At 42.7% G+C, this 72,089-nt stretch overlaps 1 protein-coding gene across 1 annotated transcript; it reads left to right on the top strand.

The window, feature by feature from the left end:
* Window positions 1-46,449: 46,449 nt before the first annotated feature.
* Window positions 46,450-71,205, top strand: cabp7b (calcium binding protein 7b). The gene is made up of 5 exons (XM_033990103.2): window positions 46,450-46,558; window positions 68,550-68,693; window positions 68,765-68,877; window positions 69,698-69,845; window positions 71,078-71,205. The coding sequence occupies exons 1-5, from the start codon at window positions 46,450-46,452 to the stop codon at window positions 71,203-71,205; spliced, it is 642 nt and encodes a 213-aa protein (XP_033845994.1).
* Window positions 71,206-72,089: the final 884 nt, after the last annotated feature.

Raw genomic sequence — 72,089 nt, 5'->3', positions numbered from 1 at the left:
TACTTATTTCTTTCTCATCACATCAGACTGACACTGACTCTTAGAACGTTCTGTTCTAAATGTTCTGTTTTACAACGGAACAGATGAACAACTTTTGTGATGGAGGCTCCAGACTCAGAGTGAAGAGGTGAAATATATGTGCAATACACAAAACTATAGAGTATGTGCAATACACAAAACTATAGAGTATGTGCAATACACAACTCTACAGAGTATGTGCAATACACAACTCTATAGAGTATGTGCAATACACAACTCTATAGAGTATGTGCAATACACAACTCTATAGAGTATGTGCAATACACAACTCTACAGAGTATGTGCAATACACAACTCTATAGAGTATGTGCAATACACAACTCTATAGAGTATGTGCAATACACAATACTATAGAGTATGTGCAATACACAATGTGCAATACACAACTCTATAGAGTATGTGCAATACACAACTCCAGAGGGCATGCGTTCTATAAACAGCACTTTACAGATTTAGTTTGGTTTGATTTTACAAATGACCAAAATAAATCCTTGTGGCTCTGGAGGTTTAGATCCAGGAGGAAAACGTCTGAAAACTCAACCCTGATAGAAATATGTAAAATTATGCAGATTAGAACATAATATGTCCCAGTGGCTGTTTGTGGAGATGATAAAGGCCTCACTGGGCCTCAAAAACCTCGAAAAGGGGCTTGAAGTTTCTTAATTATGTTTGTGCGTCAGTTAGTTTTTTTTGTTTATTGTTTATTTATTTATTTTATTTATTCTTTTAGTCACTGCCACATTGCCTCAAGGACAGTAGTACTTTATAGAGTTTGAGTTGCATGTGTTTTGTGCGACATGGCCAGTGTCTTTTCAGAAGTGCCCTGTGGGTTCTGACATTTTAATATTCTTAATATGATTAATGGATGACAAAGCTAATGTGTATTTTAAAAAGCACTGTCAGAGTCCAATCCATTTCCTGAAACACTATAAAACATGTCCTCAGAACTTCCTCAGACAGAAAAGGAAACTTCATCATCAAGGGCAAGTTTTGAATATATTTTTACAATCCAAATTCTTCCTGAGTGGACGTGTGTTTTGTTTGATTGTGGAGTTTTTCAGGGCTGGGGCTCGTTATCAGGACGTACACGTCACGCCTCATTGAACAGTGATCTATAAGTACTTATGATTTTATGTCTGAGTATATTCAAAACAATGAGCCCCTGGTTTGTCTGTTGTTTGTTTTAATGACCCTCTAATGTGACGATGAATCATTTTCCTCTGACATTCTTCACTTCCTGAACCGTCTCGACTCCAGAGGCCCCCTGGAGTTCACTAATGGAACTTCAAAAGACTCTAAACATCCTGGAAGTTTGTTTTTCCTGCAGGAAACGTCCTCCTGCTCCATTTGTTGTTTAGCTCTTGAGCCCAGAGGACACGACGGATCAAAAGTATCAGTATTTAACAGATTTAAATACACAGGAAATACCATGAAAACTACTTGGATTTGAGAGTCCAGACTCTATAAAGTACTATAAAGTATGTACTATAAAGTACTATAAAGTATGCACTATAAAGTACTATAAAGTATGCACTATAAAGTATAAAGTACTATAAAGTATGTATTATAAAGTATGCTCTCACAGTCAGAGTCCATCTCTGTGTTGTTGAGGAGGTGCAGTCGACCTGTGCACGTGTCACGTCCTGGTGAATGTTCTGTTCACACTTTCACTCCAAGTGCTTCAGTTTTAAGAGTCACATTTTACCGAGTCGCCGCACGTCTCTGGACCTGTCAGCGGGGGCAGTAAACACCACTCGCCTCAGAGCGGTCTGTGCTTTCCCCAGTCCTCCATCTTCACTTTAGTTTGTGCTCGTGGTGAGAGGCCTGACACAGAAAGGAGGTGCGAGGAGTGTACTGAAAAGGAGGCGTGCTCTGAATGAGCTGCTGCTGTGTCTTATCTCAGGCCGGAGCGTCGGGACTGACCTGAGCTCAGACCTGAGCTCAGGTCAGTCCTGTTTGTGCAGATGCACCGGGTCTGTGAGGCTGCAGCCGTCTGCCCCGATGGAACAGCCCCAGTGTGGAACAGCCCAATGTGGAACAGCCCCGATGTGGAACAGCCCCAGTGTGGAACAGCCCCAGTGTGGAACAGCCCCAATGTGGAACAGCCCCAGTGTGGAACAGCCCCGATGTGGAACAGCCCCAGTGTGGAACAGCCCCAGTGTGGAACAGCCCCGATGTGGAACAGCCCCGATATGGAACAGCCCCAGTGTGGAACAGCCCCGATGTGGAACAGCCCCAGTGTGGAACAGCCCCAGTGTGGAACAGCCCCAGTGTGGAACAGCCCCAGTGTGGAACAGCCCCAGTGTGGAACAGCCCCAGTGTGGAACAGCCCCAATGTGGAACAGCCCCAGTGTGGAACAGCCCCAGTGTGGAACAGCCCCAGTGTGGAACAGCCCCAGTGTGGAACAGCCCCAATGTGGAACAGCCCCAGTGTGGAACAGCCCCAATGTGGAACAGCCCCAGTGTGGAACAGCCCCAATGTGGAACAGCCCCAGTGTGGAACAGCCCCGATGTGGAACAGCCCCAGTGTGGAACAGCCCCAGTGTGGAACAGCCAAGGTCACAGAGACAACAACACCACGAACAGACAGAGAGAGAGAGAGAGAGAGAGAGAGAGAGAGAGAGAGAATGCATCGAACCACAGCTCTGTGAGGACAAGAGGAGCAGCAGGAGGAGCAGCAGGAGGATTCTGGTGATTTTGGGCTGTTCTCATGAAGTGTGGTGTCAGTCAAACCTGACAGCACCTGTCACTGCTGCAGATGTGAGATTATATATATATATATATATATATATATATATATATATATGTGTGTGTGTGGGGTGTGTGTGTGTGTGTGTGGGGGTGTGTGTGTGTGTGTGTTTGTTGAATAAATTTGTCGTTTGTGTTTCTCTTCCACAGACGTTGATGATAAGACGTTTGAATCTGTTCAAATACATCATTTTATATCAGAGCAAAAACACAAGGAAATAATATAAATACACTGTGTACTTATATAAATAATAATATCATGACCGACTGGAGGATATAAGTACACGGTGTATATAAGTACAGGGAGTATATAAGTACAGGGTGTATATAAGTACACGGTGTATATAAGTACAGGGTGTATATAAGTACAGGGTGTATATAAGTACACGTTAGCATTAGCTTTAGCATTAGCATTAGCATTAGCCACACTGACACATTGTTTACCTGCTCCAGTTTCCCGGTGACTCCAGGTGTTTCATTTGGGACGAGCCTCTGGCTCCGGTGCCGTGTTTCATTTGGGAGAGTGATTTTAATATTACAGATTTTTGGTCATTTCAGTTTCTATTTGTGCCCCATATTTCCATATTTATGAAGTTGTACAGTTTGTGTAGATTGATCAGTTCATTGGTTTGTTGATTTTGGTCACTCTTTGGTTTTCCACGCCTGAAAAAAAACATCATTTCAGTTTGAGTTTTGGACAAATTAAACCAAAACGCACAGTTCATTTTTTAGTTTAAAATGTCTGAGGCTTTGATTCTCAAAAGTCTGATCCTGTGAAACATCATAAACACATCTGTGTTCATCTAAACCACAGGAGCAGTGAGTTTCATTCAAGCTGGAGAAATGTTACAGTGAATTATTACTAAAATACTTGTAAAAACAGACATTATTTCTCAGAGTCAGACCCAGCTCCTGTGGGTCAGATTCAATGTTTCTGTAAAACACAGAAATGATGAGACACTTGTGACTTTTTTATCCTGTGTTTTCATTTCAAAGTTCAGATTTTAAACAGTAAAGTCACAAACAAAAGATCATCTACAGTGAACAGCTTCCTTTTATATTTCTGTTTATTTCTGTTTATATTATTTGGTTCTGTATTTTAATGTTTTGAACTAAAATCCTTTTTATACATTTTTATTACTTTTAGTGAAATGCTTTTTAACAGTTTTAGCATTTAGCAAACACCGCTAGCTTAACGGCTCAGGAAGTGTGTGGTAATAACCCGTGTATGGACTAGCATTTAGCTTTAGCCTGAGACTCTTACTTTATCAAACCATGAACTTAAACTTTACATTTTAACATTTTTAAACAAGATCAGAGCTTTTTTTAAACAGTTTTCGTACAAAAACTACTCTCCATCGGGCCCTCGAGGCTCATGGGAGTTTGCCACAGTCCAGTGTGTGGACCTGGAGGAGACATTTGACCGTGTCCCTCGTGGTGTCCTTTAGGGGGCGCTGTGGGAGTACGGGGTCCGGGTCTCTTTGCTAAGGGCTGTCCGGTGTCCTGCTCCTGGTGCTGGACTCAGGGCTGACCTTTGACCTTTGTCTCTGGTTCTGTTCATCGTTTTTATGGACACAATTTCTCGCTGTTGGGAAGAAGGAGCTGAGTCCAAAGTTCTCACTGGTGGACACAGTTTTTGAGGTAATGCCACAGAGCAGAGGACAGAGGACAGAGGACAGAGGACAGAGTGGACGAGCGGAGCTGAAGTTTCTCCTGTTTTGGAGATGACGACCTCTGACCTCATCACACTCTTTCACAGAATTATGCGCCGCCTGCTGACGTGAGGGTGTAATTGCACCTTGAATAAAGTTATTGCTCAAATTTGATTCTCAAATGACACATAAAGTGAAACATAATGTGAAAGCACATGTGTGCGTCACACGAGTGTGCTCAGAGCTCGTCTCAAACACATGACACATTCACACATCAAAGTCGTGGTGATGGTTTGAACCAAACAGAGACTTTACCAGCGCCTTATTCTCTCTGGAAACCTAAATCCCTGGCAGAAGAAGTCAGAGATGTTTTATACGCCGCTCAGCTGTGGATAACGACGCAGAGTGCAAATGAGAACTCCTGCGTGTTATCTGGAGCGGCTCAGATGTGTGATCCCTGTGATTCTGTCACTTCAAAGAGCCAAAAAGAACGACACATCAAGATGGAGCTTGAGAGGAGACACGCTGCTGGTCTGTTTGTTCTGTTGACAGCCACACTCCCCAAACTGCCTGTTTTTAGTTTGGAGAAGCTCCACACACATAAACCGTGGCTGCGTTTTTACCCCCCACTGAATAACATTTCTCTTTGTGCCACGTTTAATGTGAGTTATTTTTCAGAACAATCCGGCAGCGGCGATGGGAGAAGAACGAGCTCGTTCAAAGAATGTCAGGAGAATTAGTGCTGCTTTGGTCACATTATGGTTTCCATTACGCACCATGTGATTACACTCAAGTGTCATGAAATCCTTTTGGACGTCGAGGTTCCACCTGAGATGAACGAGTGAATCTGACCTTCAGACGCAGCTTTTCTCATTATACAGGAAAAATACTCCAACACGGGCCTGGAAAAAGAGTCAGATGATGGACATTTGGCCCAAATATAATATTAATATAATAAAAATATTCTAAAGCAGATATTAGTAGAGTACACTATGTACTATAAACTATATACTATGTACTATAAACTATATACTATGTGCTATAAACACTTTATTATTAAAAACTACTGTCCACTAAAGAAGCACAGAGCAGTTTCAGTCACACAGTCCATCAGTTTGTGGGTTTTACTCTGTCGTACGGTGAAGTTTAACCTCGAACCTTCAGCCACAGAGAACCACAGCTCTGAGGGAAACTGAGGTCCTCTGAGGTCCTGTCCAGGAGAACTCAAGAAGCAGGGGAGGAGCAGAGGAGCAGGGGAGCAGAGGAGGAGCAGAGGAGCAGAGGAGGAGCAGAGGAGGAACTCTCTACTGACATTTTTAGGAGTTTTTTAGATCTGCTTTAATTTCAACGACTAACAAACTAAACACTTCAACTGAATTAATGACATCACATCCGCCCGGTCGTCATCCACTTCCTACGTCGACTCTTTCACAATAAAATAACAATAAAAACATTTTATGTAGAGACATTTAAAACACAGGCGTCTGCCACAACAACCTGCATTTTCAGGTTTTCTGGACAGATCCAAACTCGATTCTGCAGCTGCTGTTTCCTCTGCTCCTCTGCATCGACACCGTGAAGAGAAACAACCAGCGGATTCTGACGTTATGTAAACGACGTGTCAGAATAAATGAGCTGCGTGTCGCCGATGGGAACAATATGTTTCCATTAGAAGTTTCCCCGACCACCTGATGAAGATGGAGAGCTCAGCGGAGAGTGTGTGTGTAACGTGTACACACACATACACACTGCGACACTCGACCAGCCTCTGTGTAAACACCACAGACGAACAACACCGACCCAGAAAACACCAAGACCCTGTCACCTGATTAAAATGTGTTCTACTGTTTTTACAGACTGGAGACGGAAAGAAATGGAGATGGAACGAAACGGAGATGGAACAAAACGGAGATGGAATGAAACGGAGACGAAATAACACACTGGTCCCTGGTTTATCACTGGGGTCATGTTCTAAAAATATCTGTGAAGTATCATCTTTATTTTTTACATTATTCTCTCTGTTTTTGTCTGTCAAACCCCTCACCACACACTTTATACACTTTTCTCACACAGGCGTTAACATTTTCTCACATTTCTCTCTCGTTTAAACTCTCTCAAAGTTCAAACCTTCGTAGGCGTCTTTGTCGGTGCAGAACGTTTCATCGACATTGTGGGTTTTGTCGGGGAGAAAACAAATTGCAAACGTACAGCACTTCAGAGTCACACTGAGATCCAACGTTTATGTAAATTTGTCTGAACACATTCTGTACTGGACAGGAGACACGGCACGGAGGAGACTGATGGACAATGGTCTACAGTCCAACAGCCAATCAGGACGCACGACACAATGGTCTACAGTCCAACAGCCAATCAGGACGCACGACACAATGGTCTACAGTCCAACAGCCAATCAGGACGCACGACACAATGGTCTACAGTCCAACAGCCAATCAGGACGCACGACACAATGGTCTACAGTCCAACAGCCAATCAGGACGCACGACACAATGGTCTACAGTCCAACAGCCAATCAGGACGCACGACACAAAAACGTGATGGACCACTGCATAGTTACACTGTTTTCCTTAAGATTAAATCGCAGTTTGAAAATGTGTTTATCTTTGTGTTCGCTCTGATCTTGTGCCGTGGATTACACCGAGGACTCTTCGCCCTGACCTCTGCGTGCTGCTGCCGTCGTACTGTGGCTCAGTGAGTAGGCACATCCCATTTACATGATTATAAAAGACAATCTGCTGCGTACGTGTGAGACCTCCCCCCGTCGTGAGGAGGATTAAACGTGTTTTAAAAGGCCTGATACGTCTGAACCGCACAGGAGCCGTGTGTGGAGCATCTCCTGCCTTCAAAAGAACAACGGCACGTTTTAATTGGAGGGTCCGTCTGAGGAACGTGGTCACCTGCTGCACGGACCAGCGGCTTCACACACTGTTTGCATTTTAATTTCATCCACACTGTAAGTAAATATTCCAGCGGTTTGAGATTCAAGTGAATGAGGATAAACAAAGACACAGAGGCAGAAGCTTCTGAAGCGTCGACTGGATCAGCGAAGATGTTTTGTTTATGGTAGTGGAAAATAAAGTTGTTTTGTTTTTTAATAAAAGTTCAATTTCAATCCAATTTATTTTTCTTGTGCCCAAAATCACAACAGCAGCGTCGCCTTTTTGGGCCGAACATCAGAAATGATTTAACAAAATAGAAAGTTTAAAAAAATCAACAATGAAACAGAAACAGACGAACAAATTAATCAACAGAAAACAAGAAAATGGAGAAGAGTCCCAGGAACCAGAGCGCCCCCTGTCCTCAGACCCTCCTCCTGCAGGAACCAGAGCGCCCCCTGTCCTCAGACCCTCCTCCTGCCCTGTCCCACAGCGCCCCCTGTCCTCAGACCCTCCTCCTGCAGGAACCAGAGCGCCCCCTGTCCTCAGATCGCTGTTGCAGACCAGAATAACGTGTGTAATTGTAACATCATCATTAAATAAATATTGTTCTGTGTGAAGGACATAAACCCTCCACGTTCAGGAGCAGAGCAGTAAAAGGACGATGTGCATCTCCACGTCGAGTCTCAGAATAATCCTTAATTCAATGACCCTCGGAGACGAGATGGGCATGATAACAAACGCCGGGCAGCGCTGGCACGGAGCAGCTGGCACGGGGCGGGATGTGGAAACACGTCTTCAGCCGCGGCACAAACACACAGAGGTAGAATCTGCTGCCAGGACGCTGCATTCCTGTATAAATAGTGTTTTTGTGCTGCAGAGCCAAAGGTGGAGGCAGCTCTGGGAAACACTCGGGAGCTGGATCCAGACCCCGTCACGGCCGTGCGGTTTTCACTACGACCCACGGACAGAAGGCCACCGTAATCTCACGCTTAACTGCTCCCCTTGAGATAAAACCACGAACCTGTGACTGAACCGGGCTTTCAAAACAGCCGCTTCCTCGTTAAAACGAACTGTATCTGCAGCGAGAACAACCAGCTGGTTTGGGATGATATGACTTTGGTGCATCAGACGGAAAAAACACACAACAGGAAGCACAAAGAATTTACAGGAAACAAATGAGACGTCAAATATAATCTAAAGTCATAATCCCAGAACAGAAATCCACAGACGCAATAAAACGTAAAACACAATGAAACTGATCTGGGCCTGGGCTCATTTGAGAGAAAAAGTTTTATCTTTGAGGATCAGGTCCAATATTCAACTCAATATAACTGTATTCATCCCTGAGGCGCAATCGCAGCACACGAGCAGTTAAAACGACAGTCTAACAGTTTAACAGACGGTTTGGTCGAGTAGAGTCAGTCGAGTAACATCCCTCTGGACAAAAGTGTCCCTCCTCTGCGTCCTACAGTCCAGGCATCACAGTCAGTGTCTACGGGAGGACACGTCTCTGTTTATACACTGGCCACAAAACAAGTCTCCACCTGGATTTAACTAAACAAACAGGTCTGTGTCTGTAGGTACGAGTCAGGTCTAGGTTCAGCAGAGTGAGGTCAGCTGACACCTGAAGATACTGAATGACCAGGTTATTCCATCAGTGGATTTTTGGGCATATTCCAAGACGACAATGTCAAGATTCAACGGGATTAAACTGTGACAGAGGATCAGGAGCAGAGACGTCATTTTCACACACGTCCACCACAGAGTCCAGACCTTAACCCCAGTGAGAATCTTTGTGCTGGAGAAGCTGCAGCGTCAGACTCCACCATCATCAATGAAACAGGAGAAACATTAATGCAACAACTGGATGGAAATAAATCTGTGACACTGAAGAAGAGAAATCAAAACAACGACACAGACGGTTTTTTTTTTTGGTGGTGGTGACTTTTTTTTTGTCCATGCAGTTTATAAATGAAACTGAACCTGGTGCATCCTGGGTCTTCACACATCGGCCCCTTTGACCTTTTAGCTTTTGGAAAATCAACAAAAACACAGACAGTTTTTCTCCATGAATCTTTCCAAAACAGTTTTCCGTGAGTCTGTGACGTCTGAGTATGTTGAGTAGATGGAGCAGAAAGTTAAGTGTGAAATCTCAGCGTGGAGTCGATAATCTGTCCTGAGCCTGAGCTGTGGCTGAGGACCTGAGCCGCTGCAGCAGTGGTCAGGTCCAGCGTTATCAGCTCAGTGTGTGTCCAGAGACTTGTTCTGCAGATAAGAGTCTCTGCAGAGAGAGCAGAACTCAACCATGACCAACACGGACAAACTGGAACTAACTCAGGGTCACGTCACACGTCCCAAACTGAAGGGTTAGTGCAAAAACAGCTCACGTTTAACTTTAAATGTGTCTTAGCAGCACGATTCCACTGACCTGAACTGACCTGAACTGACCTGAACTGACCTGTCACTAAAACACACGCAAATCCATCAAACTATATCTATATCCATCAATCTATAATCAATCCATCTTATTTATCTCCAGAGTGAAAGAGCTAAACCCAAAACAAGTCCCACCTGCAGTGTCCAGAGACGTCCTCTCAGTGTCACTTCTCTGGTTTATCACTCCTGGCTCCACTAGAGACACTTTTGTCTCTGTCCACCTCGTGACACCCGGCCCTTTGGACAGAGACGCTGATGCACAGGTTTTATTGAAGTATTGATTTTTAACTTTCCCTGGTGTAATTTCTTTGAAAAATATCTTTGATTCCAAACTGTTGGCGATTCTTACGTCACCACAGTGTCTCTCGTCCTCAGCGTCACAACAGGTGAGACGAGCTCAGGGCCCAGAGGAGGAACAGTGTGTGTTTGTTTATGTGGAGGAAAAGACGCAGTTTGACAGTGTGTATCTTTTATATTTATAGTTTTCAGAGCCTAAAATAAACATTTTAAGGCCCCGTCACCATCTGCAGAGGTTCAACTGTCTCTGAAACCACAAATATCACAGAGACAGTTTCATCGTCTGGACCATCGACTGTTTATATTTACACTGGTCCCTGGTTTAACGTTCTAAAAATAACCTGCAACAGGCGAAATCTGTGAAGTATCATCTTTATTTTCACATTATTCTCTCTGTTTTTGTCTGTAAAACCCCTCACCACACACTTTATACACTTTTCTCACACAGGTGTTAACATTTTCTCACATTTCTCTCTCGTTTAAACTCTCTCAAAGTTCAAACCTTCGTAGGCGTCTTTGTCGGTGCAGAACGTTTCATCGACATTGTGGGTTTTGTCGGGAGAAAACAAATTGCAAACGTACAGCACTTCAGAGTCACACTGAGATCCAACGTTTATGTAAATTTGTCTGAACACATTCTGTACTGGACAGGAGACACGGCACGGAGGAGACTGATGGACAATGGTCTACAGTCCAACAGCCAATCAGGACGCACGACACAATGGTCTACAGTCCAACAGCCAATCAGGACGCACGACACAATGGTCTACAGTCCAACAGCCAATCAGGACGCACGACACAATGGTCTACAGTCCAACAGCCAATCAGGACGCACGACACAATGGTCTACAGTCCAACAGCCAATCAGGACGCACGACACAATGGTCTACAGTCCAACAGCCAATCAGGACGCACGACACAATGGTCTACAGTCCAACAGCCAATCAGGACTCGTGCGTCCTGACACAATGCACATTTATACACTGTAAATAAAAGTGTGAAAATTGCACAAAAAAAAATCCATGAAAGAACGAGAACACAAAAGGTGAACTGCAATATAATGAGGGACAACTGTATATAAATGCACATATCGAACCTGCCGCTGACGTGTTCCAAACAGGAAGTGATCATGGTGCACTTCCTGCTCCATCAACTCTGGCTCCAATTCACTTTCTATTGTCTCCTCTCTCTGTCTCCTCTCTCTGTCTCTGTCCTTCAGACTCATTCTGGTCTTAAATGTTCATATTAACCCTCTACATGATCCTGGGGTTTTTATTTCACTATTGTGTCTGTAAATCAAGATCTGAACATTAATAACAGACAAATCAGGTACATAGCATTAGCAACAGGTTTGATTGACAGTGTTGCTAAGTGGGGGCGTTACCTTCAACAGCCTCGCTCCTGATTGGCTCTTTGGTTGCTATGATACTCTGCTCTAAATTCTGAGCTTCATTTGACTGGAGTCGAACGCTGTGGGTGACGTCAAACGCTCTTTTTGCGATCAAGACGTTTCAATCTTTCGGTTTATTGCTGATCATTTGATTTCTTGAAGTACATTCGCTGTGATTAATTGAAATGGCGTGAACGAGCCGGTGCAGGAGATTTATTTACACAAACACAACAGAACTGGATGTGTAATCTAAAGTTAAATCTCAGATCAGGATGTAACAATAAAACATTTCAATGCAAAAACCGTCACAAAAGTCATGCATAAATCCATAAATCATCGTCTCAGCGTACGCTCAATCAACACCTGCAGACCTTATCAGATAAATGTGAGAGGAACCTGTTTGGAGGAGAAATGTGTGAGAAAGTGTGCGTTCTGAGACAGCTCCACGTGTGGCGGCTAAAGGGATTTCCCGTCGCCTTTTCTCAGCTATAATTGAAACGGCGCAGGTGAGGCGCAGAGCACAGGGACTTCATTAGGAAAAAAAGAGATTTTCCTTGACCCGTTTTCCCCAGGCCCCGAGAGCAAACCCTGACACCGGCTTTGACATAAAACGCCACGTGATTAATTTAGCACAGTTCATGCAAATCCACTGAGAATGTCTCCGGTCATTTGGACAGTTCAAATCGGGGAGAGTTTAGGGAAACGATCGATCTGTGCAGCATCGAGTCGGTTTGATTTAGAGCTAAAACATTCAAACATTGTGAGGAAATGGCACGTAGCAGCAGGAGGGCGCACAGACATGGACGGACCCGCGGTGAAGACCTCCCCGCCGACGGAGGAGCGAACAGGAGAGCAGGGGATGGTCTGGTTTGGGCGACCGCTGTGCCAAGAGAGGAAGGAGAAGAGGAGCGAGGGAGGGGGAGGAGAGGAAGAGGAGAGCACGAGCAGAATATCAAGTGCCAGTGTCTCTCTGTGGCAGCATGGGCTCCTCCTGAAATGAATCACCGCTAATGTTTCCAGACAAGTTGATGATATAAAAATAGAGCCACGACGGCAGCAGCTGGTCTAATGAGAGCGCGTTTAAACCATCATGTGTTCACACAGGTCGCTGAACATATCACGTTCAAATATAATAAAACTAAACTGAGCCTTAGACTGGAGAGACGTGTCGTTTCACTTCTCCACCAGTCATTTCCCCAGACGTTATTACCACATGTTTTTATTTTATTTTTGTTGTAGCTCTCTTCAGCCTGTACCTTTTAAAACCTCGACCTTTACCTGCCTTAATCCTGCAACTTTCCAACCTTCTTTGTTAAAATCTCCTTACCTTATTTTCACAACTTTACTTGAGACTTGTACTCTGAAGACTTGGGTTTGAATCCTGCTCAGAACATGGTCCAGACACACAGAGAAACCAACCTGGAAACATCATCTCCAGGAGTCCAGGACGTTCTTCGTAGGTGGTGTTTAGGTGGAAACATCTCACACTTTTGAAACTCTGCGTCGTTGGTTGAAGTTCCGACTCATCTGAACCTGTCCCTGCTCGGTCTCTTTACTTTTTGCCGTGTTCTTTCTCTTCACAGACCTTCAGGATTAGAGGGAACACACTTTGGAGAAACTCTCTTCCAAACTGAGGTAGCGAGGGTTTCACTTCTACATCTGCGTAACGGTTTATTATAAGAACCATCTGCTTGTGTTTGACAGTATTTTCTGGTTTGATGGTGATGAATTCTTCTAATAAATCTGCGTAGTTATCGACGTTACACTTCGTTCATCCAGAAGCAGCTGCTGGTTTTAAAAAGGAGTTAAATCTGTTTATTTCCAGACCAGTTTCAGGTTGAATTTCAAACCCAGAGAACATTAAATGGATGCTTATAGTTAATACTTGAAGAGACCGAGTTATAATTATAAAGCTGCAGAGATGGATCTTCAGGGATGTGTCGATATTCCAGGGTATTTGATTTTCACTGTATCATTATGGTCTGAGGATAAAACACACAGTTCTCCAGCTGAATCTGTGACAGAACAAAGCCGCTCTACGTGACGGGACATTTCAATGTGTCTTTAATTGTTCCACTGGAGTCGTCTCTGTCTTATTAGCGTAAAATGAGGAAATAACCACTTTCCTCATTCAAACTGTCACCGCGACCACAGACGAGTTTGGGGAAGTGTTGACTATAACGTCCTTTGTCTCTGGACACAAGGGAAGAGTCCGTCCCGTAATGAGAGGCGGCTAATGGCTCGTGAAACGCAGCGTCATCTCGGGAGGCAGATTTTGATTCATCCCAAATCTGCATGTCCAATTTACATTTCAAAGGGAGCGGTGCCGTTAATTTCCATGAAATTGTGCGTCTTTTGGAGGGTGAGTTGGACACGTGGACGGCGAGGACGAGTCTGGCTCTGACACGTTACAAATCAGACGTAGACGAGGTGGTTTCCCTTTTTCTCGTACTCAGGGAAAAGTCATATTGAGTAAAATGGCAGCAGTGGCTCAGTCGGTTGAGTGTTTGTCCACTGAAGGTTAGCGGTTTGAGTCCCTGTGTGTGAGTGTTTCCTTGATGTGAAGTGTTTTGAAGGTGGAAAAGCGCTGGATTAAAACGGGTTAAAGGTCTCAGAGTGTTGTTCCTCATATTTCCTCATTGTTGCTAATAAAACAGTTCTATTTGCAGGTATTTGACTCCAGATCAAAGTGAGTCTGACGTAACCGACGCTTTGTGCTCGTATGAATCATTCTGTCAATTCTATGTTCCGAGTGTTTCGTGACCCACATTTCTAAATATTGAGGAGCTTACATGACACATCTGCAAATGTAGGTCAGTGTGAAACCCCGTGGTTCAGTCGTGCAACGCTTCACTTTAAGATCAGAAAATGTAACGTTATGTATCAATTTAAACGTGTTTGTCTCGGCCCAGGACAGATATGTTAGAAAAGCAGCTCTTGAGGTCAAAATGAGACGTCTGTGCACTGTTTGCATCGACTTACAAAGTGTTTTTAAATCATTCGACGCTGCCGCTGAGACCAAAGCCCTGGACCATCATGCAACAGCCGTGTCTTTTTCACACGTTAAACAGTGAAAGAGCAAAGTGCAATGATGCAAAGACGTGAAATGTGAGAAACAGACGATTTAGACGATATCATAATAAGTCAACACTGGAATAATTGAATTCTGAGTTGTAAAGTGAGCTGTGTGTTTTGACTCTGAATTAATGAAGTCACAGGTCAAACACAGTCAAGTCGAGCTGGATTATTATTCAGACTGGAGCGTTTCATTTTGTATTATCGTGTACAGTTCAGTCGCGTCTTTGTCTTTGTCTCACCGTAGACTGTTTATATAAATGGACATAGTTAACTGTCCTCTGTCTCTGTATCTGCTGCTGTCAGACTCCTCATTTTGATCTTAAATGTTCATATTAATCTGCTGTGGTAGAAATTTCAGTTTTGTGTTGTTTTTCCTGTAATAAGTGTTAAAAAGTGTTAACGCCACATTAATCTTTGTCAAATCCTTCAGTCTCACAGGAAGTCTACAGGTAACTTTGTGTTTTCCATTTACATTTGTGCTGTTTTATTTCACATACTGTTTGATCGTCCTTGTCCTCAGATATTTATGTAAAAGTGAGACGTCTCTGAGCTGAGACCTGATGTAAACTGCACTTAGGGGAAAAGCTCGGACCTCAGACGCTGTTTAAGCCCGGGGTCTAAAACTCAGATTATCAGGTTTTCCACAAAAAAATCTTTGTTAAAATCGTCTCAAACGTCGTCGCTGTTTTCCACACACATGAGGAAATATAACAGTTGTGTATTTTATGGATCTACATCGTTATTTGTTGAATCTTTTGTGACGGACACGGGGCGAGTCACACGTGTGTTTGGGGTTTACAGATTTACCTTAAACTTTGTCACATCCTTAAAAAATATAATCTATTAAGTTTTGACAGTTTTACTAGTTTATGTTTTCTTAAATGATGTTTTAAGTGTCACTCAGTACATTTATACAAAGACTAAACAGCACCAGAGCGACAAGACGCGCCGTAAACAAGAACTGTACAATCCCACGACGCAGAACCTCTTTTGGACAGTCCGCCTTTTCATATCAGAGCTGCAAACTGTGGAACTCACTGCCCACTCAAATAAAGAACATTTCTGAGTTGAAAATGTTCATCTCTAGGGTTAAGAACTGGACGAAAATGAGTCAAAACTGTCCCCACTTGTAAATAAGTCGTATGACAGTTGGTGAGTGAGAGAAAGTGTGAGTGTTAAATGTATTTTTGTGCACTGATGTGTCTATTTTAAGGGGCAGGTGTTTTAATATATTTTGCATTTTGGTGAATTGTGGAGAAGCTCAACCAGGGACGGGAGTTGAGAAATAAACTCTGTCTGCATCACATCAGCTGCAATGTTCATGTTGTAACTATGTCAGATTGTCCCTGTCAAATAAATATATAAATAAATAAAACATTAAACTTTTATATTGTCCCGCGGGCCACAAAACATCGTCCCCACGAGTTTGAGACGCCCGGGTTTAAGCGTCTCACTCCACTGCAGCTGAAACTCTGTCAGGAGGTCGACCGTTTGTTTACCTCCTCAAACGTAATAAACCGACAAAGACAGTCCACCTGATTCTTCCTCTTCTTGTTCTGGTTTTATTTTACACGTCTTTTCCTCGACGCCGCTCTACACGATCTTTGCATTTTCACTTCTCTTTTGTTTTCATAAATCAAGATATGAACATTAATAACAGACGAATCGGGCGCCTTCTTTCCCCCGAGGTCGCTCCCGTTAGCGTTAGCGACAGGTTTGATTGACGGGGGGCGTTACCGTCAACATCCTGGCTCCTGATTGGCTCTTTGGTGAGTTTCGTTGCCTCGCTGAGCTTCGGTCGACTGTAGAACGCTGCGGGCGACGTCACACTTCTTCAGTCTACGCTCGCAGTCGCACTATGACATTTCATTTGTCGTTAAATTGCGCGTCTCTGTCGTTCTGTAAAACCTGAAACATAAACCGTACATCGTCACGTTCATTTTACAGCCGTGATATAAACAGCAGCGTCTGGTTTCACTCCTTTTGTTTGCTCTCTCGACAAAGACGCAGTTTACCGTCCGCCTTTGCCTCTGTTTTCCATTTAACCAGGTAACACAAAGCCTCGGTGAACAATGGGCCTTGGTGGAGCTCGTGGGCAGAGCTAACGATGTCATGGGGGAGGCAGGATTTGAGCGGCTCGTGGAGGAAAGGCCTCGTTTGGAGCCAGGAGATGGGGAGGGGAGATTGGAAAAAGCTGCTACGGTCGACAAAGTGCCACTACTGTAGAAAAGAGAGGTTTGTCAAACGGAAGCACAATAATGTCTCTGTGAAGGTCCTAAACAATGATTCAGTTTTAATTAAACCTCAGGACAAAGACACGAGGAACAAAAACAGCTTTGACTGATAAAAATGCTCCAAAGTGTCCATCTTTGTGCCGCTTTGCTCGGAGAATTAGATTAGATTATATCTGTTAAAGCCACAGAAAGTAAAAAGAAGTGGACTGAGCGAGCGCGACGTCACCACAGCGTTTGGATCCAAATGAAGCTCATCGAGGCCGGAGCAATCAAACCTGATGCTAACGCTAACGGGAGCGACCTCGAGGGAAGAAGGACCTGATGTGTCTGTTATTAATGTTCATATCTTGATTTACAGACACAATAGTGAAATAAAACCCCAGGATCATGTAGAGGGTTAATACGAACATTTAAGAGCAGAATGAGTCTGAAGCAGCAGAGACAGAGAGAGGACAGAGGGGGCGCTGTTTATAAAAAACAAAACAAAAAAATAAACTTAAAAAAAAAGAAAGAAAGAAAAGAAAAAAAGAGAAAAAACACAACTCAAAATAACTAAAATAAAGAAAATAAACTAAAAAATAACAAGCTCAAAATAAAAAAAATAAAAATAAATAAAATAAATTATGAAAAAAAAGAACCCCAGGATAAAAATAACTGGAAAAAAAACAAAAAAAACAAACAAACAAACAAAAAAACTCAAAATAATTAAAAAAATAAATAAATAAAATAAATTATATAAAAAAAAAAAACATTAAAAAAAAGAAAAAAAAAAGAACGTGAATTAGAGCCAGAAGTGCTGCCCGATCACTTTGAGTTTGGATGTAGCAGCAGCAGGTTATATAAAAGCTCTGTCCATTTATATAAACAGTCTGTGATTAAACACAGGAGTTTTCATGTTACTGAGGTTAATTTTTTAAGTTTTATGAGCTAAAGACAAAATGAAGAGCGCGGCAGATGCTGGACTCAAAAAACAAAAGTGGCAGAGAGTGAGATCGAATTAATGAACATTTAATATTTGTTGTAGTTTTGATTTAGTCTGACGCTGCGGCTCTGAACTGACCTGAATGACACGAGTCAATAATAAAGTGAATCCACCAAACTGTCCTGATTAATGTCGCTGCTTTACCCCTCAGAAGAGTTTATCAACAGTCGTGATGGTCCTAAGTTCTTTTGATTGTTCATATTTGTCTGTTATATTTCATGTTTATTACTGAATCCCTGTGTTTTGGAGGACACTTTCTCCACCTGGACAGTCCTGAGTCTCACCTGCAGCCGCCTCCCTCCAGTTAAGACTCAGTTCACCTGTTCAGAGCTGCTGTGTGTGTCCAGTCTGACATTTTGTGCGTTTATTGTGTCTCTTTTGTTACATCACTAATGTGGAGGTGACGTTTTGAAAAACTCGACTCTGTGTTTGTCAGGATTTGTAAGATGAGTCTTCGTAGTTAATCTTTACCTTTTTTACCTTTAGCTTTACTCTTTCATTTAAGTATTTTAGATTTCTATTGTTTACTTGACTTTCTACAGCCCTGTTTATTAAAATACTTCTTTACTTTACCATTTTTCTATCCCATTTTGTTGTTCCCTGACCCTAAACGAGCTGAGTTGTATCACTGTATTTCTGTAAAAAGCGTGTCCCACTTTTAGGTCTGGACTCGTGATGGGACTTTCTGCTCTTTTATGGAATCTGAATCTTTTGGATCCGTTGATTTTTCAAAGAGCCGTTTCTTTTACTGTTTATTTAGGCCTGTGTGACAAAACTCATTTTATTTACAAACTGATCTGTTTAAAATGGTTCAAACTATGTTATCTATCTAACTATTATCTAAATAAATGCAACAGTCCCACAATAATAATGTAAAAACTAACTGTTATTATGATTTAAATATATTTTTTTCTCTCAGTGTGTCGCCTGCTCTGCGTCTGAGCTGATTCTTCTGTTGGTTTCGCTTTAATCTGGATAGAAAATGCATAAAAATTTGAAAGAGAAAGATTTGGTTCTTTCACAAATTTAAATCCAGAGCCGGCTCAACGTCGCTGCCAGTCGAGCGTCAATGGTGCGAAGAACAGTCGTTAAATCAGAGGTCAGTCTGCAAAATGTAGCGTGGATTTGGAGAATATTTCCCTCAGACGCCATAAAGTTATTCTGCAGTGGACTGGAGTTTTTATGTCCAGTGCTATATTTCGAGAAAACCATCAAAAGTTGCCAGAGGCGGCAGAGGCAGAAGTGCAGCTGTCGATATCAGTCAGAGATGTGCAGGAGACGGGGGGTACGGGAGACCCTTCGCTCAAATGAAGGGTCTCGGGGCTTGTTGATGACGCTGGACGAGGCGTAAAGACCCATCTGTGCTCCTCCTCTGACCTTCAGCAGCTGTGAAACAAGTGTCCTCCAAAAAGTTGCTGCTCCTTTGTCTTTGATGAGATCTGCGTCGAAAGGACACGACCATGATAACGGGATAAATTAAATACAGAGTGTCCTTGTCTAGACAAACACAAAACTAAGAGCCAGAAGAAATCCATGCGATGTGCGAAGCTATCAGAAGCTATCGGGTTTTATCAGAGTCTGTCGGAGTCTCCGGCCTTGGAGCCAATCATTTAAAAGATCATTTAAAAGCAATAAGTCAAAAGACGCCGTTCCCCAGCCGTCCATGCCCCACGGCTAACACGGACTCGTTAATGGCAAAAATGCAGTCGAAATCCTAAAACTGAAGTGAATATTCTATAACCCCCCCCTCCCCAGACACTTCCTATAACTCATTCATCAAGAAACAGTCCAGAGACTTTTAATCCTGTGGCGTGTCGCAGTCTCCTCCCCCCGAGACGCGTCCTAAACTCATTATGCAGAGGACTGAGGCTTTAATCACATTTAAACCTGATGTTGGTCACCTTGGGATGAGTATTTCACATTTTTAACTTAAAATAATACAAACATTTAGAAAACAGTGAGGCGCTCAGGTGTTAGAGCGCCCTCTGCTGTCAGCGACGACCGTGAACAATGAGAACATGCTACGCTAACAGAGACGTGCAGGAGACGCAGCGAGACACGTGTGATGGCGAGTGTAAAATATGAGGCCTGAAAACTCCAAAATACAGATATAAACGTTTCTTTAGTTCAGTTTAACGTGTCGGGAAAAGAGTAAAATGTCGTTACAATGTGCAGATTACAAGGATATGACATTTGGTGACGTTTATCTGAAAATAAGGAGAGAGGAGTTTAACGCAGGGAAGAAAAACAGCGGGGAATGCCCCAAGTGGTGAGTGAAGGCATTACAATCAATAAAACACTGATCACTGAGGATTTGATTATAATGACTTTAAATGAGATAACAGGAATATTACAGAAAAACTAAATATAATACACATTTTAGCAAACTTTAACTGTATTTATATCGTTTTTTAAGGCTTATGTAAAGGAATATTTATTGCAAACCGTTTCACACAGTTTGAATTAATCTGGACATATTTATTAGGCTTAAAAACTGCACAGGAAAGGTCTGGATTTTTACCTATGACACAACAATACAAGCAAAATGCAAACAGAGCATTTTTAAGTGCTTAGAGAAGAGGATTAATGGTGATTTAATCGATTAATGAAACAAGTGTGAATGAAGTAAAATCTGCACTTTACCCTTTTCATAACAAGTGAAACTCCGAACCAGAAACTTTAAAAAAACTAAAGTGAAAAAGGCGACAGAGCGATTTCATTTATTCTTCCATTTCAATGAGCTCCGTTTCTGACTCTATAGGTGCCGTGACCCTGACATGCTCCGGCGCGCTCTGCTTTTATCCTATTACCTGTACGAAACAGCCCTGACCACCTGAGCGCTCGTCTGGTACGTCCTGACTGTATGTGGTCACGGTTCGCCGCGTGTCCGTCAGTCGGGCTTTAAAAACACGGCTCAAGTCAAACGTACGACAGATGTGAGTCCAAACCGTTACCTCCAAAACGCCTGACCCTCCACGTTCAGACTTTTACAGCCGCTCCGTCGCATTTTAAGAGGTGTTTTTTTACCCGTGAGAGAAAATGAGCGGCGTTTAAAGTGAGAGCGTCGGTCTGTCGCCGTCGTGTGATTGACAGGTGATAACTGCGCTGGGAGTCCCTTTGCTCCGCCTTCTCACTTTTCAAAGTACAAATTTTGAAAAAGAAAAAAAGAACAGTTCAACCCAAAACTGCGACTACAAAAGCTCCAGTGTCACCGTGTTCTCATATTCACAGGACTGGAGACTTTACTGCTTTACCTGAAATGTTCCACAGTATGACATTAAACCTATCTCCATGCAGCTCTATGGAGAGGCGAGCCCACTCACAGGGAGAGTGTATATTTGTATCTCTTTGTGTTCTGCCCCCAGTGGAGAAAGATCTTTCAGTTTTGAGTTAATGTGTTTTGTCTGTTCAGAGCCACCGTAGCCGCCAGATTGTTGCAGATTTTTTCTCACTTTTTAATTCCTGTAAACTGTGATTTGGCCTCAAACATCTGTCTGTGAGTATTGTCACGTTAGGACATGTCAGCTCGCTCTATAAACTCATTTGAGGCTCTTTAAGTTGATTTACAGTGTATATTTGTGTTAAAAGAGAAGATGCTAATTGTTCTAGCATGTTTATGAGATTTTCCATTCATGTTAGCATGATGCTAATCAAGAGTTTTACACACGGTTTCATCACTTGTAGCTACTTTTAAGCTAATGTTGTGTATATATTATGTTAGAATAAGCTGCTATATGTTATTTTATGTAGCTCTGCACAGTCTTTGTTCATAGGGATTTAAAAACACTATTGTAATGTGCAGATATTTGTTTGTATGTTACAGTTTTACAGTAAATCTGCTCTTTAGTAAATGTCCAAAACATGGAGATGTTTCCTGGAGTTTATTGGACAAACTGTAAAGACCAAACACGAGCGGAGACAGAATCATTTGTTTAATAATAAAAACTGTAGTTAAATAAAACACGGCAACTCTGAGAAAGTTTTTATGCTTTTTTGTTGTTGTTTTCTTTTTTGGTGAAAAACTGCAATCTTTGTGCGACCCGTACAACACACTGTAACACAAAAAAGTAACAAAATACACACAAAATGACTTATTATTAATGATACCAAACTTCGCAAACACCACGCAGCTGTAACTCTTTTATTTTCACTGGGATTCCAGACTCTGCTGACAGAGGCTGAGAAATGACGAGCAGAAAGAGCCGTGAACATTATATTGTACATCAGCCCGGAGCCTCCTCAGGTCTCACACACACAGCTCCCCAAAAGTAATCACCAACTCTAACCACGGCAATCTGTGCTCAGCGCTGCCTGAGAATCGATTCCAGGTTCCTTCATCACATACTTACTCCTCAGGGACTGTATGTTCCTGCACCCACAGCCACACGAGCCGCACGAGCCGCACGAGCCGCACGAGCCACATGAGCCACACGAGGTGCTCTCTGTGGAGGCTGATGAGACGGTCAGCTCTGGTCAAACCGTCTCTTTATTTAACATGTCCAGGAGAATGAGTCTGAGGAATCGAAACAGGACTCGGACATTTTACACGAAACCAGAGCAAATTAAAACAGTAAAGTACAAATCATTTATGTGTTAAGATCTGTGTCTGTTATTTTGGTTTAGCTTTAGCTTTAGCGTTATATTTAATCTTGGAGGTGGGACTTGTGAAACCGAGTGTTATATATGAGTATATACACAGTATATATACAGTATATATGATTATATATGACATACCTACTGTGAAGCATGGGGGTGGAAACATCATGCTTTGGGCCTGTTTTTCTGCAAAGGGACCAGGACGACTGATCCATGTAAAGGAAAGAATGAACGGGGCCAAGTATCGTGAGATTTTGAGTGAAAACCTCCTTCCATCAGCGAGGGAACTGAAGATGAAACGTGTCTGGGTCTTTCAGCGTGACAATGATCCAAACACACCGCCCGGGCAAAGAAGGAGTGGCTTCATAAGAAGCATTTCAAGGTCCTGGAGTAGCCCAGTCTCCAGATCTCAACCCCATAGAAAATCTTTGGAGGGAGTTGAAAGTCCATGTTGCCCAAAACATCACTGCTCTAGAGGAGATCTGCAGGAGGAACGGACCAAACTACAGCAACAGAGAAAACCTCTGGAGACAGAAAACGACCTGTCACTGCAACAAAGGGAATGTAACAAAGTATGAGATGAACTTTTGTTATTGACCAGACACTTATTTTCCACCATAATTTACAAAAGCCTTTAAAAATCCTCCAGTGTGATTTCCTGGATTCTTTCTGTCTCATAGTTGAAGTGAATCATGATGAAAATTACAGGCCTCTCATCTTTTTAAGTGGGAGACCCTGCACAGTTGGAGGCTGAATAAATACTTTTTCGCCCTCTGTATCTGCAGTACAGTCTCAAAACCATCTTGAGTTATGTTTCCAGTGAGATTCCCAGACTGTGCAGTGAGAAGCAGAAGAGCCGGATCCTCTGTGAGAGAGAGTGGGAGTGATGTGGGTGAGTTTTGTAATGAGCTCTAACCCTGAAAGACAATGAAAAGCTTCATTTGGATGATGATGACGACGCGATGAAGGCTGTTACGACGCTGTCCCGGGTTTGAGCTGGCATCTTAAATTGGGCGAGAGCATCTGCTGCCTCATTAGGAAATCCAGCCAGTGAGTGTTTGGATAAAATAAAACGGCTGACGTGTTTATTCTGCCTCATGGATGTTTTTGTTTGCATTTGATTTGAACACACTGTTTCCTCAAGGCCGTACACAGATATTTAACACGTCTCGTAAAACTCTTTGTGCAGCTGTTGGATCTTTTGGCTCTGACACTCTTTAGTTTCCTCTTCTTCATGACTTTTTCGTCGACGTTAAACTCCATCTGTCTCGTGCCAGATGTTTGGCTGAGGACATTAGTAACAAGTCTCACTGAGAAGTTCTGTGAAATATGTGACACAGGAAACAGCAGTTTATGCCAAGACGGGTTTGTTGTTGTTGTTATTTTACACATCGCTAATATTCACGCCAAAATCTGATCATGTGAGACGGATTTTCGAAGAGTCACCAAAACTTCAAACTCTAGACAAAAGCATGGAATAAAAATGAGTTTGAAATCAACTTAATCGATGACAAAAAGCCTTCAGATGTTAGGATTTGTCTGTAAACACGACCTAAACTCTGATCAGACGTCCACTAACGAGTCTTTCAAACATTATTATTATTATTAAAAATGCAGTTTGCAGAGGAGAAACTGTGGACGTGCGAAGGCTGAACTTATCGCAGGTGGGGAGGTGTTTATGTGACTAAATATAAGGTCAGAAAATACAGTTGTTTTTCTTTGTCTCATTAAAAAGAGACACAGACCACAGCAAAATGAGCAGCTGGATTCCTCGCTCATTTATATAAGACTCTCATGTATAATGTATAGTCCCATATGTGCTGTATTTGACATTCAGACCCACCTCCTCCACTCACGGTGACTGATTCTAGTCTCCTGTACGTGGATGTGTAGATTGAGCTGTAGTGATAGTGTTGACAGGTTCTATAGCATCTTATTTTGGTGATGTTAATGTTTCACTGTAAATAACATTAAAAATATAAAATAATAGACTTGGTCACATCACATGAAAACGTTTATTTTGTCGTGTTCTGCTCGTGGGACAGTAACCAGGTTAGAGTTAGGTCGATTCATTTTGGTGTTTAACTCAGGAGTCCTCAACCTTTTTTGCACCACGGACCAGATTAATGTAGGTTTTATTTTCTACCCGTGGCAGATAAATAAAAAATACAACTCACCAAAATGAATCAGAGTGAGTCCTGAGCCTGTTTCTTCTTTCCTTCTTGTTCATGTTTGTTTCTTTCAAAAACTCCAAAGTCTTGTCTTTTAATCCAGGAGTTTAGTCTCGTGAGCTGCAGCAGTTTTAAAGGTTTCATTTTCTCGTTCACTTTATTCCACAGAGCCGACTTGGCACCTGAGAGTCACCTGTGGAAACTCATATTTTAAGTAGGACTCCTCCTAAATTTTGCGTTTTTTTTCTTGGAGGTCGTAGGCTCTTCTTCTGGCTCTTCTTCTGGCTCCTCTTCTGGCTCCTCTTCTGGCTCCTCTTCTGGCTCCTCTTCTGGCTCCTCTTCTGGCTCCTGTTCTGGCTCTTCTTCTGGCTCCTGTTCTGGCTCCTGTTCTGGCTCCTCTTCTGGCTCCTCTTCTGGCTCCTCTTCTGACTCCTCTTCTGGCTCCTCTTCTGGCTCCTCTTCTGGCTCCTGTTCTGGCTCTTCTTCTGGCTCTTCCTCTGGCTCCTCTTCTGGCTCCTCTTCTGGCTCCTGTTCTGGCTCTTCTTCTGGCTCCTGTTCTGGCTCCTGTTCTGGCTCCTGTTCTGGCTCTTCTTCTGACTCCTCTTCTGGCTCCTCTTCTGGCCCCTCTTCTGGCTCCTGTTCTGACTCCTCTTCTGGCTCCTGTTCTGGCTCTTCTTCTGGCTCCTCTTCTGGCTCCTCTTCTGGCCTTTTTCCCTTTGCACAAAATCTCTCCAAAGTCTTTTGTTTGTGGCTCATTTTCACTAGTTTGTGGCTCATTTTCACTAGTTTGTGGCTCATTTTCACTAGTTTGTGGCTCATTTTCACGAGTTTGTGGCTCATTTTCACTAGTTTGTGGCTCTTTTGTGCGTCGTGTCTGATGTGTTTTACGTGATTCGTCGTGGCGGTTCAAGAGCAGATCCAGACAGAATAAACTCACCGTTAAATCAAACGGATTTCTGCGGCGATTTCCTCTCAGGATTTTCATCTACAGACGAGTTTATTATCACGTCACGGGTGAAAGTTACGTCGGTCACTGATAAATTATTTACTTTTACTTTCGTTTTTGTGCTGCTCGGTTGAAAATGGTGGTTGGAGACTGTTGGTTTAAGTTATAATTGTGCATTTTTGTTTCATGTGCCTAATAAACTTAATCTAATCTACATTTAAACAATAAATGTACGTTATTTAGGATAGAGACATTTCTATTGCATGAAATATTGAACAAAAATAAATTTAAATTTGTGAACCTGGTGAAAATGAAATATTCCAAACATGATTTTTTTTTAACAGAAAGTCCAACATTAGCCCTGGAACTTTCCCCCGACTTCAGCACCTTAACGTCAGGATGAAGTAACCGTGGTATTTCATTTCCTTCTCTTTTTTTCCAAGTTTTTCCATGAAACGTCCTTCACTCAAAGACAAACAAACGCTGACTGTAGGGTTGTCCAGGTGAGTGTGTGTCCGAGGGCCAAAGAGCAGCGAGCACACACCCGTCTCACACCTGCTGCCGACCCGCCATCTGCTCCTCGCGGCCTAATCACATCATAATGAAATCACAACAGCCCACCCCCTTATTCAGCCTTTTGCATCATTGTATTTTCATTTCCACTCGAGCAGGTTGTCCACTTTCTCCGGGCGTAAACTCACAGTCCAGTCACTTTTTGTAGCATCTGTGTCACATTGACTGTTTAGACGTGACGTTGCATTTAATTATGTTAACAGTGCGGCTCTGGAGCAGAACACGCCTGTTACTCGAGTCCTGCTGCGTCTGACTGTGGCCCGACACTGAGGGACGTGTGAGAGAAAACGCCTTCATTTCTCCGGAGGCGGCAGAATCACACGACTGTAAAACTGGTCACAGAAATGATCGATCGGGAATCATGTGCCTGGCCTCATAATGGTCTTTGTGTAAACGTTTGTGCCGTGATCCTGTAGATGATCCTGTGGCTCCCTGACCCACGGAGCAGCCGGTCATAAAGTCTGAGGGATGAACATTTATTATTGAGTAAATTGTGTGTAACTGGAAAAAATGGAAACGAGACTAAACAAAAAACAGATTTAGACACATCAGTCGACACAAACACACAACAGAATCATATTTTAACTTCAAATCTTAATTACTTGCTTTGGCTCAACATAAAATACTTAAACAGAAAAAGTATTTCTTTAGGGTAAATATTCATTTCTTTAGAATATATTTTGTTTATTTAAATTACATCCACAGAGCTGACAATGAACCAATGTGATATCAGCATGTTATTGTGTAGTGTTTTAAATGTGATGTAACGTCTGTTGTTTTAAATGTGATGTAACGTCTGTTGTTTTAAATGTGATGTAACACAGGTTGTTGTTTTAAATGTGATGTAACGTCTGTTGTTTTAAATGTGATTAAACACAAGTTGTTGTTTTAAATGTGATGTAACGTCTGTTGTTTTAAATGTGATGTATCGTCTGTTGTTTTAAATGTGATGAAACACAGGTTGTTGTTTTAAATGTGATGTAACGTCTGTTGTTTTAAATGTGATGTATCGTCTGTTGTTTTAAATGTGATGAAACACAGGTTGTTGTTTTAAATGTGATGTAACGTCTGTTGTTTTAACCTCCTGAGACCCGAGCTCCTGCAGGACTTTATTTGCAAAAACTATTAAGAGCTTGAACACAGACATTTTGTGTAAAAAACAAAATGAGAAACAAATGCGCCTCTAGGAACAATGTGTCTCATTTGTGCTGCTGACATATGCCTTTAAATAAAATAAAATAAAATAAATAAATAAATGAATAAATAAATAAATAAAATTAAAAACTATATATTAAAATACAATAAAAAACTAAATAAAAAAATTAAATAATAAAAATAAATAAAATAAAAATATATTAAAAAAAATAATTAAATAAAAAATGAAATACAATAAAAAATAAAACATAAAAAATAATAATAATAAAATAAATAAATAAATAAATATTCTAAACTCTTAGAAATATTCAAAATTGAACATATTCTTGTTGCTGTTCTTCTTCTAAAAATTTGCACTGTGGCATAAACAACCCAAAATGTGTTGTCCACAGATGAGGACACCAGGTCTCAGGAGGTTAAATGTGATGTAACACAGGTTGTTGTTTTAAATGTGATGAAACACAGGTTTAGTTTTAAATGTGATGAAACACAGGCTGTTGTTTTAAATGTGATGTATGTGATGCTCTTGTCTTGAGCCCATGTCTCTCCACCTGATCCGTGGCATTCTGGACGTACATCGGGGCAGACATTTTCCGCAGAGAGTGACCTTGTTGGCGGCTCCTTCACAGATCCCACCTGGAGCAGCCTAATGGAATGGGAGATGAGGAGGACGAGCCCGTGCGCCCAGCTCCCCACAGACAATGACAGATCGTCCGGGGAGGGCTCGCTAACATAATGCATTACTGCAACTTAATCGAGTTTAGTGCAGGGCCGGGATCTCCCCAGGCTCCCGGGGCTCACATGTACACACAGTTTAACCCCTGTCAAGGTCACGGGGTGGAGGAGGGAGGGCGTTTTGTGGTAAAGTGCGGCGTATATCCAAGAGAAGCCAAAATGCAAAGAGATCGATCAGTCGTGACCTTGTGCCCGCCTGAGAGAATGACAAATGTGTAAACAGCTCGCAGAGATACTCGTGCTGTTTAATGGAGCCGCGACCCGCCAGGACAATATGGCACTTTATACTACACTGTCATTTAACACAGAGACACGAAGGATCTATAAAAATCTATAGAGAGAAAGAGAGAGATGAAAGGTCTGTGCAGAGGAGGAGCGGGAGAGTTTATATTTGTCCTTAGTAAAAGTGACTATTGATCGTGTAAAATTCACCACGTTATGAGCACAAATGGTTAAACTGTTACAGAATGACGACTTATGGAGCAAGTATTGAAAACATTTACCCAAATTAAGGGTTTGTGGTTCAATCCCAGCTTTGATTGTTGTGTCCTTGAGCAAAAGATGAAATTTAAATCTGTTCATCTTTCGTCTTTTGCTATGGATCAAACCCTGAGCAAGACAATTCAGCCACTTAAGCCTGACGTGTGAATTCAGTCGTTAGTGCAGAAGGTTCTGTATCAATGAGTTTACACCAGAGTAACTTCCAAAATCAAGTGTGAAGAGTGTGTAATTTGTGTGACGTTGTAAAGCTGCACTTGGTGTTGGTTGCCAGATGATGTGTTAATGTAAATACTACGAAATGTCAAAAATAACCCGCCGTAAATTATATAAAAAGTCTCCAGGAGAAATATGTTGTGTCAGTTCAAGGTTATTAACTAAAGCAGCTTCACAACAAAAGTAAAAATCCATACATGCCCCATCGCTCACTTCAGACTGCAGCTGGAGGACGTGCCATTTACCCCACAGTCTGGCCCCTGTCTGCGGACCCAGTGACAGCATATTTAGTGTCATCGCCCATCAAGCCTTTGTCAGAGCACGCCGCCTCTCGCTCTGATGGATGACCAGCCCCTGGAGGATCCGCGGACCGCCAGCCGCCGACCGCTGAGCCTCTCCTGCTGCTTAATGATCAGCCCTGAACAGAAATGTACCACACATCCTCCCACGGTCTACACACACACACACACACACACACACTCTCGAGCTAATCAATGTCTGATATGATGAGTTCAGGTTTGCTACTCGTGGCATTTTCTGTTGCGACTATAAATAATCCATACTGTCTTGAAATGTAAATGAGTTCCTCTAGATAAGACCTTCCAGACGTAGAGTATGTGAGCGCATTGTGTCTTGGGATTATCGTGACAAAAGATGTGAAACTGAAATCCCGTCAGTGCCAGAGGTGAGAGTTTACAGTGAGTACGTCCGGTGCATGTGATGTTCGCTCCGACAGGCCGACATAGTTAACGCTTAAGTGGAATGAGGAAAGAGTCATAGAGAAACAGAGGAAAGGGAGACTCACTAGCTCTATAGCGCTAAATTGTTTATCGATTGGGTAATCACTGGAATTGGTTTGAAATAAGCTGTGATTAAGGCCCTAGAGGAAAAGTAGTGGTGCTTTTGTGCAGATAAAAACGAGTTATGAAGGCGGTTTGAGACTCTGCAAACGATGGTTTTATTAATGCGACTTTGACTTCGGGGCTGTGAATTTTGGGGTCATGATAAACGTCACACAGCAGCGAAAATGCACCAAAAGGAAGATTTTTTTTCGTTTATTCAAATGTTAAGAACGTCACAACAAGTTTGGACACTCTGACGTCAAATGGAGATGTGTTTTTTTAAGTTACACAACTGCTCAGTTTGAACTTTTTACATGAAGAATGAAGTAAGTACAAATAGTTTGGTTTGTCCAGCAGCTGTTTGTGTTTTTTCACGCACAAACACACACGCACTTTCAAACGTTTTCAAAATTTCAGGTTGTTTTGGTAAATGTAAGATGTTTTTCAGATGTGTCGTCTGCACTGGTGAAACCCTGAACATTTCTATGATCTTCAGATTAAGTAGAACAGATTCACTGACACTGCTCTGTAGACACCACTATGCCCCGCCCTCTCCTGGTAATTGACAGCTTGGCCACGCCCACAGCCCTGCACAGACCCTCACGTTAATTGGACAGGAGACACGTGTGGACGTACAAACGCCTCGTCTGCCTGTGCGTGTTATATATTCGCTCTTTATTTGAATTCCGCTCTTTGAATGATTAATTTACAGCCTTTCTGGGTTTAATGTTTTATGTAAACGGCCGTCATTTATGAAACAAGTCCACGGAGAGAAAAATGGTGGCTATTATGTGTGCTTCACTGCTAAATGTACTCATTATAGCGCGCTCGCTTTGCATACTTTCAGAATCATGTATATTTTTATGGAAATATAGACTGGATAAAGACGTGGACCGAGCGAGGGTGACGTCGCCACAGCGTCATCGAGGCTAGAGCGGCGTCAGCGGCTCATTTGAAGCACATTTGTAACTCCAATTTGTCTTTTATCAATGTTCATATCTGGATTTACAGACACAATAGTGAAATAAAAACCCCAGGATCATGTAGAGGGTTAATACAAACATTTAAGACCAGAATGACGAGTCTTTTCTAATGTAAAGTGAATTGGAGCCAGAGTCGATGGAGCAGGAAGTGCGCCCATGATCACTTCCTGTTTGGAACATGGCGGCGGCAGGTTAGCTCCGTCCATTTATATAAACAGTCTATAGAAGTAAGTAGGAAGTGCAGCCTCAGTTTCAGCTCTGTGACAGTTTGATTCTGTTCCTCCATAAGAGAAACGACCTGGACACAGTTCATAATCAGTGTGAAGTAATAACTGTGCTAATAATAGAGTTTCATAGTTTTGCTCTGTTTTCTGTCCAGGGTTTACACAGAGCTCACAGTCAAATGAAGCGACATAAACACATTTGTTTTCCTGACCACACAGTGACTGATTTTCATGTCTTTAAAACGTGGAAAACAGAACCAGTTGATTTTATTATTCCTCACTTGCCTCGCCTCACTCCGAGCGTCCTAATGACTCACTCTGATGAATTTATACAACTTCAGACACCAGTGGGTTTAACTGTGAAGTAAAGTTAACAACAACTAGCATACTGACACGCTCTTCCTGATTATCGGACAATAAAATGCTTAATAATTACACTCAAACAGCAGACAGTGGACGTAGTTTGACCTCAGCAGCTGCTTGTACCGTTTGTCTGTAATGAGACTAGAGATGGACAATAAACAATAATATCGTTTATCGTGATGAAAAGGCTCGACAATAATCGTTTGTGGGACATTTTATATAATCGTGATAATCGTCAACAAAAATAATCACCGTTATATCAGCAGAATGTGCAGAAAAACAGACTTATCCACAGGAGAGTCGACTTTAAACACGGAACTCATTCATAAGATTAAAACTATAACGATTCATATCCAGAACATTTTAAACTGTCAGCGACTTTAATCGTTATCGTGATGTAATCGTTAATCGCAATTATTTTGACCGTGATAATTGCAACTCTGAATTTTACACGGGGCAGGATAAATGATGCTCAAATGGAGAAAACATCAGGGACAAGACGTTTAAATATGAATGAAACGTTCTGCTCTGTTCAGTCCGTTATGTTAAAGTCAGTTTGATTCGTTCAGACGCTGTTTCTGTGCGATCGTGAGGGAACGTTTGGATTTTCCCTCTGACTAAATAAGATTCTTGTTTACAGTTAGTTGAGTTAGTTTTTACTGTTTTTACTGGTGTTAAATCTCCGTGTGCCGCTCTGTGCGTCTGAGGCGGCGTCTGCTCCGGACGACGGTCTGTTCATCAAACATTTGACAGATAACCTTTTCCTACAGTCATATTTCATTCTACAGCCTATGTAGATTAAACTATTCATTTATACATGGATGTCTATGGTCAGTTTAGTGGCAGTAACCTTCGAAGACATTAGAGGTCTTTACGTTTTGATTTAGCCTCATTAGTTTCAATGACAAACAACAAAAAAAGACAAAGACGTGAATAAGTCGGACGTTTGGTTTGCCCTTGGAGAAACATGTTGTGTAAAATTGTCTCAGCTTCATCATCCCAAAATTATATTCCAGGAAAAATGAGGTGCTTCGATTAAACTGGTTTGTGGATTATATTGTGGGTTTTTGAGGTCGTCGATGCTCTGTCCCTACAATCTCTGTCGTAGCTCGAGGTAAAAAGTTGAACAGTTTATTTGCAAACACGGAAATGTAAATGTTGGTTTGACGAAGCAGATAGTAGAGCGGGGTCGTAGGCTGACGTCCTCGAGCTGGTCGTAGGTAGAAGGCTCAGAGGAGGAGGTTTTCGTGCAGGTGGAGAAGAGCTGGGTCGGAGGCTGAGGTGCAGGCTAGTTCCACGGAGCGGGATCTGGCGAAAAACGAGAAAAAACAGCTGAGTACTGAGATCACAGCACGAAAAAACTAGACTGAACCAAGTGGAACTGTACCACGAGGGACACACGGACCATCTAGCGGCGTTTGCGTTTGTAGGATCAGTCGCTTTGTGCTCCACAGGTGAAGGCGTCTCCTTCAAACCCCGCCCCTCTACGAAACACTGACCAATCAACAAGCCCCCATCACTTCTCATCACATATTTCTTCACATCGGCAGAAGAGTTTGAGTCGCTTGTGGTGAAACGTGGACTTAAACGAGGACAAACTTGTTTTTGTTTCACAGAGCAGTGCTGCAGTGTTGACATTATCATCCATTTGAAACAACAATAACACATCCAGATTTTGAGGTTGCGACGTGAATAACCTCTGAGGACGACCTGAGGCGGACCTGAAGGCGACACCCTCCCCCCGCCGGGCTCCTTCAGTCAGGAGAGCTGCAATTAACACTCTCATTAAAGTTTAATCCATCACTTGAATATGCGATGATGTTCAGATTTAATAAGTGGTCCTGGGAGCCGCCGCGTGGTCCTGGGAGCCGCCGCGTGGACCTCTCATTTGGCCTCCCCACGCACCAAAGCAAAATGAATTACATTAGTATTGGTCATGAAGATTCACGATGAATATTTCATTGAGACCGGAGAGTTCTCACAGTCGCTGTTAATGACAAAAGGGCCATCTGCCGCAGCAACAGGTAATTTAAGAAATCCATCATCATCTGTCCTCAACAATGAGCCCAACAGAAACTCGCCAAATGAGCTGTGAACAAACACAAACGTCTAATTACTTTGGCGTGATGAAGCGATGACCACATTCTCTGGGACTAATCACCAGGAAGTACGCAGTCTCAGCGTGTAACTGGACAGGCCGACCTCTGACCTCTGTCGTGTTAAAGCGGCCACGCCCAGCCTCGCCGAGCAGCTGGAAGGGCACGAATCCAATCTGCAACGTAACGAGGCGCTTTACCGTCAAATATTCACGGCTGACCTGCGCCTGCGTTCGGTCTAATAGGAGCGAGATGGCGAACGGGATACGACGGCAGGATCTTTCTACGATAGAAAACAAATTAACCTTGTTTTAAAAATGGCGGTGTAATCCCTCAGGTCTGATCCGGGGGTTGTAGGAGTGAAGACGTTTGGCTGCTCATCCAAGCCGCGGCTTGGATGAGCAGCCAAACGTCTTCACTCCTACAACGATTTGTCCAGTTGACGGATTTAAACTTCGTCTTTCGCTTGTTTTAAAAAAGACTTCCCTCACACACAAGCCTGCATCTGCTGAAGGAGGCGCTTTACATTCAGGGTGACCTTGAGCTGGTTCTTACGGCGGTGTGGGTGTCACCGTGGCAACATGTGAAGAGGCGCATTTATTACCCCCAAACGAGAAAAACAACCCCTCCTGCTGTCTCTGTAGTGCTTTTATGTGTTTCCTCCGCAGCCCAGCACTTCTCATCTACGAGAGATCCACAAACACAGTCCATAGATTTTACAATGAACCGTTATAGAGCGAGGACGACGGACGCCCAGGGCAGCTACGCTCATGGTCTCTGTATTTTAATATTTGTTTTATCGAATGTTTGGACCTACAGTTTGTCACTAAATAAATGCACTTTGGCCAAATGGTGAACAAACTAAACTCTGCATGTTTTTAGACACTGTACATTGTATTTCATCAGAAGAATTAACAAAACATTGAGGCTTTTGCTGATTCTTCACATTCTTTTCTTTAGAGCTTTAGTTAAACCTTTGACATATCTGTTAATTTGTCCATGAGAAAATGTAAACTTCCCTCTGATTGGAAGAAAAGCAGTGATTGTGTCTTTAAATCAGGAGGCACATGACTTTGACCTGTTCTATCTAAAGTGAGAAAACTCTCTTGTCCACACCAGCTCGGGCAGAGGAGCTGAGGGACCAAAACTGCAAACTTCTGCTTAATTAAAAACATAAAGAAGTCCCCAGATAGTCCCGAGGTGGTAGGAGCAGTCAGTGATACTTCTTAATCTTAAAAAAAGCAGTCTGTCCCTGTGTTTCTGTGCTGTCTTTCCTCCTCCATACTTTATCCTTGTCTGGAGCTGGGCGGAGACTCTGGAGGAGGACACCTGTGGAGGACAAAGGCACTGAGGATCCTTCAGACACCACCAGATCGTCCATGTGTCCCCCTTGGTAGAGTTCCGCTTGGCTCAGTCTAATTTTCGTGATCGTGGTCATAGTACTCAGCTGTTTTTTCTCGTTTTTCGCCAGATCCCTCTCCTTGGAACAACCGTGCACCTCCGCCTCCGACCCAGCTCACCACGACCGGTACGAACACCTTAGCCTCTGACCCCACTACCTACAACCGGCTCAAACACGACACCCTACGACCCCGCTCCCTACTATCTGCTCCGTCAATCTTCATTTACATTTCCGTGCAAATAAACTCTGTTTACTTTTCACCTCGAGTCCGTATCTTTGATCCTCGCAGACTTTACGCCATTCGGTCAGTCACAGTCGACTTTTATCCAAATCGTCTTCATCTCCCCTGAGGCAGTCAGATGGTTTGGCTGTTTTGTTCAGGGTAGAACACAGTGTGTGAGAGTAACTCAAGCCTCATTTCTAAATGTCTCTTTGGGCACACCTCAGGGCTCCACACTGGGACCGCTGCAGTTTAGCCTTTTTATAAATCACCTGCCTTTTGTCTGTGCAGGTGTTTTGCTGACAGCTTCACCTGGATGATGCCGTTTTTTATGCAGCTGCCAAGACACCGGAGCAACTGCAGATGGTTTGTCTGTAAACACGACTGAGGTTAGTCAATGGCTCACCCAAAATAAGACGGTTCTATTCATCCATTTACTTAAACTACACTGGGCCGTGGGGGCAGAGGTCTGAGCAGGAGCTGGAGTCCTGACTCTGGAGTGTCCTGACTCTAGTGTGTCCTGACTCTGGAGTGTCCTGACAAAGTCCCTCAGTGCAGGACGTCATTTGGCCTTTTCAGAGCTGCAGACTCTGGATCACAACACACACACACACACCCACACACACACACACACACACGAGTTTAAAACTTTCACTTTCAGGATTAAATCTTGGCTTGACACAAACCAAAACTGTTCTCACGAGTGAACGAGTGTGGTGAAAGTGTGTAACTGCACTGTAGTATTTATACAGATGAATACTGTCCTTCTGTGTTTTATATATTTACTGAGTCTTGAGTCTTGTATTTTGGTGGAGAAAAGCTCCGTCAGTGAGAGGAGCTGAGCCGTCGCTCTGTATGCAGCACATCAGCCTTGTTTTGTGACTATGTCTGACTACACTGTCCCTGCCAAACCAATCAATCAATAAATAAATATGGGATGTCATATTACACGGGCCGTTTCACCGTCAGGGGCTGAAATAGTCTGTGTCATCTCATTTACAAACATATGGGGGATGGTGATATGGAGAGAATAAATGATAATAATAAAACAGTAAATAAATAGACTTCTAAATACAATTATTACACAAATAAAATTCAAACAACACATCAGTTATGAAACAAGTCATTATAACTAAACTGGATTATATATACACTGGTCCCTGGTTTATCTCGAGGGTCATGTTCTAAAAATATCTGTGAAGTATCATCTTTATTTTTACATTATTCTCTCTGTTTTTGTCTGTAAAACCCCTCACCACACACTTTATACACTTTTCTCACACAGGCGTTAACATTTTCTCACATTTCTCTCTCGTTTAAACTCTCTCAAAGTTCAAACCTTCGTAGGCGTCTTTGTCGGTGCAGAACGTTTCATCGACATTGTGGGTTTTGTCGGGGAGAAAACAAATTGCAAACGTACAGCACTTCAGAGTCACACTGAGATCCAACGTTTATGTAAATTTGTCTGAACACATTCTGTACTGGACAGGAGACACGGCACGGAGGAGACTGATGGACAATGGTCTACAGTCCAACAGCCAATCAGGACGCACGACACAATGGTCTACAGTCCAACAGCCAATCAGGACGCACGACACAATGGTCTACAGTCCAACAGCCAATCAGGACGCACGACACAATGGTCTACAGTCCAACAGCCAATCAGGACGCACGACACAATGGTCTACAGTCCAACAGCCAATCAGGACGCACGACACAATGGTCTACAGTCCAACAGCCAATCAGGACGCACGACACAATGGTCTACAGTCCAACAGCCAATCAGGACGCACGACACAATGGTCTACAGTCCAACAGCCAATCAGGACGCACGACACAATGGTCTACAGTCCAACAGCCAATCAGGACGCACGACACAATGCACTGAGTTTATGTTTCCAGACACTGACGTCCTTCACGCTGCACACACCACATTCATACAAAGCTAAGCAGGTGAAGTGTCTTGCTTAATGACACCACTACAGTCACAGTCTCTAGGTCAGGGGTCACCAACCCTATGCCCGCGGGCGCCATGTCGCCCCCAAGCCCCACATGAGTCGCCCGCAGACCGGTTCTAAAAATAGCACAACTCACTAATGAGCTACATCTAAAATTTAATTTTATTCTGTTGCTTTTTTTTTTTTTTTTTAAATCACCCTTGCGTTTATATAGATTTAAAAATGACAATATCTTAAATATATGTTCATTATACGTGAAGTTTAGATAAGGTAAGGTGAACTTTGACCTACTCACTTCAAAGGTCAGTATTGTGCGCGTGACAAAACCGGTGCTCCGCTCGCGAGCGCTGTGAGGATGCGCTGAAAGCAGTTTCTTACTCCAAAACATGGTAGAAAATAAAGAGATCACTTTCACAACGATTTAAGACTATAAAAGAAACTTGCGCGTAAACCTGCGCGTATCTCGAGCGGAGCGACTGTGGTGACGGCAAAGCGGCACAATGTGGAAGGACACTTCACTACGTCTCACAAAGCTCCACACTAACTACCCACGGGGACGCGCACTCCCCACGGGGGCGCACACTATGGGCAGAACAAGCCCAGAGCTAAACGCAGCTTTGGGTAAACAACAGGCTTTTTTTCACGACACCGGTGAAAAAGTCAAACAACGCAACCGAGATTTATTTAAAAATATGTAAGCTTATTTTTCTTTAACATTACATAATTGATAACTTTATGAAACATGGTGCAATGTATATTATTTATGTTTTGTTAAAAAGGTTTGTCAATGGATAGTGAAAATGGGATACTTTTCCTGTGAGATGTAGTGATGTAAGTGTCGTCTGGAAATTTAACAATTACTAAGATTAGTAAAGTTAAAGTGCTGAATACTGATATCTGTTTCCCTCCTTGCTCATTGTTGATAATTATTTTGAGAAATCATTAATGTGATCAGTGTCTTGCAACATGATCAGTGTCTTCACATAGACGATTATCATTTATCATTATTAATAATGTATAACTAAAGGCAAACTGAGAAAATGTATTATTTCAGAAGAGCGTATCAAACTGGTAGCCCTACGTATGACTCAGTGCCCATAAAGTAGCTCTCAGGTTAAAAAAGGTTGGTGACCCCTGCTCTAGGTCATGTCTCTGAGTGCATCATGTCGTTAGTTTATTCATGTTTTCGTTCAGTGAAAGTCTCCACGTCTTTGGACAAAGTAAAGCCTCTTTTATCCATTTTATGCAAATTCGATTGTTATGCATTTTCTTGTCGGCAGTTTCAACATTTATTGCTTTATTTATCTCACCGTTTCCTCTATAATTGAAATTTGTTTATACTGTGTGAAAGTGTTTGAATGTGCCGAAAAGCTTAAAGTTAAAATATTTAAAGTTTTGGTGCAATAGAAAGTGAAGGATTTGGATTCTGATCACATCCACCTGCCGAACCCACAGCACATCAGCCAATTATAAAAGCCATCAATTATGTGAAATGTGTGACAGGGGCTGTTTGGAGATTTTCTTTCAGCACTGTTAGTTTTATAGATTGCTTTTTGCCATGCAGAGGTAATGCCGTTCCAGCGTATTTTAAAAATGACCTGTGTTTTCTCCAAATACACGAGCTCCTACTGAGGCCTCTTTTTGAGACCCATGTAAGAGACGTGGGTGCGTTTGGGAATATTAAGTGGCGCTGAGGGAATAACAAACGCTCCTGTTATAAGTGGGTCTATGTACTTCACAGCTAAAAGGCCGTGGAAAAATGCTTTGTCTAAAAAAAGAAAAAAAAAATCACAGTGTTTTCCAACTCGAACCAAATTATAATAAATTGGCAATCAGTTATTCTGGCCCCAGAGACGATGGATCTGTGCAAAGATTAGACGTGTGCCAAAAGTCTCTTGACTCACAAAACAGAACAATTAATTCAAACATTTCATTACAATTTTTTGTTTTGTTTTTTTGTTTTTTTTATTATCCACTTACAGGAATTTAGGCTTCAACTGACCTAATAATCTTGAAACTCTTTGCAATCCCACATTTGGAGACTTAAAGGGAATTTGACGACCACTGAGCCTTAAGACCAAGAACCAGGAAGTACTTCACACATGTGTCCTGTGGCTCCTGTGGCTCCTGTGGCTCCTGTGGCTCCTGTGGCTCCTGTGGCTCCTGTGGCTCCTGTGGCTCCTGTGGCTCCTGTGGCTCCTGTGGCTCAGAGACTTTAAAGCAGCTCTGTGTGAACAAGTCTCTCCATGGACCAGCACCAAAGAACATCTCCCACATGAGCCACATGAGCCAACTCACATGAGGAGGACTAAACCAGGACTAAACCAGGACTAAACCAGGGCTAAACCAGGACTAAACCAGGTCTAAACCAGGACTAAACCAGGACTAAACCAGGTCTAAACCAGGACTAAACCAGGACTAAACCAGGACTGAACCAGGACTGAACCAGGACTAAACCAGGACTAAACCAGGACAGAACCAGGTCTAAACATGTTTGAGTTTTGTTCAGTTTAAACCTTCTCTCTTCCTGTAGATGTGACTCAGGCCTCGACTTTGACTCTGTTTAAATCCAGACTCAGTTTTGCTCGGACTGGGAGCGTTTGATTCTGCCTCTTCTCTTTTAATGTTAATTTTATGGTGATTATTTGTGATTATTTATGTTTTGATTTGTTGTGTTGTGATTTTAATGCCTTTTTTTTTGTATGAATTGTTCTATTTAAATAAACTTGTGTTGCTGTACCCACTGTGACGCTCAAGGGGCAGATTAGAGCACTGAACATTTCATAGCAACACAATTACATCACAGGAGCAGAAGGACAGTTCTGTTTGAGTTCTGTTTAAGTTCTGTTTGAGTTCTGTTTGAGTTCTGTTTAAGTTCTGTTTGAGTTCTGTTTGAGTTCTGTTTGAGTTCTGTTTAAGTTCTGTTTGAGTTCTGTTTGAGTTCTGTTTGAGTTCTGTTTAAGTTCTGTTTGAGTTCTGTTTAAGTTCTGTTTGAGTTCTGTTTGAGTTCTGTTTGAGTTCTGTTTGAGTTCTGTTTAAGTTCTGTTTGAGTTCTGTTTGAGTTCTGTTTGAGTTCTGTTTAAGTTCTGTTTGAGTTCTGTTTGAGTTCTGTTTGAGTTCTGTTTGAGTTCTGTTTGAGTTCTGTTTGAGTTCTGTTTGAGTTCTGTTTGAGCTCTGTTTGAGTTCTGTTTGAGTTCTGTTTGCTTTTCTGTTTGTTATGTTCAAAATGGCCTTGGCGCTGGAATGAGAGCACACTTCTCCAAAACACCAGGACAGAAAAAGCATATTATTACTTTCACAATCCCTCCCAATGCCGCTCGCAATAAAACAAAACCAGGCGCACGATCGACCTGGACTTTTACACTTAAAGTTATGTAATACTCGCTACAATTGGGGGAAAAAAAATCACCTCAAACGTTATATTTGTCTGTTGATATTCAAAGGGAAAGATTAATCCCTCACTTCATTCAATCTAAACAGAAACAAACACCTGCGACGACGACACTTTGACTCTTCTTCTGTGAAATAATAAAGAATTTAAGGTAAAACTGTGATTATTTCTGCGTCCATTTTACACGTTTAGGTCGTTAGTCAGGAGGAGCGTCCTTCGTCACCCGGGTATGAAATGTGAAACTGTCGAATTGAGACACGGCAACAGACAAACTGCCCTTCATCACCGCTTGCAGTTTTAAATAATTGTGCAGAGACATTTAGACAGTCCTGAAAATCACTCTAATAATTATCACCAGATTAAAATAAAACAGCACAAATTGAACTCTCCTTCCTCGTCTGCTGTTTACGTCCTTGAGTTTCTTCCTGACCTGTCTGTCCGGGATGTGCACGGTGATGTTTGCAGCTTGTCTGACCGTTCAGTTTCAGGTCTGCTGCTTCGCCGGACACCCCTCTCCCCAGACGCTTCATTTGACACTGATTGGTGGTTGAAGGCAGAGCGCCCCGCAGGAAGCTCCGGTCCACTCTGCTCTTTCTTCTCAATGAGGTCTGCAGCAACAATCTGGACTCAAACTTCACATTTTTACCAACAACATTCTCCAAATTGACAGGTGTGAGACGGGAGCGGGTCAGACGGGAGCGGGTCGGACGGGAGCGGGTCGGACGGGAGCGGGTCGGACGGGAGCGGGTCGGACGGGAGCGGGTCAGACGGGAGCGGGTCATCATGCAAACATCATGCAAATTTCTTTTTTTTTCCTTTTCTTTTCAGTGACATGCGTGAAATGAAAAAGCGTCTTTGGTCACCTGTTGTTTTGAATAAAATGACCTTTGTGTCTTTGTGTCTCCCTTTGTCCCTCACTCAGGTTTTACGCAGGTTTATGTCCAAAATGGAAAAAAACAAAACATTCTAACCTTTTCCCTAAGAACATTTGTTATTCAAATATTCCGCTGCATCCTCGTTTTTGATCTGAAACCACAGAACCCGGTGTTAAATGTGAGTGTAGTCCCGGGTCGCTGTTCAAAAGGCCTTACATTCTCTCTACTTCCTCATAGAAACTGACCCGACGCGCAGCAGCCAATCAGGACTCTGACTCCGCCCATTACGCCTCAGCAGGATTTAGCGTAAAGCTGAGGTCAGGTGTGAGTGAGAGCGAGTCTGCGGCGAAGAGACGCAGGGGGAGGAGCTGAGGTCAGGTGTGAGTGTTTAGACGAGCTGAAGAGATGGGAGGAGGAGGACATGTCCACCCAGAGGACCCCACAGACCTCCGCCCAGAGGACCCCACACACCTCCACCCAGAGGACTACACAGACCCCACAGACCTCCACCCGGAGGACCCCACAGACCCCACACACCTCCACCCAGAGGACCCCACAGACCTCCACCCAGAGGACCCCACAGACCTCCACCCAGAGGACCCCACAGACCTCCACCCAGAGGACCCCACAGACCTCCACCCAGAGGACCCCACAGACCTCCGCCCAGAGGACCCCACACACCTCCACCCAGAGGACTACACAGACCCCACAGACCTCCACCCGGAGGACCCCACAGACCCCACACACCTCCACCCAGAGGACCCCACAGACCTCCACCCAGAGGACCCCACAGACCTCCACCCAGAGGACCCCACAGACCTCCACCCGGAGGACCCCACAGACCTCCACCCAGAGGACCCCACGCACCTCCACCCAGAGGACCCCACGCACCTCCGCCCATAGTGAAAGAAAAATTCTATTCTGTAACTGGACGGAGTTGTTGTAGTGGAGACGTCTGGCTGCTCGTCCAAGCCGCGGACAAACGTCTTCACAAGCTGCTTCTTCAGTTGTGGTTCAGCGCCCCCTAGTGTATTTTTCAGTCCCCTCCCCCCTGCTTGAGAAACACCATCCTGTGATATGTTTGTGACCTTTTACCTCGTACGCAGCCACACTGATTGGTTCATCCACCTGTCAGTCACATCTGAACGCTGAGAGACTCACATCTGTGTAAAGAGTGAAACAAGAAAATCAAAAAGTGACACAAAAGAATCAAGTGATGTAATTAACCACAGATTAAATTAACAAACAGTCGAGGTTTGGATAATGAGTCTGTCGTTAGATAAATGTCGACCTCTGTGATCCTGGGGAAACAGTAGAGGGAGTGATATAAGTTAGAAAGAGTGATACGAGTTAGAGAGAGTGATACGAGTTAGAAAGAGTGATACGAGTTAGAAAGAGTGATACGAGTTAGAGAGAGTGATACAACAGGAGATACAAGGATAATTTTCTGTTTGTGTCAGTTAAAACTTGATTTTATTTCCGCAGCTAGAGGGAGTGACAAGAGTTAGAGGGAGTGATATGATTTAGAGCAAATGATATGGGTTAGAGAGAGAGAGGGAGTGATACGAGTTAGAAGGAGTGATTCAAGTTAGAGGAAGTGACACGAGTTGGAGGGAGTGATACCAGTCAGAGGGGGGACACCAGTTAGAGAGTGAGCGACCCGAGTTAGAAAGAGTGACACAAATTAGAGAGAGTGATACGAGTTAGAGAGAGTGATGCAAGTTAAAGGGAGTGATATGAGTTAGACAGATTGACATGAGTTAGAGAGAGTGACATGGGTTAGAGAGTGACACGACTTAAATGGAGTGATGCAGGTTAGAGAGAGAGAGTGATACAAGTTAGAGGGAGTGACAGTAGTTAAAGAGAGTGATATGAGTTAGAGAGAGAATGATATGAGTTAAAGAGAGTGACACGGGTTAGAGAGTGACACGACTTAAATGGAGTGATACAGGTTAGAGAGAGTGATACAAGTTAGAGGGAGTGACACGAGTTAGAAGGAGTAATATGAGTTAGAGAAAGTGATACAAGTTACAGAGGGTGATATGAGTTAGAGGGAGTGATACCAGCTGGAGTCACACTAGTTAGAGAGAGTGTTACGAATTAGAGCAAGTGACACAGGTTAGAGAGAGTGATACAAGTTAGAGACAGTGACATGAGTTAGAGAGAGTGATACGAATTAGAGCAAGTGACACAGGTTAGAGAGAGTGACACGAGTTAGAGTGATACGAGGTAGAGAGAGTGACATCTGTGTTTTCTCTGTGTTTTATTTCCAGAGCTATACCCTGTTGTATTGTTGTTGTTGTTGTTGTTCAGTTCTTTGGTGAGTTTTGGCTCTTTTTTAAACGTGCTCTATAAATAAATTGATTTGATTTGACAGACCCACGACCAAAACCTTTTAGCAAAAAAGAAAAGAGGCGATAAAAGACTAAAATAAAAGCCTGTTTTGAATGTCACCCTCAGATGTAAACATCCCGACCCCTGTGATACTTTCATTTATTTGTTTTCTGTTTCCAGCTGCTGTACAATTATTAAACTCAGATTCTATTCCAGCCCCAGATGCTGCACCGAGTCAGATCTGTGGGAAAGTCGCTGTTATTCAGTTTGTGCCAGAGCCTGGAGCCTCAGGTGCAACGGACGGAGACAATCACTTCACATTCAGAGGGAATAGACCTGTCAGTCCTGGAACCTTCAAGAAGCAGCCAATGGAACCAGGCGGGAAACACACGGGAAACACACGGGAAACACACGGGAAACACACGGGAAACACACGGGAAACACACGGGAAACGCACGGGAAACACACGGGAAACACACGAGAAACACACGGGAAACGCACGGGAAACACACGGGAAACGCACGGGAAACGCACGGGAAACGCACGGGAAACACACGGGAAACACACGGGAAACACACGGGAAACACACGAGAAACACACGGGAAACACACGGGAAACACACGGGAAACACACGGGAAACACATGGGAAACACACGGGAAACACATGGGAAACACACGGGAAACACACACAGAGTATGCACAGAGTACACAGTACACACAGAGTACACAGTACACACAGCAGACTGCTCTCATGCAGCCAGTGGAGATATGACCAGCAACAGTTGTGTGAACAGGAGCTGAGCTGGACGTTTTGTTTTGTGTGGACGTTTTGTTTTGTCTGGACATTTTGTTTTGTCTGGACATTTTGTTTTGTCTGGACGTTTTGTTTGTCTGAAAACTCTGAGTCTAACTGAGTGTGTGGATTTATTCAGAGTCATTTTGAACATTCTTCGCCTCGGTGAGTTTCAGAGACGGATCTGGACTAAAATATGGTTTGTGTCTAAAGTTTGGAATCGTTTTATTTTAAGGCGTTTAATGACTAAAGACGTGTGAATGTGAATGTCCACAAACTGCTTTGCTTATTCACGTTCACCAAATAAATAACGCTCGTTTTATAGTTTTCGTCACATTTATACTGCAGTCTGCAGACGTTTCTCATCAAAAACAACATTTCTCTTCGACGCAGGTTCAGTCCCATTATTATCGTCTCAGTCCTGATGAGTTCTGTTTATAAAGCAGCAGAGGACGACTGTCCCACCGGTCTCTGCTCTTCACTGGTCTCTGCTCTTCACCGGTCTCTGCTCTTCACTGGTCTCTGCTCTTCACTGGTCTCTGCTCTTCACTGGTCTCTGCTCTTCACTGGTCTCTGCTCTTCACTGGTCTCTGCTCTTCACTGGTCTCTGCTCTTCACTGGTCTCTGCTCTTCACTGGTCTCTGCTCTTCACTGGTCTCTGCTCTTCACTGGTCTCTTCACTGGTCTCTGCTCTTCACTGGTCTCTGCTCTGGTCTTTGTCTCACAAAACGTTTTATTTCCACATAATTGTACAAAATGTATAAACACTCCCCATTTACCACCAGGTAAAGTGTCAAATACAACAGACACTAACACCAGATCAGAAATGACTTTGGTGCTGTAGTATAAGGTGGTGTAGTAGATGGTGCTGTAGTATAAGGTGGTGTAGTACATGGTGGTGTAGTATAAGGTGGTGTAGTATATGGTGGTGTACATGGTGGTGTAGTATAAGGTGGTGTAGTAGATGGTGCTGTAGTATAAGGTGGTGTAGTAGATGGTGCTGTAGTATAAGGTGGTGTAGTACATGGTGGTGTAGTATAAGGTGGTGTAGTATATGGTGGTGTACATGGTGGTGTAGTATAAGGTGGTGTAGTATAAGGTGTAGTACATGGTGGTGTAGTATATGGTGGTGTACATGGTGGTGTAGTATAAGGTGGTGTAGTATATGGTGGTGTAGTATATGGTGGTGTAGTATAAGGTGTAGTATAAGGTGGTGTAGTATAAGGTGGTGTAGTATATGGTGGTGTAGTATAAGGTGGTGTAGTATAAGGTGGTGTAGTATATGGTGGTGTACATGGTGGTGTAGTATATGGTGGTGTAGTATATGGTGGTGTAGTATAAGGTGGTGTAGTATATGGTGGTGTAGTATATGGTGGTGTAGTATAAGGTGTAGTATAAGGTGGTGTAGTATATGGTGGTGTAGTATATGGTGGTGTAGTATAAGGTGTAGTATAAGGTGGTGTAGTATAAGGTGGTGTAGTATAAGGTGGTGTAGTATAAGGTGGTGTAGTATAAGGTGGTGTACATGGTGGTGTAGTATAAGGTGGTGTACATGGTGGTGTAGTATAAGGTGTAGTACATGGTGGTGTAGTATAAGGTGGTGTACATGGTGGTGTAGTATAAGGTGGTGCACTTCACGGTGGGGGCGTGTGCGCGCGCGTGTTGGGGGCGCGCGTGGCTCGTGTTTCGCGGGTCACGTGGTCTCTCTCTGTGTCTCTTAGACTCGATCAGGACCAGACTCCGCCGAGTCTCGGTTTTCGTTTTTCTGTTTTTTTGTTTTTGTGTCGTCGCTTTTTAAGAAGAAGAAGAAAAAAAGAAAAAGAGGAAAAAGAAGAAGAAGAAAAAGAAGAAGATGTGTCCACGAGGAGGAAAAGTGAGACGCGTCACACGAGGAGCCCACTTCTCCAAAGACGCGCCGCACGAGGCAGGAAATCAATAAAGGACCGAGAGGAGCATCCCCCTCTGCTGGACACATGGACACATGGACACATGGACATCTGGACACATCTGGACACATCTGGACACATCTGGACACCTGAGACACGTCCACGCAGACATTAGTCCCGCAGGATCCACGAGCTCAGAGATTTGTACGAGACAAATGAGACTTGAGTGAAGTTAACCCTCTGCGCACGAGCTCGGGCTTCACGCTGTTTACGCTTTTCACACGTGTCGATTCAGACAAACGTTTCAAACAGACGCCGAACTCCGCGGAGGGACGTGTCTCGTGAATATTCGTGTGAAGGACAGAAGCTGCGTGTCCAAACTCCGGAGGTCCAGGCTCTATGAAGATCGCCGCGCAGCTGTTGGTTTCCTCTCGCAGAGATGCCAGTGCGCGCCGTCACCACCAGGTTCATGTACAAGGGACTTTGCACTATTCCAGATGTCCTCTCCTACCGGACCCCTGTTAACCTGCCCGAGGACGAGGTGGAAGGTCTGTGCGTTTTCTCTTTATACTTGACTCTGGGGTGAAGTTTTTGGATGAATGTGGCTCAGGGGCAGATGCTGAAACAGGGGGACGTGTTTCAGGACCAGGGACAGCTCCTGCAGCGGTGACAGGTTTTACATTGAAGTGTTTTGTGTAAGTTTGAGCCTGTGCTTCAAACAAAGTGACAGATTTAAAACAGTTTAACTAAATATAACATAAAAGGGCTGAAATGAGTCTTTATGATTATTACAGTAAGATCAGTTTCATATTTGATGTTATTGATCCTTAATGGACCTGTTTATTTACATGTTTTTATATTTGACATTACATCATATTTGAGTTCCTCTCGCTGATGTTCCGTCATATTCTCCACCTCAGAGGAGCCTTTAAGCTCTGACACCTGTGAGAATTTACAATCCCTGATTTGTTTCATTTGTCCTGGAGCTGGAGACAATGGGAGACATGTCCTGTGTGCAGAGACATGTCACATGTTTGACATTGAAAAAGCTCCAGTTGATAAATAAACATCTGTCATGAGCCTGGTGCAAATGAAAACTCATTTAAACTCATTTAAACTCATTTAAACCCATTAAGAAGATGTATTACTTTGAAATGCCTCATATTTACTCCGGTCTTTGATGAATTGTTTTCTTGTTAATGAAGTGTTTCCATTAACCCCGTGTGTGCTGGACGTGTGTCATTCTAAACATGCTCCCTGAAGTCTTCTCGTTCAGGGATGTGGATTTCACCTGCTTATGTCATCAGGTGAATTAAGACCCACAAGTGTCTGCCTGCCCTTGCACCATTTGACATTGAGAATCCGCTATCTCCAAAGACTCAAATTTAATTAACAAAAAGGCCAGAATGACAATGACAGGCCTAAAAATCATCAGGGGAGTGTTCTGTTTATCACAGAGTAGAATCACAGCTGCTGTATTTACAACAAACAGAAACGCTCCAGTTCCCTTTAAATGTTCTTTCATTCAACTTTCAATTGTTTTAATTATGGCATAAATTCGCTCGTAGCTGAAGTCGTTGTATCTCAAGTCCTATTTATGATAATCGTCTTTTCTCGTCACATGAGCCGTGTGATCGTCTCTGTGCAGCAATTATGTGCAAATATGAATAAGTTTATGTTAATGCCGTCAGTGTGAAACAATATGGAAATGTGTTCACTCTGTGTTCACATTTAATATGACACCATCACATTTAATATGACACTATCACATTTAATGACACCATTGCATTTAATATGACACTATCACATTTAATATGACACTATCACATTTAATGACACTATCACATTTAACATGACACTATCACAATTAACATGACACTATCACATTTAACATGACACTATCACATTTAATATGACACTATCACATTTAACATGACACTATCACATTTAACATGACATTATCACATTTAACATGACATTATCACATTTAATATGACACTATCACATTTAATGACACTATCACATTTAATATGACACTATCACGTTTAATATGACACTATCACATTTAATATGACACTATCACATTTAACATGACACTATCACATTTAATATGACACTATCACATTTAATATGACACTATCACATTTAACATGACATTATCACATTTAACATGACACTATCACAGTTAACATGACACTATCACATTTAATATGACACTATCACATTTAATGACACTATCAAATTTAATGACACTATCACATTTAATATGACACTATCACATTTAATATGACACTATCACATTTAACATGACACTATCACATTTAACATGACACTATCACATTTAATATGACACTATCACATTTAATATGACACCATCACAATTAATGACACTATCACATTTAATATGACACTATCACATTTAACATGACACTATCACATTTAATATGACACCATCACATTTAATATGACACTATCACATTTAACATGACACTATCACATTTAATATGACACCATCACATTTAATGACACTATCACATTTAATAACACTATCACATTTAATGACACCATCACAATTAATGACACTATCACATTTAATATGACACTATCACATTTAACATGACACTATCACATTTAACATGACACTATCACATTTAATATGACACCATCACATTTAATGACACTATCACATTTAATAACACTATCACATTTAACATGACACTATCACATTTAACATGACACTATCACATTTAACATGACACTATCACATTTAACATGACATTATCACATTTAATATGACACTATCACATTTAATATGACACCATCACATTTAATGACACTATCACATTTAATAACACTATCACATTTAACATGACACTATCACATTTAATATGGCACTGTCACATTCACTGTGACACTGAGGGGACAGAAGGACAGGTCTGAGGACAAACGTGCTCACGCCTGGACTCCATGGTCTTACAGTTTACTACAGTTTAATGCATCGCAAAAGAAAAATAAAATCTGTCACTGGACAAATCGTTGTAGGAGTGAAGACGTTTGGCTGCTCATCCAAGACGCTTCTTCAGCTCTGGTTAGATTCCTGCTGGACACTGCCTTATATCTGTCTGAAGGAGGCGCTAACGACACTGAAACTGAAAACAGCTTTTGTTCACAGTTTCTGTTTGTTGCTCGGTCTGTTGAGCTGCACTAAATGAGCACTTTGTCTCACCACAGTCAAACTCCTGCAACAGATTTATCTTTTACTATAGATCAGACATGGACGACAGAGGGACACAAAAAAGGGACACACAGAAGGACAGAGGGACACACGGAGGGACACACAGAGGGACAGAGGGACACACAGAGGGACAGAAGGACACACAGAGGGACAGAAGGACACACAGAGGGACACACAGACAGTTTACTACAGTATGATTCATTCATTTATCACATTGATTTTATGAATGGCAGAGCTGCTCATGTTTGTGCAGACACATTTCCCATCATGCACTGCGACACTAACCCTAACCCATCCAACTGCAGCCGATTATTATGTGTAGGATAAAACATGTGTAGAATAAACACACGTGTAGAATAAACACACGTGTAGAACATAAACATGTGTGAAGTTTAACTCCATGAGTCTTTCACACATCGTCCATCATCAGTTGTTTTTACCTGAGTTTCCCTCGTGAGCTCAGAACATGGAGGAGTGAGTTTACAGTGACCACCTGGTCTTCTACCTGGTCTTTTGCTTGTTCTTTTGCTTGTTCTTCTACCTGGTCTTTTGCTTGTTCTTAGTGTTGCGCTCATGTTTGCTTCACTGTTTTACACAAGTTTAAATATTTAGCCCCTGTAGTGATTTATAAAAGTCTCATTGAACCACATTTTTCGTGCAGACTGGATGTTATGAAACGGGGCAGATGTTATGAAACGGGGCAGATCTTTGGGGGAGTTATGGGGTGTCACTCATCAGCAGCATCACTGAAAACACACACATGTAAAACCCTGACCACGCTGGTCACATGATGCTAAACGTCCTTAAACAGACACGGCCCTGGTCACTGTGATGGACGTTTATAACATTTAAAGTCTGTGATATTTATGACACTTTTATCTGTTGAAGAGGCTGGAGTTAAACCCTGAGGCTGAAGTGAGGGTCAGAAACTCCCCACACCTGAAGCACCAGAGACGTTATGTAATGATAATACTGTAATGACTTTATGTAACGATACGTCGTCTTTACGTTCAGTCAGTGACTCGTTCTGTTGTAAATGTCTTTTGTATTTTTCATGAAGCTGGAGCTCGTGCAAATCACATTTAAAAACATCTTTTAATTATGACCATTTCAATGCAGAATCATTTCAGAGAGACATTTAAAGAAATAAATATCACATCAGTGACGAGTCAAAGCTTCTCCTCTGAAACTCAGACAAAAACAAGTGAAACAAAAAGAGACGTTTATGTCACAGATTATTTAATGAGTCGAGCCAAAGCTCCGCCCCCGAAACTCAGGTCAAAATCAAACCAAACGGCGTTTATGTGACGCATTTGTAATGATTTAGTGTAAAAAATCAGACTGTCACTGTCATGTCAGTGTCAGTGTAATGTGTTGTGTTTGTGTGTTGTGTTTGTGTGTTGTGTTTGTGTGTTGTGTGTTGTGTGTTGTATGTTGTGTGTTTGTGTGTTGTGTCTTGTGTTTACAGAAGTGTTTTGAAGAAGAAGAAATTTTGAAAAACTGAAAATAAAATGACACTTTTTAGATTTACACATTTTCTCTTCAGCTCAGACACAAAAACTGAACTCATGAATGTAGAAGGTTTATGACATGTGTCCACCGCTGTGTCCACCTCTGTGTCCACCGCTGTGTCCAGCTCTGTGTCCACCTCTGTGTCCACCTCTGTGTCCTCCTCTGTGTCCACCTCTGTGAGAGTTTGCAGGCGGCAGATAAAGGGCCTGTAGTCTTCCTGTCTCCGTGTCCAGCTCTGTGTCCAGGGGTTGGTCTTTGGGCAGATGGTCGTCTGAGGAGGGGTCAGTGGCGCTGCCCTCGTCCTCGTGTCTCCTTTCTCTCCTAAAGTCTGTTCATTTTTTAGACCTGTTCTCCTAAAAGCACAGACGTGTTTAATGACGTCATCGTGATGTCATCGTGATGTCATCAGGAGAACAGTTTGAATTCACTTTATAGTTTTATAATTTTATATTTTTATAGTTTTATAGTTGAACAGTTTGGTTCATGTTGTAGTTTCTTGTCACAGCTTCAGCCTTTACGTCTCTTCATTCGTCTGTTAAACTTAAACGTGTCATTTATACGTGTGGAGTCAGACTGTAGACTGTTTATATAAATGCACATATCTAACCTGCTACCGCCGCGTTCCAAACAGGAAGTGATCATAGACGCACTTCCTGCTCCATCGACTCTGGCTCCAATTGTCCTCTCTGTCTCTGCTGCTTCAGACTCATTTTAGTCTTAAATGTTCGTATTAACCCTCTACATGATCCTGGGGTTTTTATTTCACTATTGTGTCTGTAAATCAAGATATGAACATTAATAACAGACAAATCAGGTCCTTCTTTTCCCGAGGTCGCTCCTGTTAGCGTTAGCAACAGGTTTGATTGACAGCGTTGCTAAGCGCTCGCTCCCTGTGTGGCTGGGAAGGGGCGTTACCTTCAACAGCCTCGCTCCTGATTGGCTCTTTGGTTGCTATGATACTCGTGGTTCCAGATTAGCCACTTTTCCCGCTTTAGCCTCGATGAGCTTCGTCTGGAGCTGAAGCTGTGGTGACGTCACACTCACTTCTCTTTTTACAGCCTGTGGAGAGACGGGCTGAGTTCTGTTTTATAAATGTCTGTGGACAAAGTGCCAAGTGTCTCCCTCTGAGTGGACACAGTGTTAAGACACTCAGAGCCAAGTTTGGACCATTACCCATAAACCACTGGGAAAGCTGCTGTTTGCAATAATACATATTATATAAGACATAACAGAACTGTGGTGTGGACGGCACCACAGTGTGTGTTGTATTATGTGTGTTTGTAGTTGTGTTGTGTGTGTTTGTAGTTTAAGTTAAAGCCACAGTGGAACATTAAAACTGTGCCTTTTCTGATGAAACAGATTAATCTCTTTTGTCTTTGCATATTCAGATGTTTTATAAATGCTCCTCCTCTGTGTTTGTTTGTGTTTATGTTCAGTCTTGTGAAGGTCGAACTGATGAAGTAAAAGCCACAAAAACACCTCAACAAAGAAACACGGCTGTTTCTTTAAGTCTCACACTCAGGACGACTGGGTCTCACACTCAGGACGACTGGAGCCAATTTATGTCTCCAAATAAAATCGACCATGAGCTTTAAGGGTCTTTACGGTCGTCTGCTGCTCTGATCTCACGTCTTTATATCAGTGTCAAAGAGTCAGTCCCGATGTTTCACCGTTTCACTCTGAGTCATGTGACTGAGCTCAGTGCGCACAAAGACAAGGCCCCGGCGCTTCAACACAACAATCACAAACCCGGGCAGTTGGACTCGTGGAGGTCTGTTTAGCCCCGCCCCCTCAGCCCCGCCTCTCAGCCACAACACAACAACATTTACACAATAACATGTACACAATAACATTTACACATGTACACAATAACATGTACACATGTACACAATAACATTTACACAACAACATTTACACAACACTATAACATTTACACAATAACATGTACACGATAACATGTACACAATAATATTTACACAATAACATGTACACAATAATATGTACACGATAACATTTACACAATAACATGTACACAATAACATTTACACAACACTATAACATTTACACAACATGTACACGATAACATTTTTACACAATAACATTTACACAACCACAGGTACACAATAAAATGTACACGATAACATTTACACAATAACATGTACACAATAACTTTTACACAATAACATGTACACAATAACATTTAATTCAACTTTCAATTCATTTATTTTTGTAACTCCCAAAATCACAACAACAGTTGTCTGAAGGGCGTTCATGTTTTGGTTGATGGGGGAAACCGGAGTACCCGGAGGAAACCCATCCAGACACGAGGAGAAACATGAAAAACTCCACACAGAAAGGCCTTGGCGACCCGGGGATCCAACCAAACCTTCTGCTGTGAGACATGAGCCACTCAGCCACCGAGATATACACACAAAAACAAAACAACACACCAAAACAAAACAACAGGAAAAATCAGACAAAACAAGAAAAATCGGGCAGGCAAGGAGGAGGAAGACCAGACGAGGAGGAGGAGAGGGTCCTACACACAACAACATTTACACGATAACATGTACACGATAACATTTACATGATAACATTTACACAATAACATTTACACAATAACATTTACACAATAACGTGTACACGATAACATTTACATAATAACATTTACACAACACAATAACATGTACACGATAACATTTACACAACATGTACACAATAACATTTACACAACATAATAACATTTACATAATAACATTTACACAACATATACACAATAACATTTACATAATAACATGTACCTAATAACATGTACACGATAACATTTACACAACATGTACACAATAACATGTACCTAATAACATGTACACAATAACATTTACACAACATTTACACAACAACATTTACACAATAACATTTATACAACATGATAACATTTACATAATAACATTTACACAACATATACACAATAACATTTACATAATAACATGTACCTAATAACATGTACACGATAACATTTACACAACATGTACACAATAACATGTACCTAATAACATGTACACAATAACATTTACACAACATTTACACAACATTTACACAATAACATTTACACAACATGATAACATTTACATAATAACATTTACACAACATATACACAATAACATTTACATAATAACATGTACCTAATAACATGTACACAATAACATTTACACAACAACATTTACACAACACAATAACATTAATAGATGAGCCGACAGAGAATCTCCAGACGTCACTGTAGTGTAAACACACACACACACACGCACACACACACACATCAGTATGCAAAGAGCTGTGTTTCACTCTGACAAATCGCACGGGAATCTGGAGCTGAAACGTGACTAACAGCAGAACAAAGGATGAACCATTGTGCAGATTTGTAAATATGGAAGTGTCGTGATTGAAACATCAAATACAGAGACACATGTGTAGTACTTTATGTGTGTAGTAATTTATGTGTGCGTTGTACTTTATGTGTGTGTAGTACTTTATGTGTGTGTAGTACTTTATGTTTGTGTAGTACTTTATGTGTGTGTAGTAATTTATGTGTGTGTAGTACTTTATGTGTGTGTAGTAATTTATGTGTGTGTAGTACTTTATGTTTGTGTAGTACTTTGTGTGTGTAGTAATTTATGTGTGTGTAGTACTTTATGTGTGTGTAATACTTTATATGTGTGTAGTACTTTATGTGTGTGTAGTACTTTATGTGTGTAGTACTTTATGTGTGTGTAGTACTTTATGTTTGTGTAGTACTTTGTGTGTGTAGTAATTTATGTGTGTGTAGTACTTTATGTGTGTGTAATACTTTATATGTGTGTAGTACTTTATGTGTGTGTAGTACTTTATGTGTGTAGTACTTTGTGTGTAGTACTTTGTGTGTGTAGTACTTTATGTGTGCGTAGTACTTTATATGTATGTAGTATTTTATGTGTGTAGTACTTTATGTGTGCGTAGTACTTTATGTGTGTAGTACTGTGTGTGTGTAGTACTTTGTGTGTGTAGTACTTTATGTGTGCGTAGTACTTTATATGTGTGTAGTAATTTATGTGTGTGTAGTACTTTATGTGTGTGTAGTACTTTATATGTGTGTAGTACTTTATGTGTGTGTAGTACTTTATGTGTGTAGTACTTTGTGTGTAGTACTTTGTGTGTGTAGTACTTTATGTGTGCGTAGCACTTTATATGTATGTAGTATTTTATGTGTGTAGTACTTTGTGTGTGTGTAGTACTTTATGTGTGTAGTACTTTGTGTGTGTAGTACTTTATGTGTGTAGTACTTTATGTGTGTAGTATTTTATGTGTGTGTAGTACTTTATGTGTGTAGTACTTTATGTGTGTAGTACTTTATGTGTGTAGTACTTTATGTGTGTAGTATTTTATGTGTGTAGTACTTTGTGTGTGTAGTACTTTATGTGTGTAGTACTTTATGTGTGTAGTACTTTATGTGTGTGTAGTACTTTATGTGTGTAGTACTTTGTGTGTAGTACTTTGTGTGTGTAGTACTTTATGTGTGCGTAGTACTTTATATGTATGTAGTATTTTATGTGTGTAGTACTTTGTGTGTGTGTAGTACTTTATGTGTGTAGTACTTTATGTGTGTAGTACTTTATGTGTGTAGTACTTTATGTGTGTAGTATTTTATGTGTGTAGTACTTTGTGTGTGTAGTACTTTATGTGTGTAGTACTTTATGTGTGTAGTACTTTATGTGTGTAGTACTTTATGTGTGTAGTACTTTATGTGTGTAGTATTTTATGTGTGTGTAGTACTTTATGTGTGTAGTACTTTATGTGTGTAGTACTTTATGTGTGTAGTATTTTATGTGTGTAGTACTTTGTGTGTGTAGTACTTTATGTGTGTAGTACTTTATGTGTGCGTAGTACTTTATATGTATGTAGTATTTTATGTGTGTAGTACTTTGTGTGTGTGTAGTACTTTATGTGTGTAGTACTTTATGTGTGTAGTACTTTATGTGTGTAGTACTTTATGTGTGTAGTACTGTGTGTGTGTAGTACTTTATGTGTGTAGTACTTTATGTGTGTAGTACTTTATGTGTGTAGTACTGTGTGTGTGTAGTACTTTATGTGTGTAGTACTTTATGTGTGTAGTACTTTATGTGTGTAGTACTGTGTGTGTGTAGTACTTTATGTGTGTAGTACTTTATGTGTGTAGTACTTTATGTGTGTAGTACTTTATGTGTGTAGTACTTTATGTGTGTAGTACTTTATGTGTGTAGTACTGTGTGTGTGTAGTACTTTATGTGTGTAGTATTTTATGTGTGTAGTACTTTATGTGTGCGTAGTACTGTGTGTGTGTAGTACAGAGTGATGAGGCTCCCTGTTGTACTCAGTCACAATCAGAGACGTTCATTCAGAGCCGTGTCCTCTCCGTGTCCTCTCCGTGTCCTCTCTGTCTCCGTGTCCTTGTCCGTCCAGTGAGACTCATGTCCCCACTACATCACCTCCTGAGGACACCACACTGTCAAACACAGAAAGTCAACGTGTCCTTAAAGATCCTCAAACTGATTTAAAGTCAATATCTATTATAAATGAAAAATGTCTTCACAGGACGTTGAGACAAAGGTGAGTCCTGATGACAGAGGTTATTCTTATATTTTCACACGCTCCACATAAAAATACACACATTCACCTGGAAACCTCTGCCCCAGAGCGTGAGCGCAGGGCCGGTCCAGGATATAAACAGACTGAGCCGCTGCTTAGGGCCCCGAGGCCACTAGGGGGCCCCCAAGAACTCACACATTTACATTGAACATAATGATTGTAAAGTTATTTTTGGCACACAGGTGTTTATAAAAGTCTAAACATCCCTTTGAGATGATCAGAAGTGTTTTATTTACAGCTAAATTTGCTTTGCCTACGTTTCTTTTTGAGTCGGGACTGTTTCTCTTCATCACTATTTTGTATTTCTTGAGTTATACGACTTTGAAGTAAATGTACCTCTGCTTAAGTACATGAAGAGTTCAATTTAAACCCACTTTAGTCAATTGGAACACATTAAAATGCACCGAAAATCAGGAAAAAATGTCTAGAATTTAAAAAAAATGTCCTCCTGTCCCCCCATATTTACATCTTGTTGTCACAGTTTTCCTGTTTTCTCGTTTATCCTCCTCTGTTTTGATTGTCATTTGTTCTTTTCATTTCATTTTAAATCAGTCGTTTTCACCAGACACTGAGATGTTTTGGTGGTTTCCTTTGTGTTGCGTTTGAGTCCAGTTTAACCTGCGGGACAATTGTCTTCATTTAGTCAAATATGAAGACAGTGACGTAGCGAGGACCCCCAAACGGCGAATCCCGCTCGGGGCCCCCTGAAGGCGGGGCATGTCATTTTGAAAAGTGGAGAATCCTGTTTTTCCTCGTTCAAACGTAAACTCAGGCTAATGAAGCGAAGTGAGCGCGGGAGATAACGGAGGAGCTGAGTGAAACCTGAGCGCACGTGTCATCATCGGACTTTAATTGTCCAGATTGTGATCAGACTCTAAACGAAAGTAAAACGTCACGTGTGAAGAGACGCCTCATTGCCGTGGCGTTTTGTGGCCGGAGGTGTTTGGCGTGTTCATTATCTGAGCGCGGTTCCTCATAGACCTGATCATCTGCACAAACCCGGATCAGCCGTCGCCCGCGGTCAAAAACACGCTCTTGTTTTTCCTGTTTCACTCTCGGAGATGCCGGTGTCGTCATGCGGCCGCCACTGATGTAATCGCTCGGGACCGCGGCTTTTTAATGAAGGTACAGAAAGGTTTAACGCACTACGGTGTCCCCCGTGGCCCATTTTACATAAGCTCCTAATTAGACGTTTTTATCGTCCTCGTCCCACGTGAGAAGAATCGACTCTGACACTTGTTCATCTTAATAATGGAAAGATGCAACTTCCATTTCGCTCCAATTTTATTTTCTGTAAACTTTTCCTCAGCCCCCGTTGGATTTTTATGCACAAATTGTAAAGACGGAGCCGTGAGGAGACAGAGACAAATGACTCTGTCCCGCTCACATATCGTCTCCAACAGGTTCACCTCCAGATTATAAAGTTTGTGTCAAGGAAAACAATATGAGTCTAGAGATAAAGACACGGAGACAGGGACGGGGACAGGGACGGGGACAGATAAAGACATGGAGACAGGGACGGGGACAGATAAAGACACGGAGACAGGGACAGATAAAGACACGGAGACAGGGACGGGGACAGGGACAGATAAAGACACGGAGACAGGGACGGGGACAGGGACAGATAAAGACACGGAGACAGGGACGGGGACAGATAAAGAGACGGAGACAGGGACGGGGACAGGGACAGATAAAGACACGGAGACAGGGACGGGGACAGATAAAGACACGGAGACAGGGACGGAGACGGGGACAGATAAAGAGACGGAGACAGGGACGGGGACAGGGACAGATAAAGAGACGGAGACAGGGACGGGGACAGATAAAGACACAGAGACCGGGACGGGGACAGATAAAGACACAGAGACAGGGACGGAGACAGGGACAGATAAAGAGACGGAGACAGGGACAGATAAAGACACGGAGACAGGGACAGATAAAGACACGGAGACAGGGACGGGGACAGATAAAGAGACGGGGACGGGGACAGATAAAGAGACGGAGACAGGGACGGGGACAGGGACAGATAAAGAGACGGAGACAGGGACAGATAAAGACACGGAGACAGGGACGGGACGGGGACAGATAAAGAGACGGAGACAGGGACGGGGACAGATAAAGAGACGGAGACAGGGACGGGGACAGGGACAGATAAAGAGACGGAGACAGGGACGGGGACAGATAAAGAGACGGAGACAGGGACAGATAAAGAGACGGAGACAGGGATGGGGACAGGGACAGATAAAGAGACGGAGACAGGGATGGGGACAGGGACAGATAAAGAGACGGAGACAGGGACGGGGACAGATAAAGAGACGGAGACAGGGACAGATAAAGAGACGGGGACGGAGACAGGAACAGGGACAGATAAAGAGACAGGGACAGATAAAGAGACGGAGACAGGGATGGGGACAGGGACAGAGACAAATAAACAGACGGAGATAGGGACGGGGACAGAGACAAATAAACAGACGGAGACAGGGACGGGGACAGGGACAGAGACAGAGACAAATAAACAGACGGAGACAGGGACGAAGACAGAGACAGAGACAAATAAACAGACGGAGACAGGGACGAAGACAGAGACAGAGACAAATAAACAGGCTGAGACGGAGACAGGGAGTGGGACAGAGACAGAGGCACAAAGACAGAGACGCTGCAGAGACAAATAAACAGGCAGAGAGAGAGACACAACAGAGACAGAGACACAGAGTGAGACTTACAAACCTTAAAGTTAATGCGATGAAGGTGAAGAGTCTTTATAAACATGGAACAAAAAGAAACTCTGTAGATTCAGACTCTGTAGATTCAGACTCTGTAGATTCAGACTCTGTAGATTCAGACTCTGTAGATTCAGACTCTAGATTCAGACTCTGTAGATTCAGACTCTGTAGATTCAGACTCTGTAGATTCAGACTCTGTAGATTCAGACTCTGTAGATTCAGACTCTGTAGATTCAGACTCTGTAGATTCAGACTCTAGATTCAGACTCTGTAGATTCAGACTCTGTAGATTCAGACTCTGTAGATTCAGATTCTGTAGATTCAGACTCTGTAGATTCCGTCTCCTTCCTAAGAGTGTAAATCGTTCTCCTCCACCCTGTGATGTCATGAGGTGGTGCCGTCCTCTTCCTTTTTCCTCCTGTAAACACTGGACTGTCAGATTATGTCAGGATTATAAAGGTCTTCACTGTTAAACATGAGGTTCTAGTTCCGGTCGTTTTGTTCCACGTTCTCTTCTCTCGTGTTTACGGTCGTTTCTTCTGTTTCTCGTTCGTTTAAACTTGATGTGAATGTGTTGAATAAAGAACAAGAGGCTCCAGTGACTTTGGCGGAGGGCGTGTGGTTGTTGTGGGGGCTTTGCGTTGTTGTAATGTGCATCTTGTTTCTCGTTGTTGTAATGTGCATCTCCTTGTTGGTGTCTCATTGTTGAAAGGTGTGTCTCATCGTTTTAAGTTGTGTCTCGTTGTTATAAGGTGCGTCTCGTTGTTGTCAGGGTATCTTGTTGTTATGGGGCATCTCGTTGTTGTAATATGCGTCTCCTTGTTAGTGTCTCGTTGTTGAAAGGTGCATCTCGTTGTTGTCATGTGCTTCTCATGGTTGTAAGGGCCGTCTTGTTGTTATAAGTTGCGTCTCATTGTTGTAAAGAGCGTCTCGTTGTTGTCAGGGGCATCTCGTTGCTGTAAAGGGCGTCTCGTTGTTATAAGTTGCGTCTCATCGTTGTCAGGGCCGTCTCGTTGTTGTTTTCTTCTTGCTTTAGTTCCTGCAGCGCTCGAGACCTCTTCATTTGCCTCCCACTGTATTAACTCTATTACTGGATCCGTGGCTGTTGTTGGTTGTCAAGGTGAACGGGGACACTTGTGTTCAGGAGACTGGACAATCACAGTCTGGGTCTTTTCTCAAGGGGAACCATTGTGTGTGTTCAATAGAGCACCTGCTTCCTTATTTCCTCTAACCCGTTTACTGTAATCACGGCCAAAGTCTGGGCTCTTTTGTGCGGTGCAGTCGTGCCGCTGACACAGGCGAGGCACGCTACAGTAAGAAAATGTAATTCTGAAGCTGGATCAATGAAATTACAAACAACAAAACCCCAAAACAACGTTAACGATGGTGAAGTGTCTCTGTCCTCTGAGTCAAAATAACCACAAAAGGCTTTTCTTAAGTGATCAGGAGACATTCTCCCCTCGCACTCGAAATGAAACTCGATTTACTGTAATCCACATTTATATTCATCACTTTTGAAAGAGCGTCTGCTTTACCAGGAATGTTCCACAGGACGGCATTTCATTCATCTTATATTTATTCAATAGTTTAAAATAAAACATAACCCAGTGGAGAAAATGTGCTGTTTTTCCTCATGTTAATTCACTCGTTTTATTTTGAAAAACTAAACTTTTCTTTTGGTCAGAGGACGTGTGATCCTGTCTCTGGGGACTTCCACCTTCTTATTTGTTGAACGTAATTAAGTCCCGCCTCCTCGAGATGTGACGTCAGGTTCAAGTTTGTTAGCATGCTAGCATGATGCTAGTGCTAATCGTAAACTAAGACTTAAGATCAGTGTGAACATTGTTTGAACTTGTGGTATTTTAAAGAAAGAATTAATTTGACAACAAATGTCCCTCCGTCCATCCCTGTTCTTCCTCTTCCCCGGGGCAGGAGTCTGAGCAGTCCCAGACTTCCCTCACCCCAGACATGTCCTCCAGCTCCTCTGGTGGGACCCCGAGGCGTTCCAAGGCCAGAGACATTGTCCCTCCAGCGTGTCCTGGTCTTCCCCGCGGCCTCCTCCCGGTGGGACATGAGCACCTCCCCGGGGAGGCGTCAGGAGGCGTCAGGAACAGATGCCCGAGAAACTCATTTCAGCCGCTCGTGTCCACCATCTCGTCTTTTGGGTCATGACTCAAAGCTCATGACCATCGGGGGTTTTATTTAATTTTGCTAAATTCACATTTAGACACTTTATGTAAAAACATTTGATGCTAAAGCAGCACTTACTGATTGAGTGAATAATTACCTCTCACCTTATTTGTATTTAATTTCATGATTTACAGAATCTTCAAGATTGAGTCAAAGTCAATAATTAAAATGGATGAAAATATTCGTCACAAATCACAAAGATAAAGGAGCAGCTCGTTTGTCTCCTGTCGTTTCTTTTACATCTCGATCTTCTTGTTTGTGCTGTGGCCCTTACATTTTTACTGTGAGCGGGGACGCCTCTCCACAGCTCTGCCCTGTAACTCACACTGGTGGTGTCACACACTTGTTGCCACGGAGATAAATAACTTTAATGCCGTACTGCGAAACACTCCAGGAAAAACGGGAACATTGTTAAAGAAGAGGAGGAGCTGCGTGGATCATCCTCACTCTAAACTCTGAGCAGACACAGAATTCAATTTAGTTTTTTGGACGAGTGAAGGATTAAACGAGCAAAGTCACACGGAGCATTTCTAAACTCAAAGGTTTTTTTATTATATATTTATATATTTTTTAATTGTTTCTCTGCTGCTCCAGTGATTTAACCAACAGAAAACACCATGGTGATGTGCGACGACGACTGGACTCGGACTGGACTTGGACTGGACTCGGACTGGACTCGGACTGGACTTGGACTGGACTTGGACTGGACTTGGACTGGACTCGGACTGGACTTGGACTGGACTCGGACTGGACTTGGACTGGACTTGGACTGGACTTGGACTGGACTTGGACTGGACTTGGACTGGACTTGGACTGGACTTGGACGTGGTCTCACAGCTGTCCCACTCGATCGATCACCAGACTTTTCCTTGGAGACCAGATCAAGGAGCAAAGGGCTCTGTGGAGTACACAAGCAGCGTCCTCCCTGTGGGACAGTGGACGCTTGACCCTGTGGGACAGTGGACGCTTGACCCTGTGGGACAGTGGACACTTGTTAAAACGTCACCTCCAGATCGTCAAGAGCAGAATTGCTTTTCCTAAACAGCGAGGGGCGTCTGGGACGTCGTTATCTTCAAACACGAGTCGCTCTTAATCTGCGTCTCAGACATAAACCAAGAGGACATGGACCTGCACGTCAGGGTTTGAGACGTCTTTGATCAGCCGGGGACGGGGACAGAGTGGACAGAGACGAGAGGGACACACTCAGCCTCAACAAACCGTCCATCAAAGACAATCAGGAGAAAGAAACGAGAAAGAAAAACAAGAAAGAAACGAGAAAGAAACGAGAAAGAGGAGGTTTGAACCAGGGACAGACATGTCACACTCTGAATGTGTTTATGCTCAGAGTGTGTGTGTGTTTGTGGTCGGGGTGTGTGTGTGTGTTTATGCTCAGAGTGTGTGTGTGTGTTTGTGCTCAGAGTGTGTGTGTGTTTGTGGTCGGGGTGTGTGTGTGTGTGTGTGTGTATTTTGTGTGATCCTTTATTCAAATCGATCAAAATGGCGAGTGCTGTTTTGTTTCTATTTTCATTTTAAATGATCAGATAAATCCTGTTTTCTTCATGTAGAAGAAGCTGAAGCTGTCCATGTCCAAACGAAACGTCACAATATGTGTCGAGATGATTAGCCCTGAGCTAAACACAAACCGTGTGTGTGAGTGTGTTTGTGTGGAGTGTGCGTTCGCTCTGTGTCTTTGGCCTGGAGCCACTCGTGGGGATTTCCCTCATTATTTACCGGAGCTGTAAAGTCGGTGGCGTGTCTCTCATCTCCTGTCACGTTTGGTTTATGTCTGGGCTCTCGGCGGCCGCCGTTGCCGCTGTGCCTCGGCTTCACGACGCGCCGGCCTCTGTTTTCGCGGGTGTTTGACGGGGCGGGGACCGGGGCGACTCAAACCGAAAGGTCGCCGCGTTCGGTTCAGATTTAGCCGCAGAAGGTCACACGTGTTCGAGCGTCTTTTGTTGTAGATTCACGAAGCACAAAACAAAAGTCATTCTGTAGATGTTTAATGAATCCTTTTGGTTTGTGCTTTGGGCCGGAGCCAACACCTCAGCAGATCCTGAAATAATAAAGGCCCGAGGTGTCCAGTGCTGCCAAGTCTCATAATCTTAAACAAACAGAAAATAAACAGGCCAAATGTGTGTGTGTGTGTGTGTGTGAGTGTGAGTGTCGGGGTGTGTGTGTGTGTGTGTGTGCAGTCTGAGTGTGTCGCTCTGAGGACAGCTGTTGCTCTAAGCTGCCATGAAATTATACCTCACTATCTCATTTCTCTCATACAACAAAAATCCAATTAAAATACTTTTTTCTGCTCCAACACACAGTTCCATTTGAAGTTATTCTTATACAACAATCACAAGTAAAACACAATGGCAGGAGCAGTTTGTTTAAGTTTGTTTAACTCGTTTTATCATCTCAAACTCAAACTCTCCAAACCCAGAGTGAGGTGAACGTTTACGCCTGTGCCGCCGTTTTATTCCTCTGACGTTAAATATTGAATTGTAAACGTGTGGAGGTGTTTAGACTTTGGGCTTTCGTCCTGACACAGCAGCTCTAATGTGACAGATGAGTGCGGTGATGGGGATCGTGACATTGGCAGTGGAGGCGCGACTCCCATGATGCTTTGAGAGGGAAACGGCAAACAGAGACAAAACAGAAGAAGACGTTTGTCCTGATTTTGACATATTTGAGACGACAGTGAACAAGACGTGTGACGACCAAGATCCCTGAGTGTCAGACGTTTTGACACAAACACGGCCACGGATTTACTTAGAATAACAGACTGTTTATATAAATGGGCGTGGCTAACCTGCTGCCGCCGCGTTCCAGACAGGAAGTGATCACAGACACTTCTGCCTCCATCACCTCCAGTTCACTTTGTTATAAACCGTGTCTCTTTGTATCTGCTGCTGTCAGACTCGTCATTTTGGTCTTAAAGCGTCGGATGCGATCGCCGCAGAAAGACTCACGGTTTACGGACTTTTCATCACCGTAACTCCACAATCAAATGTGTTCTCATGTAGAAACATGAGGCTCGTTAAGGACCGAGCACATTATAAACCAGAGGTGTCCAAACTTTTCTCATTAAGATAAAAACACAGACAAAGCTGAGGTTTGAGGGCCACAGACTGGGACAGCGAAAACTGCAAATCTGTGTTTTTATTACACATTAGACCTTTACTCACATCCTCACACACAATATCTGATATGGGCTTGTTAAAGGAGATTTTCAGAAATGTACAGTAAAGTGCAAAATGTTCAGTAAAGTGTAAAATGTTCAGTTAGTACATTTATGGGCCAATTCACCTGAAGCTTAAGGGCCAAGAAAAATTAGTCTGAGGGCCACATTCGGCCCCCGGGCCACAGTTTGGACATGCCTGATACAGACCAGTAGAACTCGCCTCGACTTTTATTCTTTTTTTAGCCATAAAAATCATGTTTAAACAAGTATCAGAATTTACTACACAACTCCCTCTATTTTACACATCCATCCGTATTTTTCCTTTGACGCGTCGAATAACTGACTGGGAGAATCCGGGCGGCTCCTGCGCTCTGATTGGTCGTTTTTAACGGCGACGTAAACACATTACGGTAATTACAGTGAAATATTTAAATAGCCCCATGTCTCTCATGTAAATCAAGTATGAACATTAATAACAGACAAATCAGGTCCTTCTGTCCCCGACGTCGCTCCTGTAGCGTTAGCATCAGGTCGCACTCGCTCACGTCGTTAGGACCAAAAAAATCAGGCAAATGTGTCAATGTGAGGAGGACGAGGAACAGGCAGCTCCCAAAAATAAACACAGACGCACACGACAAACTGGAGAGGAGAGGAAGAAAAAACAAACGTCTTATAGAGCAGGTGATGAGGGAGACGCCCAGGTGGGAGGAGCCAACACAGAAGGGGGGCGGAGACAACAGCGAGAACAGGGACCGTCCCGACAAACACAGGCTCTTCTGATTAAACTCAGTCTTTTAATTAATGCGTACGGGAAAAGTCTGGTTATTTCGGAACAAAAATTGTGGTAATAATAATGCGCCTCTTTCAGCTTCTTCTCGTCAAAAACTCAAATTACAGCTCACAAAATGGCAGAACTTAAAGAGACACAAACGCCACTGACCACGAACGACAAAACCCAAGAGCCAAAACTCATTCAAAATTAAAACGGTTGAAATAAACAAGTTTGCTCATCTATTCTGGATCCATGAAAAACGACCTTCATGAGCTCAGGTCACAACAGAACAAAAGTGATTCTATTTTCATTCGTATCGTGTCATTATTGTGGAGTCAGGGGCGAAGGTGAGCACAGGTTATTTACTATTCACAGCACAGTAGAAACATGAACAAGGAACACGGGAAGAAACGTTTAGTGAAGCCTGGAGCTGCTGTGACTAAAGCCGTGAAGACTTTTAGAATCTTTATGGAGAAAATTTAAAACTGCATTGGCCAATTTTCAGATAAGTTAGATAAGATAAGGAGGAGATAAGTATTTAAATCAAACTACTTTTCAAATCACTGTGATCCTGAGACTGGATCTTTCTCTTTCAGGTTTGTGATAAATGAAATACTTAAACACAGAGAGTGAAGAGCGATCGGACTCTCTGTGTTTAAGTATTTCATTTAAACACAGAGACTCTGCTGCTGTTCATCACAAAAAGATTCAATGAAATGATGAAAGTTGAGTACTGTGTGTTTAAAGGTCATGTGACTCTTTAGAGTAAAACATACTCATGTTTTATTTCATTCACAAATCTTCTGCTTTAGGCTGAAAAGCTCTGTTCTGTTCTACTTTGTGATGTCACTGTGTGCAGTTTACACGTCGTGGTCAGAGCAGATCCTCACACAAGGACAAAAGTGTTGGTTCAGTTAATAAAAGAAAAACCCACAATAGTCACAGAAATAACTTGAATCTGATAAAAGTTATAATAAATAAAAAATCTATTAAATTTAACCAGTGAAAGTCGGACACTGCTTTTCAACCGTGATTCAACAGAATTATTTAAAAAAATAAACTCATGAAACAGGCCTGGACTAAAGTGATGGTTCCCCTAGAAAAGACTGAAAATAATGTGACCAAAGGGACGTGTCCATGTGTGTCTCTGATGGACATCACAGGTGTCCACAGTCTCATACTCTGGGTCTGTATGTGGAGCTACAGTCACTGGGACATGTCCCACACTCAACATGGACCAGAGGAACCACAGAGTCTCAGGAGACGAGAGCTGCACCTTAGAGAGAAATGTAAGACCCATGAGACTGGAGCCACAGGAGGAAAACGACGATAAGACCAAACTTCTACAGAGATTAAAGGTTCAGGCTCAAAGATCAGATCAGTGTCAGATCAAAACCGTCGATTGAGCCAAAGTCGATTTAAAGAAAATGACGAGAAACTGAGATTTTTTATTTAGTATTATTTTTGTCAGATTCAAGTTATTTCTGTGACCTGTGAGTTTTTCTTTTATTAGAAGAGACCAACAATTTTATCCGTGTGTGTGTGTGTGTGTGTGTGGGGGTGTGTGTGTGTGTGTGTGTGTGTGTGTGTACACACACAACACTTCAGAGTCACACTGCGACGGGGAAACACCTTTAAATGTGACGTGACTGTACTTGTCTTTGGAGGATGTCGTTGAATTAGACTCCAGTCATGTGACCATCAAACCCCTCCCCTTTTTCTCCCTCAGGTGCCATTTTTATCTCGTCTTTTTCACATAAACTGGTTGTACCTTCTGTACCTGACGTGCCTGTGTTTAGTTTGTTTATTGTTATATAAACTATAGACACAATGTGCACAGATCTGACCTGCGACCCCTGGACTCTGCGTCGCCGTGTTTGACTCAGACGATTATCTGTAAAAGACTCGACAGCCTCCAAAACGTCTAGACAAACAGACCAAGAACCAGAGAAACGATCCACTCGTCTCCAACGTGAACGTTTCCATCTTTTGTGGCCAGAGATAACGAGGTTTTAATGGCTGTGGCGCGGATGTCGTCAAACGTTTTGAAGTGTGAAGCTGAAGAAAATAAGACCAGAAACAATAATATTCAAACACATTTATACCATTGACACAATAACCCACAGTCAGGACAAAAGATGCAATAAATAAACAGAAGAATAAAACTCAGCAGCTCATTAGTGTCTGTAATGAGCTGTTTTGTTCAATCGTTTAAAACTTAAATCAAACATATTTTGCCGTTAGTGCAAAGAAAAAGTCCCCACGATAAATACTGACCCCAACAGTCACTGTTCATTTATTGAAGGTAAACAGTGATAATCGTCTCATCTCAGGGCCCTTCAGGTCTGTACAAAACTAAAAGCACCAGTCTGGTCTTCATTCCGTCCTGCAGCATCTGGACTGTCCAGGACGTCTGTTCAACGCTGTCGTCCAGCTGAGCTCCAGGACCGGCCCCAGAGGCAGAGACTCCACTGACCAGGCAGAGATGGTACAGGAGCTGCTGTGCCTCGACTCGCTCTCACTCACTGTTTTAAACATTAAGAATAAAACATTTTTAAAAATCACATTTGAGTTTTTGTTTAATTGAGCTTGTTTAGAGTCGAAAGGCAGAGCTCTCCGTTTACCTCAGTCTACGTCCACCTCACCTGTGGTCATGAGCTCTGGGTAATGACCAAACGAGGGACTATGTCTCTCTGGCCTGGGGTCCCACCAGAGGAGCTGGACGACATGTCTGGGGTGAGGGAGGTCTGGGAGTCCCTGCTCAGACTGCTGCTCCCACGACCTGGCCCCGGAGAAGAGGAAGAACATGGATGGATGGATAATTTAGAGACAAATCCATTGATTAGTTTGTCCTGTTTTGATTTAATTATTATTTGAACCACCTCATCCATTGTCTGTTTTAGATCAGATTAAACCTGAAGGTTTGGGTCAGATCTGGTGCAACGCTGACACCTGGTGTGAAAAGTGAAACCAGACTGTGCGGTGGCCATATTGGCTCAAACTTAGTCCTGTCTTTACTTTAAGAAGCTTGTCATTGGGTTTTTATCGGACTCCAAACTGAGGCAGCAGCATCAGGACATTTGTGGGATCCAAAGTTGTTCAGAGACGTGTACGAGTCTCAGGGTGTGGTCATAACGAGGGCTGAGCAAGGCGGCCATTTTGAAAGCAACATTTATTATCTGTGCTTGTGGTTTTAATTGTAGTTTATAATGCTCCGTGTTCTGTGTACTGGCCTTTCATTTAACACTGAATGTGTCTCTTCCGTTCCTTTGAACAGAGATCCGTGAGGCCTTCAAGGTGTTTGACCGAGATGGAAACGGCTTTATCTCGAAGCAGGAGCTGGGGATGGCCATGCGCTCGCTCGGGTACATGCCCAACGAGGTGGAGCTGGAGGTCATCATTCAGCGACTGGACATGGACGGTACGGTGTCTCGTGTGGACTGAGGTGCTTCTATCGGATCCGTGACCTTTAACCCCTGTGTGTTTGTTTAGGGGACGGTCAGGTGGGGTTTGAAGAGTTCGTGACTTTGCTCGGGCCTAAACTGTCTGCGGCCGGGATGCCAGATAAATTCCACGGTGCAGATTTTGATTCAGTTTTCTGGAAGGTAACCACAAACCGAAGGCCTAATTATGTCTATTTTTAATGTTTATTCTTCTCATTCCAAGATATTACTAAAGGGACATTTCATGATCGCAGTGAGTCATCTGTTTTAATTAAAATTACAACGAACAATACAAAGCCCGAAAGCCATACGGTTATTATGGTTTTATTATGAAAGGTTTGAAATTAAAATGTCTGCGTGATCAACCCCTCGTCCGGGTGTGAGTCACAGAAAAAGAAAATCTGTCACTGGACAAAAGGTTTTAGACGGAAGACGTTTGGACACTTCTTCAGTTCTGGTCAGATTTCTGCTGGACACGGTCTTATATCTGTCTGAAGGAGGAGCTAACGACACTGAAACTGAAACTAACACACCTGTTTGTTTCTAAACCAGGACAGAACCAGGTCTAAACCAGGTCTAAACCAGGACTTGAATGTGGTTCAAGGGGAAATTCTTGTCTATTTTCATTTTAAATCACTTTCTTTGGATAAAAAAAAGAAACATTAAAACCTGTAACTGGACAAAAAGACGTTTGGCTGCTCGTCACTTCGTCAGTTCTGGTCAGATTTCTGCTGGACACTGCCCCTGAAGGAGGCGCTAACTTCTACTGCGAACTACTTCAGTGTCGTTTAGCCTTGTCCAGGTTATTGTGCAGATGTTTGCTCGGATCGTTCACACTAACATTTCTACTGTTTCTTTATTTACGTGTATGTTATTGTGGGTCGTCTTGGGAAACTGGTCAACCTTATATTTTTCTAGGGACGATTAGAAAATGAAGTTCAAATGGCCTTAATCCAAACTGAACCTGATGATGTCTCCTCAGTGTGACATGCAGAAGTTGACCGTGGACGAGCTGAAGCGGCTGCTGTACGACACGTTTCGAGACCATCTCACCATGAAAGACATCGAGCACATCATCATGACCGAGGAGAACCATCTGAACAGCCCCGAGAGCCACGTGGACATCGACAGTAAGTCTGTTACTTCATGTACAGCCTTGACAACCAGGTGCAGCAGGTGTAAACGTTTAAATGTACTAAAAAAATAAATAAGGTTCTTACTAACTTCACTTCAACTATGAGAGACAGAAGAGAGCGACAGAATCCAGGAAATCACACTCTAGGGTTTTTAAAGATTTTATTTGCAATTTTATTATGATGGAAATAAGTATTTGGTCAATAACAAAAGTTCATCTCAATACTTTGTTATATTCCCTTTGTTGGCAGCGACAGAGGTCGTTTTCTGTAAACGTTTCATCTTCAGTTCCCTCGCCGATGGAAGGAGGTTTTCACTCAAAATCTCACGATACTTGGCCCCGTTCATTCTTTCCTTTACACGGATCAGTCGTCCTGGTCCCTTTGCAGAAAAACAGGCCCAAAGCATGATGTTTCCACCCCCATGATTCACAGTAGGTCTGATGTTCTTTGGATGAGACTCTGCATTCTTTCTCCTCCAAAAAACGACAAGTTGAGTTTTTACCAAAAAGTTGTATTTTGGTTTGATCTGACCATGTGACATTGTCCCAATCCTCTTCTGGATCATCCAAATGCTTCTGTCAAACTTCAGACGGGCCTGGACATGTCCCGTCTTAATCAGGGGACACGTCTGGCACTGCAGGATTTGAGTCCCTGGTGGTGTAGTGTGTTACTGATGGTCCCTTTGTTACTTTGGTCCCAGTTCTCTGCAGGTCATTCACTCGGTCGTGTGGTTCTGGGGTTTTTGCTCTTTGTTCTTGTGTCATTTTGACCCCACGGGGTCAGATCTTGGTGGAGCCCCAGGTCTTGGTCTTGTTCCATTTTGTAATACTTGCTCCACAGTTGATTTGTTGACTCCAGCTCTTCCCTGTTGCAGATTGAGTGTTCGGGGCCTGGTGTCTACAGTTTTGTTTGTGGTTCCTTTGCTCTTTGGTCTTGTCCATAGTGGAGTTTGAGTCTGACTGTTTGAGGTTGTGGACATGTGTCTTTTATACTGAGGACGAGTTCAAACAGGGGCCATTAATACAGAGAACGAGTGGAGGACAGAGGAGCCTCTGAAAGAAGAAGGGACAGGTCAGAGACACAGATCTTGTTTGTTTGTAGGAGACAAAATACTTATTTTTTCTCATAGTTGAAGTGATGATGAAAATTACAGTCGTCTCTTACAGTTGGTGACACTGACACGTCCCACTGTCTCGTCTTCCTCTGACGTTGTCTTGTGTCCACAGCCAGCCCCACGCAGCAGGAGAAACACACGTGTGTGCGCAAAAGTCTGATTTGTGCCTTCGCTATCGCGTTCATCATCAGCGTCATGCTCATCGCAGCCAATCAGATGCTCCGCCGCGGCATGAAGTGAGGACACGCCCACTGGTTTATATGGACTTATGAGGACTTCAACAACAACACGAGCAGAAGCAGCGTCCCCACAAATCCAAGATGTCCCCTACACATGTCCCCTACACATGTCCCCTACACATGTCCCTTACACATGTCCCTTACACATGTCCCTTACACATGTCCCTTACACATGTCCCTTACACATGTCCTCTACACATGTCCCCTACACATGTCCCCTGCACATGTCCCCTACACATGTCCCCTGCACATGTCCCTTACACATGTCCTCTGCACATGTCCTCATGTCTCATGCACATGTCTAAACACAACCTTGTGTGGACTCTACCTGTCCACACAAGACGAGTCCTGTCCACACAATGAAACTAGTCCACACAAGACCTGACCAGACAAAGCCTGTCCACAGGAGACCTGTCCACAGGAGACCTGTCCACAGGAGACCTGTCCACAGGAGACCTGTCCACAGGAGACCTGTCCACAGGAGACCTGTCCAGGTGGTTTAGTGTTTACTGTGATATAGTTGGACATAAACACAGATCTACTGTGGGATTATTTTAAAACTCTGACCACTGTGTAGCATTTTTGGACAAGGAGGACTCGACTGGACAGGGCGTCCTCTGTCCTAACCAGAGCACTGTCTCACTGTTTGTCCCATAACTCTCATAGATGAGCTAGGACAGAAAACTAAAATAATAATAAAGATCACATCTTAAGCAGAGTTCATCACTGAGTCTGGGACAAAATGATGGATTTGTACTGAGTGAACAGAATGTGACGCACTCAGGCTCAGACTCACTTAAAGCTTTAAAGGTAAAACGGTAAAAATGTGAAAACAGTCGAGTTGACACTGTGAAACTGTCATTTATGTTTTACACAGACTAAAGA

This window comes from Periophthalmus magnuspinnatus, chromosome 23 (assembly GCF_009829125.3).
Source record: "Periophthalmus magnuspinnatus isolate fPerMag1 chromosome 23, fPerMag1.2.pri, whole genome shotgun sequence".
Lineage (NCBI taxonomy): Eukaryota > Metazoa > Chordata > Actinopteri > Gobiiformes > Gobiidae > Periophthalmus > Periophthalmus magnuspinnatus.
The sequence above is the reverse complement of the archived record's forward strand: the minus strand, read 5'-3'. Positions and strand labels throughout refer to the sequence as shown.

What these genes read in the sequence shown, in the direction of transcription:
- cabp7b (XM_033990103.2), top strand. Translation starts at nt 46,450, where the DNA reads ATGCCAGTGCGCGCCGTCACCACCAGGTTCATGTACAAGGGACTTTGC. An exon ending in GCCCGAGGACGAGGTGGAAG is followed by an intron (nt 46,559 to 68,549) that starts GTCTGTGCGTTT and finishes TCCTTTGAACAG; the next exon opens with AGATCCGTGAGGCCTTCAAG. An exon ending in GAGCCACGTGGACATCGACA is followed by an intron (nt 69,846 to 71,077) that starts GTAAGTCTGTTA and finishes TTGTGTCCACAG; the next exon opens with CCAGCCCCACGCAGCAGGAG.